General features: G+C 40.3%; 1 protein-coding gene across 2 annotated transcripts; it reads left to right on the top strand.

Moving 5' to 3' along the window:
- Positions 1–45,262: 45,262 nt before the first annotated feature.
- Positions 45,263–69,614, top strand: LOC142158725 (MARVEL domain-containing protein 3-like). 2 transcript variants are annotated; one of them, XM_075212960.1, is made up of 4 exons: positions 45,263–45,396; positions 49,460–49,680; positions 51,266–51,441; positions 66,787–69,614. In XM_075212960.1, the coding sequence occupies exons 2-4, from the start codon at positions 49,517–49,519 to the stop codon at positions 67,452–67,454; spliced, it is 1,008 nt and encodes a 335-aa protein (XP_075069061.1). In that variant the 5' UTR covers positions 45,263–45,396; positions 49,460–49,516; the 3' UTR covers positions 67,455–69,614. The 2 variants fall into 2 exon arrangements, with proteins under 2 accessions (XP_075069061.1, XP_075069060.1); XM_075212959.1 differs by having other exon boundaries at positions 49,426–49,680.
- Positions 69,615–72,089: the final 2,475 nt, after the last annotated feature.

Genomic DNA, 72,089 nt, shown 5'->3' with positions numbered 1-72,089 from the left:
ATACAGTTAAAACGCACAATGACAGAAAAAAGAAACAGTTTTCTCTTTTGTCCCTAGGTTCTAGTTAGCGTGCCCTAGATAATGCAAAACGGACATTCGGTTTCGCAACACAGAGTAAAATTCAGATTTTGAACACCATGCGTTCTTACCCGTTTATGACGCGTCTCCACCCTTTGTTGAGGAACCGAAATCCGTTGGTCTTGCATATCATCGGCAACGAAACCTCCAAAGCTCACGAGCCCCCAAATTGTTATGTGCGTTTTATCGCTAACCAATAACGATAGTCGAACCTCGATTTGTGTTTCCGAAGCACAAAGATTTATTCGCAATAAGTGGAAAAATATGCTCAAGCGAAGTAATAGTAAATACAGCCGTTACTTATCGCAGGCGCTCTGGATCCAGTGCAGTCATTCAATCCTGAAGTCTGGGGACAAGATGTCTGCACTCTGGATCACAAGCTGCTGCTTATATACACAATCAAATACAGTAATACAATGAAGATGGTATAGCTTGCATCTATTGGTCCGGGTCTCAGGAATGTCCAAGGGGTCGTCACTCATTGGCTGGTTCATCCTAAGGAATCCAAAGGAGGGGGTCATCTCTGCAGGGGGTATGCTCTGCTCTTCCCGCCCGGATTCCTTAGTCTTAAGTAGTTCATAATTCCCTATCATTCATAACTTGCGTATGCACTCTGCGATTCCCTCGCAGAGTGAACCAAACAGTAGGATATGTAATAAGGTTCATTATGATACCACTCATGATGTTATTCCTTTAACCCATTCCGTGTATTTCACTAATATGCATGTAACTCTGATATAACATATAAATATTACTATATTTCGACATAACTGACTATGTGTTGCAATTACCATTAATGTGTACTATTTTATAAGTATGCGTGTTTGTGCGAATGTATGGTAAAAGACCGATTACTGTTGCTGCCACGTGCAGTGGATGCGTACGCCCTTTCACGCCGTAGCGTGCCCTTGTACGTCATAGCGTACCGTACGCATCTTTTCAGACAAAGACAACCAGGTTTGCTAGACTTTAATTGAAATGACTTTATCCAATTTGCTGACTTCGACATGCCATTTGCTGGAATGTGGGGGGTGATGCCGGTTGCTGGAAAGTGGGGGGTGATGCTGGTTGTTGGAATGTGGGGGGTGATGCTGGTTGCTGGAATGTGGGGGGTGATGCTGGTTGCTGTAATGTGGGGGATGATGCTGGTTGCTGTAATGTGGGGGTGATGCTGGTTGCTGGAATGGGGGTGATGTCGGTTGCTGGAATGTGGAGGGTGATGTCGGTTGCTGTAATGTGGAGGGTGATGCCGGTTGCTGTAATGTATGAGTGTGTGTGGGGGGTTATTTATTGCTGTAATGTGGGTACTAATAATGTACTGTCGTCATATTTATTGATGTAATATGGGTGCTAACAATGTAATGTTGGGGGTCATTAGGAGAAATAAATAACCCCCCCACACACACACACACTCATACATCATGTTGTACTACATCTGCAACGCACATTGCGCCAGTATCAGTGTGCAACAATATAGTGCATGGAGCCCACAACAGGTGGGACTGTGTGCTTTAAATGCCAGGGCTAATTTTTAGTCCCAGTACGGCCCTGTTCACGGATCACACATGTGAGGAGGCAAGATAGAGATAATAACCTCTTTATTTTTCAAATGTGTACACACAGATTAAATGCAACAGTGCATTGTATTCCCCAACAGAGAAATGTATTCCCCACCAAATATAGCCAAGTGTCAGTAAGTGCACCAGTGTCAGTAAAAAACCCAACAAAGTCCCCATCAGGTTAAATTTCAGCTCAAAGTCCCAACAGACACAAATTCACAGCAACACAGTCCACACAATTGAGCATTCCAAAAGGGCCAGTGGGCCAGGGGTTCTGATCCGGTTGGTGGGTCTATAAGTCTAGCCGATCCCAACTCTGGGTATCAGTCTCCCTACCAATGTAGGCTCACCAACCCCCCACAATCTGTATTTCCCAGTGGAGTGATGACAAAACATTCCTAGAGGTTCAGCATCCGATCTGACTTAGCAGGTTCAAACAATCTTCTCTGGCACTGACAGAGTATGACTAAACAATATCAACCCAAGTCCTCTCTCTCCAAATTGCCCAGCAACAACAACCCCTCTCACCTCAGGGTTTCACTTTTACCTTTCTCCAAAATACCCTGATCCTTGCTCCCTCCCTGGACCAACCCCCTGGGTCATGATCCATTTTAGTTGGTGGTGGATGGTATATAGGTGGTAACAGGGGTGGAAATACAATATAACCTCAGCAATAGTCCACCTGCTTTTTCCTTGCCATCAAGTCTGGATTAGGACGTGCAGCGACAATGGTCAGTCATTAGTCAAAATCCAACCTCCTGATCTTAGATAGAGTCCAGACCCTCCTGTTCTTAACCCCTTCCACTACTTTGTGATGTCACAGGATCACCAGCTGTTACATAATTCCAATGGGTTGCCTACCTCTCCCTCTCTGGTCACCAAAACAATGCTGGATTCAGCCACTGGGCAGCATTTAATAACTGGTTGGTCCGATGTCACCCAATTGGCCCAATGACTGACAGACTGGGTTGTTTCGATATTCCCATTGTGGTGCCTGGTCTCGTCACAGAATGTATCCAAGTTTTGTTTGAGGGGTTGTGGTGAGGTCAGGAGCTTAATACACATTTTTTGAACGTGTCCACTAGCCCAAAACTTGATGATAGAGGTTTTTAAACCAGTTCACTATGCCACTAACAAAAGACTCTTCTTTCTACTAGAACTGGCACTTTACACCACTATCCCTCGCAACTCTAATCATATAACAAATAAGTAACGGGCCACATATCAATTGCAACCAGGTTGTTATTTACCTATGTTCTTCACTTTTCTCTATTTTGTTATTTTCTTCAATTGTTTTGTGCAGTTACAAAGCTGATTTATATGCAAAAGTTTTGTATTTCAATGACCAATTTCTTAATAAAAATGTATTGAGTTGCAACATCTTGCTTGTCTTGTTACTTGTCAGTGACACCAGTGAAAGGTGCAGTTCACATCACAGTTGTAAGAATAATGGGTGCCAAACCATATCTCAAAAAAGTATACTCCTTGATTAATCTCCTTCAGCACACATTTAGAAGTTGAAAATAAATAATCAACAGGAGGGACATATTGTCCATTGACAATATTCTAAAAGTGCCCTTGTGTTGCAGGGCAAATTGTTAGTAGATGGGACAATGCATGCACTGTAGACAGTGCTAAGCCCCTCCAACCCTACCCTAATAAATAGGCCTCCCCAACCAGCCTGAACATTGATTAATAGTACTTGTATTTAATAAATAGACCTATTTCCAACCCAATCACTCCATCAGTCACATTTAATAAATAGGACGATTCCTCTAATGAGCCTGGACATGAAACTGTTAGCACCCACATTTAATACAGAGACCCCATGTTGCATTATGGTGGGTTAGGATCTAGAAGATATACAACCCCTTTCTTTTTTTTCTTTTTCTCCCTGGCACATCCACCACTGGCACCTGACTAACCTCACATGGCAACTACATCTTAAACTCATTGGGGGGTATTCAATTGTTAGCGAGTTAGTAATTTCGGGCGAGTTAAGTCTTTTTTTCTTATTTTCGAGCGTGGAAACTTCTCCCGCAATTCTAATCTTTTATTTTTTTTTTACCGAAACGGTATTATCGCGCTCCAACCGTTTGTCAATGTTAAAGTATAGGCTGGATGCGAACCCTCAGCGGAAAACGCTATTCAATTGTTTTTTAACGCTGTGGGTGAAACAGGCAAATCTGCTGTTTCATCTAGCACCTCCTTGGTCTGCTCAAAGAAATTTTTTTTTTATTAAGTTAAGAAAAATATACATTAAACTGAAAAAATAGGTGTAAAAGTTCATAAAAATAACCTAAAAACTGAAAAGTACTATTTTTTTAAAAAAATTATTAAATAAAAAAATTTTTTTTTCAAAGTTCCCCCTTTAAAAAAATCCATTAGTGGTGCATGTATTTAATTTTTTTTTTTAGGGGGGGGGGGTTTGGGGGGGGGGTGTGGTTGTGCCTGACCTCAGTCAGCTCTCATCAAAATTGTGAAAAGTAGCATGTTATTTATTTATTTTTTAAAACCAAAAGCGTTTGCTCTCCACTCTATACTTATTAGTCTTAACCCTAGTGCTGGCAGGCTATTGCTGTGTGTGTTTAAATCTTTGAAAAATTTTGCGTAGGGTTCCCCCTATTTTCATTGAACCAGCACTAGGCAAACCAGCCGGGTGATAGGCACTATAACGGGAAGGGGAGGGGGGGGACACAGTTTGGGTCCCACGGCCATAATGACTAAACACCCACAGACTGTTCAGCGCTGGCCTGGATTCCCTAGGGAGTGTGGTCCGCTGAAAAATGTAAGCGGGCTACCTCCCTAGGGACACCCAGTCCAGTGCCGATAGCACTAGGGCTCTTCCTACTACCGCTGGCCTGTGGGTAGTAGGGTAATAAATGGGGATTTTGTATGAAATAAAACAAAAAATTTTTTTTTGACTTGTGGAACTACATGTCCCAGCCAGCCATTTTGGCCTAAATAGTGTGGGCATGCTGCTACTTGTCTAACTACAAGCACCAGCGTACCCATGGCACCCAGAGCATGTTTGTACTTGTAGAACCACAAGTGCCAACATGCTCTTACACCCACGGCTGGCAGTGATCTGTTGTTCCACAAAGCAAAATGTTAAATAAAAGCACAACACCCTCATTCCAACCACAAATCTTTATTAAAAATAATAAAACCCCAAGAAATGCAGTAAACACCCTCATGTACACCATAGATTTTTATTAAAAACGAAAAAACCAAAATACTCACCATGGACGAAATCCTCAGTTTCCTGATGCTTTACCTACACACACTCATTTACGCAAAGTCCCAACAAATATTTGTACCTTATAAATGTCCATGCTTTGCCAGTGTTCACGAAATGTTTGTAAATGGCAAAAAATTTACCTGCTTGTAAAATCTATCTGCTGTCCAGGGGGGAAGGGGGGGCAATGTTGCTTGCAGTGCTGGGGCCCTTCTTGATTGCAGTGTAGGGGCCCAATCTCCTTTGCAGTGCTGGGACCCTTCTTTATTGCATTAATTTTATTTTATGTTTTTATACTTAAATGACTGCCTTAACCACTCCTCATTTCAAACTCGCTAGGACCAATAATAGAGCGCGAGGGGGTGGATGCAGTGTTAACAATTGAATTGAGCGTTTTTTTTTTAAATGAGCGTGGGTTTTTTGGGGGTTTTATGAGCGCGGGATTTTCACCCGTCTCGCTAACAATTGAATACCCCCCATTGACCTCCTACACAATAATGTCGGGACTTCTGGTCCCCTATTTGGGGTTTTGGAGCTTAGTTAAGTGTCACCGCCGGATCTCTGGTTCCTCTGGACCTAGATCCAGGCCACTCACCGCTCTGCCAGCGTCCGTGCAGCGCCGCGGCCGTCCACCATCTTAGGAACACTTCTGCGCATGTGCAGACCGGAACAAACTCTAAAACCTTTCCTCATCTCTGTATTGGCTACCTGGCAGCCTTCCCCTATTTAAGGCACCTCTGACCTTCTCTCAATTTTCTGTTCTTGTACCTCACTTTGCTGTGATAGCCGTGGTCTACTCTCCTGTGGTTCCTGTTCTACTCAGCGTCTCAGCGTCTCCAGACCTCCTCACTTGCTGATCGGATAACCTCATCGCCACATCCGTGGTAAATACCCGCCACCCGTTGATCACTGCAGTGTCTCCTATTATATCACCTGCTGGCAGGATAATCATTGCCACGTCTGTGGTAAATACCTGCCTTCTGCCGATCATTGCCGCATCCAACTGCTGTGTTAGACTCCGTGCCTCAGGTGCAGTGACCACTATTGGCAGAATTCTGGATCGAGAATCTTTGTGACCATGACATTAAGCAGCTTGTTCAGGTGATACTATCATTATTCCCATGGCTGCCAAGAGGAATCTCAGGATCTATTGCGGTAGCTCCATGGGGGTGTTCTGAGGCTTTGTGTGCAGCTGTTACTTCTTCAGCAACCTAAGGTGTGCAATTGTACATGCCTTCCTTGGCTGTATACACATCCCCTCTTGGTGAACCTGATTATTCTCTCACACTATTCAGATTTTCCTCACTCATTATTATATAGATTATTTACATTTACATCCCATTCTTTACTTATACACCTAGCATTTAAATTACTAATTCAAATGTTCAAATTCACTTCTTATTCATACACAGTTTTAGTTATTGATATCTTATCACCATCTTTACTTACTTTATTACAAAATGCATCTGCACCACCCACTGTCTATCTTATTCCACTTATTACCATTATTTTGTTGTACTCCCATCTTCTATCTATTACAATGTCCACACACCACTACCTAAATTATCCTTGTCTACAACTACCCTTCATACCATTCTATTTAGACACCCCAATTTGTAATATTCTTTTTTCTCTTATCTAAATCACACTTCTACACAGTAAAATTCCTGTCCAACACACACACTGTCTCTTATTTCCTTTTTAATTCTGACGTCCTGCTATTGGGTTTTTTACCTTTCTCTCTCTCCTATCTTTAGTTTCCTGGAAATCAGCAGGTTCATTTTTAAGTCCTCCAATCCAGCCTGTAATTAAAAATCCATGCCCCCAGTGCTGCATTATCAATCACCTTGACTAGAGGGAGCAACCCACTAAACAGTTCTTAGCTTAACGGGTATTACAAATGTTCATTAAATATTTACAAATGACAGTTGATAAAGCCAGATTAACACATTTAAATAATTTAATTGAATACAGATGTGCTCTGGTATTGAATCTAAAGTACCAAAGTGCCAGTCGGGGATTGGTCAGATCCAATTACAGGGCCAATGACAAAAGTTCAAAGTAAAATATTTTATGTTGTACAAATTGTTTATGCAATCATTACACAATAATCTATAACATGGTCATAACTGGTTAATTAATTTGTGTGATATCAGAGAGAAATAAAGTCAAACATTGTATAAGGACCCATCAAGCCATAAGCCCTAGAGGACCCTCAGACGGTCAGTCTACTTGAACATGGAGCGAAAATACCAATAGCTGAACCCTGTAATATTTACAGTTTACAATATACATGTATACACATTATATATATATATATATATATATATATATATATATATATATATATATATATATAAAAATAATCCATTATTAGTGCAAAAAATAGAATGCATCCATGCCTGTGGACTGAATAGTATACTGCTGCTCATGCCACACATAGTTGGACAAGGTCACTCAAGGGTACATTATATTGTAATAATTCAAAGACAGGCACGAGGAGTGTCCTTGTTTACCCAATAAGCACTAGTTCTGGGAGCACATAAAAATAGCAGTGCACATGACATAAAAGTGTATGTGCACGTAAGCATATAGTTCTCTGTATTGAGGAATACAACAAAAGAACAGTCACTGTGAACTTACAACCAACTTCTGTGTGTGCTAAAAGGAACACATGTTCTCCCCCATACCACCAAAAAATATATTAGAACAGTTAAAGGTACTATTGGATATTCTGCATCAAAACATGTGCAGGGAATTAAAGTATATACTTGAAATAGCAAATGTGTTCTATATTTACCAAAATCTGTCCATCATCATATTTGTGGCGCTCCTTGTTTGAAAACAGACAATATTAGAATTAGGGATGAGCGCACTCGGATTTATGAAATCCGAGCCCACCCGAACGTTGCGGATCCGAGTCGGATCCGAGACAGATCCGGGTATTGGCGCCAAATTCAAAAGTGAAACTGAGGCTCTGACTCATAATCCCGTTGTCGGATCTCGCGATACTCGGATCCTATAAATTCCCCGCTAGTCGCCGCCATCTTCACTCGGGCATTGATCAGGGTAGAGGGAGGGTGTGTTAGGTGGTCCTCTGTGCTGTTTAGTTCTGTGCTGTTTAGTGCTGTGCTGTGCAGTGCTGTGCTGTGCTGTGCTGTGCTGTGCTGTGCTGTGTTCTGCAGTATCAGTCCAGTGGTGCTGTGTGCTGTGCTCTGTCCTTCTGAGGTCAGTGGTGCTGCTGGGTCCTGTGCTGTGTCCTGTTCAGTCCAGTGGTGCTGTGTCCTGTGCTCTGTGCTTCTAAGGGCATAGTTATTTCCCCATTATTCCCAAGTTTTTAAAAAATAAAAAAAAAGTAAAAAAAAATAAAAAATTAGAAATTAAAAAAAATATATATAATTATAACCAAATGTGCAAAACCAATCCAGCAGTATAAGTCCATTGGTACTGCAATATTACCAAGTTCACACATTCTGCAGTATCAGTCCAGTGGTGCTGTGTCCTGTGCTCTGTCCTGCTGAGTTCCGTAGTGCTGCTGGGTCCTGTGCCGTGTCCTGTTCAGTCCAGTGGTGCTGTGTCCTGTGCTCTGTGCTTCTAAGGGCATAGTTATTTCCCCATTATTCCCAAGTTTTTAAAAATTAAAAAAAAGTAAAAAAAAATAAAAAAGTAAAAAATAAATAAATAAATATAATAATTATAACCAAATTTGCAAAACCAATCCAGCAGTATAAGTCCATTGGTACTGCAATATTACCAAGTTCACACATTCTGCAGTATCAGTCCAGTGGTGCTGTGTCCTGTGCTCTGTCCTGCTGAGTTCCGTAGTGCTGCTGGGTCCTGTGCCGTGTCCTGTTCAGTCCAGTGGTGCTGTGTCCTGTGCTCTGTGCTTCTAAGGGCATAGTTATTTCCCCATTATTCCCAAGTTTTTAAAAAAAAAAAAAAAAAAAAGTAAAAAATAAATAAATAAATATAATAATTATAACCAAATTTGCAAAACCAATCCAGCAGTATAAGTCCATTGGTACTGCAATATTACCAAGTTCACACATTCTGCAGTATCAGTCCAGTGGTGCTGTGTCCTGTGCTCTGTCCTGCTGAGTTCCGTAGTGCTGCTGGGTCCTGTGCCGTGTCCTGTTCAGTCCAGTGGTGCTGTGTCCTGTGCTCTGTGCTTCTAAGGGCATAGTTATTTCCCCATTATTCCCAAGTTTTTTAAAAAAAAAAAAAAGTAAAAAAAAATAAAAAATTTAAAAAAAAAAAAAATATATAATAATTATAACCAAATTTGCAAAACCAATCCAGCAGTATAAGTCCATTGGTACTGCAATATTACCAAGTTCACACATTCTGCAGTATCAGTCCAGTGGTGCTGTGTCCTGTGCTCTGTCCTGCTGAGTTCCGTAGTGCTGCTGGGTCCTGTGCCGTGTCCTGTTCAGTCCAGTGGTGCTGTGTCCTGTGCTCTGTGCTTCTAAGGGCATAGTTATTTCCCCATTATTCCCAAGTTTTTAAAAAATAAAAAAAAAGTAAAAAAAAATAAAAAATTTAAAAAAAAAAAAAATATATAATAATTATAACCAAATTTGCAAAACCAATCCAGCAGTATAAGTCCATTGGTACTGCAATATTACCAAGTTCACACATTCTGCAGTATCTTGTGCTACATATAATGGAGACCAAAAATTTGGAGGATAAAGTAGGGAAAGATCAACACCCACTTCCTCCTAATGCTGAAGCTGCTGCCACTAGTCATGACATAGACGATGAAATGCCATCAACGTCGTCTTCCAAGCCCGATGCCCAATCTCGTAGTACCGGGCATGTAAAATCCAAAAAGCCCAAGTTAAGAAAAAGTAGCAAAAAGAGAAACTTTAAATCATCTGAGGAGAAACGTAAAGTTGCCAATATGCCATTTACGACACGGAGTGGCAAGGAACGGCTTAGGCCCTGGCCCGTGTTCATGACTAGTGGTTCAGCTTCACCCACGGATCTTAGCCCTCCTCCTCCTCCCCCCCCCTACAAAAAATTGAAGAGAGTTATGCTGTCAGCAACAAAACAGCAAACAACTCTGCCTTCTAAAGAGAAATTATCACAAATCCCCAAGGCGAGTCCAAGGGTGTTGGTGGTTGTCAAGCCTGACCTTCCCATCACTGTACGGGAAGAGGTGGCTCGGGAGGAGGCTATTGATGATGTAGCTGGCGCTGTGGAGGAACTTGATGATGAGGATGGTGATGTGGTTATTGTAAATGAGGCACCAGGGGGGGAAAAAGCTGATGTCCATGGGATGAAAAAGCCCATCGTCATGCCTGGTCAGAAGACCAAAAAATGCACCTCTTCGGTCTGGAGTTATTTTTATCCAAATCCAGACAACCAATGTATGGCCATATGTAGCTTATGTAAAGCTCAAATAAGCAGGGGTAAGGATCTTGCCCACCTAGGAACATCCTCCCTTATACGTCACCTGAATAACCTTCATAGTTCAGTGGTTAGTTCAGGAACTGGGGCTAGGACCCTCATCGGTACAGGGACACCTAAATCCCGTGGTCCAGTTGGATACACACCAGCAACACCCTCCTCGTCAACTTCCTCCACAATCTCCATCAGATTCAGTCCTGCAGCCCAAGTCAGCAGCCAGACTGAGTCCTCCTCAATACGGGATTCATCCGAGGAATCCTGCAGCGGTACGCCTACTACTGCCACTGCTGCTGTTGCTGCTGTTAGTCGGTCATCTTCCCAGAGGGGAAGTCGTAAGACCGCTAAGTCTTTCACAAAACAATTGACCGTCCAACAGTCGTTTGCCATGACCACAAAATACGATAGTAGTCACCCTATTGCAAAGCGTATAACTGCGGCTGTAACTGCAATGTTGGTGTTAGACGTGCGCCCGGTGTCCGCCATCAGTGGAGTGGGATTTAGAGGGTTGATGGAGGTATTGTGTCCCCGGTACCAAATCCCCTCGAGATTCCACTTCACTAGGCAGGCGATACCAAAAATGTACAGAGAAGTACGATCAAGTGTCCTCAGTGCTCTTAAAAATGCGGTTGTACCCACTGTCCACTTAACCACGGACATGTGGACAAGTGGTTCTGGGCAAACGAAGGACTATATGACTGTGACAGCCCACTGGGTAGATGCATCCCCTTCCGCAGCAACAGCAACAGCTGCATCAGTAGCAGCATCTACAAAATGGCTGCTCATGCAAAGGCAGGCAACATTGTGCATTACAGGCTTTAATAAGAGGCACAACGCTGACAACATATTAGAGAAAATGAGGGAAATTATCTCCCAGTGGCTTACCCCACTTAGACTCTCATGGGGATTTGTGGTGTCAGACAATGCCAGTAACATTGTGCGGGCATTAAATATGGGCAATTTCCAGCACGTCCCATGTTTTGCCCACACCATTAATTTGGTGGTGCAGCATTACCTCAAGAGTGACAGGGGTGTGCAGGAGATGCTTGCGGTGGCGCGCAAAATTGCTGGACACTTTTGGCATTCAGCCAGTGCCTACCGCAGACTAGAGGCACATCAAAAAAGCATGAACCTGCCCTGCCATCACCTCAAACAAGAGGTTGTGACGCGCTGGAACTCCACCCTCTATATGCTGCAGAGGATGGAGGAGCAGCAAAAGGCCATTCAGGCCTACACAGCCACCTACGACATAGGCAAAGGAGTAGGGATGCGCCTCAGTCAAGCGCAGTGGAGACTGATTTCCGTGTTGTGCAAGGTTCTGCAGCCATTTGAACTTGCCACACGAGAAGTCAGTTCCGACACTGCCAGCTTGAGTCAGGTCATTCCCCTGATCAGGCTGTTGCAGAAGCAGCTGGAGAAAGTGAGGGAGGAGCTGGTAAGCCATTGCGATTACACCAAGCATGTAGCTCTTGTGGATGTAGCCCTTCGTACGCTTTGCCAGGATCCGAGGGTGGTCACTCTTTTAAAGTCAGAGGAATACATTCTGGCCACCGTGCTCGATCCTCGGTTTAAAGCGTATGTTGTGTCTCTGTTTCCGGCGGACACAAGTCTACAGCGGTGCAAAGACCTGCTGGTCAGGAGATTGTCCTCTGAAGAGGACCGTGACATGCCAACAGCTCCACCCTCATTTTCTTCCACATCTATGGCTGCGAGGAAAAAGCTCAGTTTTCCCAAAAGAGGCACTGGCGGGGATGCTGATAACATCTGGTCCGGACTGAAGGACCTGCCAACCATTGCAGACATGTCTACTCTCGCTGCATTGGATGCTGTCACAATAGAAAAAATTGTGGATGATTACTTTGCTGACACCATCCAAGTAGACATGTCAGACAGTCCATATTGTTACTGGCAGGAAAAAAAGGCAGTTTGGAAGCCCCTGTACAAACTGGCTCTATTTTACCTGAGTTGTCCCCCCTCCAGTGTGTACTCGGAAAGAGTTTTTAGTGCAGCGGGGAACCTGGTCAGTGAGCGGCGAAGGAGGTTGCTTCCTCACAACGTTGAAAAAATGATTTTTATAAAAATGAATAATCAATTCCTCAATGAAGTACAGCACTGCCCTCCAGATACTACAGAGGGACCTGTGGTTGTGGAGTCCAGCGGGGACGAATTGATAATGTGTGATGAGGAGGAAGTACACACTGTAGGGGGAGAGGAATCAGAGGTTGAGGATGAGGACGACATCTTGCCTCAGTAGAGCCTGTTTAGTCTGTACAGGGAGAGATGAATAGCTTTTTTGGTGTGGGGGCCCAAACAAACCAATCATTTCAGCCAAAGTTGTTTGGTAGGCCCTGTCGCTGAAATGATTGGTTTGTTAAAGTGTGCATGTCCTATTTAAACAACATAAGGGTGGGTGTGAGGGCCCAAGGACAATTCCATCTTGGACCTTTTTTTTTTGCATTATATGACCAATCAACAGTCGTTTGCCATGTTCAAAAAGTAAAACCAAATTTAAAAAAATACAAGAAATTAAACCAAAAGTAAAATGCCGTGTCATAATTTAAAACAAGAGGTATTGACGTGCTCTAAAACTACTGTATTGTTGTTTATATTTTATAAACACTACACTTGAAAGTTTGAGTCTTTCAATAAAAAAGTAACTGTCCATTGCACGAATATTTGCAACAGGGACAATTTTAGGGTTAAGAAAGTCAACTATTAACACTTCGACGCTGTCTGTCTTTATAAACACTACACTTGGAAGTTGGAGGAGGTATTGTGGCCCCGGCACCAAATTTACTACCGGGGCCACTCCACTGTGCAGTCCATATTTAGGTGTATCAGATATTAAACAACGGTGACAGTTGATGCCCAATTTTTTAATTATATTGTGGCCTCGGTACCAAATTGTGTACCGGGGCCACCACACTACGCAGTCCAGATACTTGTTTGGTGAAATTCAGACCAGTTGAGGGTTTTATTATTATATTGTGTGGACCACTCTATCTATACCACACTACAACTCTATACCACTCTATTTCATACTTTAATTCTATTTCATACTTTAATTCTATTTCATACTTTAATTCTATTTCATACTTTAATTCTATTACTAATTACCATAAAGAGGAACAAAATAAACCAATTTTACCAAAAGTATAATATGACTTAGACTTACAAACACTACACTTGAAAGATCGTGCCTTTAAATGAAAAAGTCAGTCTTCATTGCACGACTATGTGCAACAGGGACAGTTTTTTGGGTTTACAAAGTCAAACAATAACACTTTGACCCTGTCTGTCTGGGATCTCAATGACGAATTGTCTGTACCATGTTTGGAGGAGGTATTGTGGCCCCGGTATCAAATTGGGTACCGGGGCCACCCCACTATGCAGTCCAGATACTTGTTTGGTGGAATTCTGACACGTGGAGGGTTTTTTAATTATATTGTGGCCTCGGTACCAAATTGTGTACCGGGGCCACCACACTATGCAGTCAAGATAGATAGATGCGTATTGCGTATCATAGATAAAGTACATTCAGTGGTGTGGGGCAAATTGAAAAATATTCAAAATGCACTGACATTATCAAAAACAAGAGGTTGTCACACGCTAAAACTCCAACATGTATATGATGGAGAGGATGGAGGAGCAGCCGTATGTGTAGTGTAATGCAGATCTGTTGAAGGTTTTTTATATATTTTATTGTGGTGCCCAGTGCCCACTCCTCTACGCAGTCCAGGTACATTTATTGGTGCGAATCATAAAAGTTCAGGGTTTTTAATATATATTGTGGTGACCCACTCCTCTACGCAGTCCAGGTACAATTATTGGTGCGAATCATAAAAGTTCAGGGTTTTTAATATATTGTGGTGACCCACTCCTCTACGCAGTCCAGGTACAATTATTGGTGCGAATCATAAAAGTTCAGGGTTTTTAATATATTGTGGTGACCCACTCCTCTACGCAGTCCAGGTACAATTATTGGTGCGAATCATTAAAGTTCAGGGTTTTTAATATATTGTGGTGACCCACTCCTCTACGCAGTCCAGGTACAATTATTGGTGCGAATCATAAAAGTTCAGGGTTTTTAATATATTGTGGTGACCCACTCCTCTACGCAGTCCAGGTACAATTATTGGTGCGAATCATAAAAGTTCAGGGTTTTTAATATATTGTGGTGACCCACTCCTCTACGCAGTCCAGGTACAATTATTGGTGCGAATCATAAAAGTTCAGGGTTTTAATATATTGTGGTGACCCACTCCTCTACGCAGTCCAGGTACAATTATTGGTGCGAATCATAAAAGTTCAGGGTTTTTAATATATTGTGGTGACCCACTCCTCTACGCAGTCCAGGTACAATTATTGGTGCGAATCATAAAAGTTCAGGGTTTTTAATATATTGTGGTGACCCACTCCTCTACGCAGTCCAGGTACAATTATTGGTGCGAATCATAAAAGTTCAGGGTTTTTAATATATTGTGGTGACCCACTCCTCTACGCAGTCCAGGTACAATTATTGGTGCGAATCATAAAAGTTCAGGGTTTTTAATATATATTGTGGTGACCCACTCCTCTGCGCAGTCCAGGTACATTTATTGGTGCGAATCATAAAAGTTCAGGGTTTTTAATATATTGTGGTGACCCACTCCTCTACGCAGTCCAGGTACATTTATTGGTGCTAATCATAAAAGTTCAGGGTTTTTAATATATATTGTGGTGACCCACTCCTCTACGCAGTCCAGAAAGATACCTTGTTGCAACGTTTTGGACTAATAACTATATTGTGAGGTGTTCAGAATACACTGTAAATTAGTGGAAATGCTTGTTATTGAATGTTATTGAGGTTAATAATAGCATAGGAGTGAAAATAAGCCCAAAAACTTGATTTTTAAACTTTTTATGTTTTTTTCAAAAAAAATCCGAATCCAAAACCTTAAATCCGAACCGAGACCTTTCGTCAAGTGTTTTGCGAGACAAATCCGAACCTCAAAAATAACGAAAATCCGGATCCAAAACACAAAACACGAGACCTCAAAAGTCGCCGGTGCACATCCCTAATTAGAATGTGAAGCTTCTCTGTCCTGCATCGTTCTATGATAGTGTAGAGAAAAAACTTGTGTCATTGTCTTCCCAGTTAGAGCATGTTTAAACAGTTATACACTGTCTAAAGGTGCTTATGCAATCATGGCCAAAAGTTTTGAGAATGAAACAAGTACTGGTTTTCACAAAGTTTGCTGCTTCAGTGTTTTTAGACCTTTTGTCAGATGTTGCTATGGTGTACTGAAATAAAATTAAAAGCATTTCATAAGTGTCAAAGGTTTTTATTGACAATTACATTAAGTTTATGCAAAGAGTCAATATTTGCAGTGCTGACCCCACTTTTTGAAGACCTCTGCAATTCGCCCTGGCATACTGTCAATCAACTTCTGGGCCACATACTGACTAATGGCCGCCCATTCTTGCCTAGTCAATGCTTGGAGTTTGTTAGAATTTGTGGGTTTTTGAGTATTGACCACAAGTTCGAAATTGGATTAAGGTCTGGGGAAATTCTAGGCCATGGACACAAAATTTTGATGTTCTGATCTCCAAGCCATTATGCTGGAAAAGGACTTGTTCGTCACCAAACTGTTCTTGGATGGTTGGGAGAAGTTGCTCTTGGAGGATGTTTTGGTACCATTCGTTATTCATTGCTGTGTTCTTAGGCAAAATTATGAGTGAGCGCACTCCCTTGGCTGTGAAGCAACCCCACACATGAATGGTCTCAGGATGCTTTACTGTTGGCATGACACAGAACTGATGGTAGTGCTCACCTTTCCTTCCCTGGACAGGGGTTTTTCCAGATGCCCCAAACAATCTGAAAGGGGATTCATCAGAGAAAATGACGTCCTCAGCAGTCCAATCCCTGTACCTTTTGCAGAATATCAGTCTGTCCCTGATGTTTTTCCTGGAGAAAAGTGGTTTCTTTGGTGGCCTTCGTGACACTAGGGCATCCTCTGAAAGTCTTCACCTCACTGTGCATGCAGATGCACTCCCACAAACCTGCTGCCATTCCTGAGCAAGCTCTGCACTGGTGGTGCCCCGATCCCACAGCTGAATCAACTTTAGGAGACGGTACTGGCGCTTGCTGGATGTTCCTGGGCACCCTGAAGCCTTCTTCACAACTATTGCACCTCTCTCCTTGGAGTTCTGGATGATCCGATAAATGGTTGATTTAGGTGCAATCTTACTAGCAACAATATACTTGCCTGTGAAGCCCTTCTTGTGCAAAGCAATGATGACTGCACGTGTTTCCTTGCAAATAACCATGGTTAACAGAGCAAAAGCAATGATTTCAAGCACCACCCTCCTTTTAAAGCATTCATGACAGAGTGATCTCCAGCCTTGTCCTCAGCAACACTTTCACCTGTGTTATCGAGAGAATAACATCATCATCATCATCATCACCATTTATTATATAGCGCCACTGATTCCGCAGCGCTGTACAGAGAACTCATTTACATCAGTCCCTGCCCCATTGGAGCTTACAGTCTAAATTCCCTAACATACACACACAGACAGACAGACAGACAGAGAGGGGGAGAGAGACTAGGGTCAATTTTGATAGCAGCCAATTGACCTACTAGTATGTTTTTGGAGTGTGGGAGGAAACCGGAGCACCCGGAGGAAACCCACGCAAACACGGGGAGAACATACAAACTCCACACAGATAAGGCCATGGTCGGGAATTGAACTCATGACCCCAGCGCTGTGAGGCAGAAGTGCTAACCACTACGCCACCATGCTGCCCATATGATCACTGACCTGATGTCAGCTGGTCCTTTTGTGGCAGGGATGAAATGCAGTGGACATGTTTTGGGTATAAAGTTCATTGTCATGGCAAAGAGGGACTTTGAAATGAATTGCAATTCATCTGATCGCTCTTCATGACATTCTGGAATATATGCAAATTGCCATCATAAAAACTGAGGCAGCAGACTGTGTAAAAAATAATATTTATGTAATTCTGAAAACTTTTGGCCATGACTTTAAACACTACGATTTTTCAAATATTTAGATCATTTTAGATCTAAATTTAAGCCCACAGATTCCACTTAACATCTAACAAGCATCTATGTAATGCATTTAATGCATAACTCTCCACTGTCCCAACGTATGCATTACAGAACTATTTGTCTTGACTGACACTGAACGGATGCCACAGGCATCTGCCACTGGTGTATGTCCCAATTGTAAAGCGCTACGGAATTTGCTGGCGCTATATGAATAAATGTTGATGACAATGATGATGATGAATGGAGGCGTGGAAGGGGGTTAGAGGTATCTTAGTGCTTTAGAAGCACTATGCATGACTTTGGCGAATGTGCCATGACTCCATGTGATGCTGTTATGCCCCCAGCATAATGGTACCACCTGGTGGCATGTGATGGAGTAGCAGTTGTCTAACTGGGCTAAAGGTGCCTGTCAGAGCAAGGCCATTCTGTCCTACAGAGGATCAGACAAAGCTTTCATGTTTTGTACCTGCATAGTCCAATTTGATAGAGATCTGGCATCTGGGCAATTGTGTGAACTGCCATATCTGTCTGTTGGATGTGACTTTGGATGTTTGTAATGAAACAGTAGGAAATATTCATTACTTCAGCTCCTCATTATAAATTACTGACCTTGCTCAAGTTCATCTGTGCTCCTGGTTCTATCGGTGGACACATGTAGCGACTGTAGGAGACTGAGCAGATGATGTTGTGGGAGTGACGTTGACACTAGCCATAGCTTTTGAGGCCCTTTTTGGAGACATCACATGAGGTAATGACTTGGTTTGTAACAAATATAGCACCTACCTGAGTGCATTAACTATAATTGCCATTTGTCTCTAAATTCCATGGATAATCTCAGAGGGCAATCACATTTGCCCAATTGTGCATACTTTTACTGGTTTCTGCAGTAACAAATTCACAAACTTTCAGTATGCATCTGCTGTTGGGTTTAGTGGGAAACCGTAAAATTAGGGAACAGGGAACACAAGCATTAGACACTCCCCACACCCTTCTTAGTTTTAACTCCTAAAATACAAACATACAGAGCAAGTCCATATCACTAAAAAAGAAAGAGAAAAATCTGAATTAACTGTATTTTTTCGCCAGGTCTGAGATGTACAACTCTATCAATTTTCATTCCAGGGATCAGTCATGGCCAAGCTACTAAGCGTGGGATTTAGTTATCAATTTCTTGAGCGAGCTAGGAGGCAGAATGCCCAGCACTCCCCCTCAGTCAGTAGCCGAGGGTGAGTGCTGACATTGGATTGCTATTTGGAGGCTTCTGGGGTACCTCTTTGGTAAGTTAGCTCTCAATTTAAAAACACATATGTATGGCCCAAATATATGAGACTCTCATTGTTTAGAGTTAGGACCACCCTATTAGCAAAAGCGCCGTGGAGTGGCGGGTGGCTTTAACATACATTTGCAAATATGTGCAACTAAGGGCTAGATTTACTAAGCTGCGGGTTTGAAAAAGTGGGGATGTTGCCAATAGCAACCAATCAGATTCTAGCTTTCATTTATTTAGTACTGTCTACAAAATGACAGCTATAATCTGATTAGTTGCTATAGGCAACATCCCCACTTTTTCAAACCCGCAGCTTAGTAAATCTAGCCCTAAGACTTTTGCATTTTTATCTACAGTAGAAATGGCAGATCTGTTGCTGGCTATAGCAGTGTGCTGGGGGATCTCTCTGTGTGTTTGTTCCTTTCAGGATAACCCCACCCTTTCAAGCACCTGCTATAGCCTATAAATTGATTTGAGCAACTTCCACTTCTTTATAAGATTTATTTTATAGCTGGAGTTGTCAATATATTCATCCACAAGTTTATAAAGGTTAGTGTGAAAGTTAAGATAATGTCATATGTTTTAAACTTGTATGAACTACAGCCATAGTTTCACAAGGGCACAAATCAATGGAGACAGTGGGTAGACTTGTCCAATCCCATTACTGATTGAAACTACTTCTGATAGGGTGAATTTGACCAATACTCTCCCTGATGAAAGAGGAGCACAGAACCTGTATACCTCTAAGGATATCTCTGAACAAAGTCAAAGCTATAAAATTTTGAATCATAGACTCGGGAATCATATTGACTCCATTTTCACTAACTAGGTAAGATATTGTAGCCACATTTTCCTGAATTAGGTCTAATGCCTTTCTCATATTATCCTTAGCTTGTTTGTCTTGGGATGAACCCTAGCTGATCCCAATTTACCAAGGTTGGAAATATCCATTTCAATCTGTTAGTCAAAGTCTTGACATCTTTTTCTGAATTGAAGTACCCGGAGCACGGCATTGAACATGGAGTGAAGATGGGTTAACAATGTTTCTGAAAACTTTTTATAATATATCGCTGAGCCCAGGGATTTGCTTGTTTCTGGTTTTTAATAACTGGGTCTATTACCTTGAGGGAAATTTGTTATTGAGATTTTAAGCCACTTGAGGAAGGTTTGTCTTGGAGAGGAAATCTTTAATCTGTTTTTCAATAGAGGGTGGGTGATATTGAACACATTGTAGTAGGTAATATAATTTATTATAATATATCTAGAATTCTTTATGTATAGGTTTGTGGTTATAGGTAAAACAACCTATACCGTTTTTTTTTACAATTTTTATTGAAAAATTAAATTCAAGTGAAATAACATGTAAACAACACTTGATGCTATGCACTGCTTACTGTACCAGTGTCTTTTAGAAAAGGTATATATATATATATATATATATATATATATATATATATATATATAACTCTTCTCAACACATTACAGAAAAAGTCAACATAACGGATTTACATTACTTCAGCAATCGGTAAACATACGGCCAGTCTGTTGTATAAAGTGAACAGCCAGCTATCCTGGAGTACAACAGCAGAAACAAAATATTAGAGTTAGGAGAGGTAGAGTGGGAGATGGGGTGGGGTAGTGTAAGTCAGGAAGGGAAGCAGTCAGTTAATCACAGGGTCCATTCCATACCTTGGTGAACATAGAGACTCATATTTATCTAAATTTTTAAATTCCAACCTGCTCCATGAGACACAAAAACCTCCACATCTGTCAGTTGCTGACAGCATGATGGATTCCATTATCATAAAGTGTGTGCTACTAGTGTGATGTCACTATTGATAATGGAGTTAAGGTTCTGTTGTGAGTTTATTAGACTCAGCAACTAGTTTGAGGCACCAACTAGCATATTATGTGCAGTTACATAAGTGTTTTTTTTTACCTAACTATGGTCACTTTAACAAAAAGGAGAGCAGCAGGGCAGGCATTTTCTCTTAGCTAAGCGCAATAAATAAAGAAAAGAAAATATGGAAGAGTACACAATCCATTAGGTGAAGGGGCTGGGTGGGCTGGAGGGCAGCGGGCATCTACCTCCGAGCCAGTCCCATAGTGGGCTACCTTGGGTCGGGTCACTGGGCCGCCTGCATTTATTTTCCTTTAAAATGTTCCTAATAGGCCGCGGAACCGAGTTTTGCCCCTTGTGTTAATATTTGCCAGCCAGCCCATGATCATGTGTAGTTTGTAAAATTTTGCAATCTAAGTCTTCAGGGGTAAACAGTCCATTGTTTGTAGTTTGCAATCATTGTCTCCAAGCTTTAGAAACTGTTACCTCCTTATCATAACTTACTCTCATAAAGAAAGACAAGGGAGTGGAGTTTGTCATCAGAAACACAATACTATAAAATTATTATTTTATTATTAACAACTAATATAAAAAAATACATTACTGATTTTTTCAGCATTGCCACTAGTAAACCACTCTCTCAAGGTTAGAAGAGAACCTGGTACCGATAATAAACGTAGGTGCTCAAAATAAAATAAAAAATAAGCTGCATAATATATTTTTTTGCGTAATTTGCCCTTCAAAAGGGGCTTAGAAGAAATTAAGTCCAAATAAGGCTGAATGATATAAAACCAGAGAGTTGGGTTATTTTGTACTAGTTCCCCATCCTTTGCAGGGGTTAACAATTCTGTACTCCTTTGGGGAGCTCCTCCCAGCACTACACATATGCCCCTTTGGTTCTTCATCTTCCTTTTGAATTACAGGCTGTGTAACTGTCTGATTTGCTTTGGTTACTACTATCTCTTTCTGGGGGGTTTTCTACTTGTTGTTTCTCTTCATCTGTGCCTCCCTTCCTATAACCTTTGACCGTGCTTTGGTCCCTTTCTTCTGTATCTTTAGTTCATTTACTTTTCAATTCCTTGCTGCTTTCTTCCTTCCCTTTCAAGCTCATCTTCACTTGTCTCATCAGCGGTCCATAGAAGTACCACCACGGCTACCTCCGGCAGTACACAGTGGTCCAGTGCTGCCATGGCCAAGGATCTCTGGCTTCCTTCCCGTCACCCCCATCGCTCCCATCAGTGGTTTCTTCTGTCCCTGCCACCATGACTTCCAAGCCATCCGCTCTTTGCCACCTTGGCCTGGTATGCAAATTCCAGCTGCTGGCTGCCTCCCTTCCACATCCCACCACCTACAATAGATGTATCTGCCCCAACCCACCAACCCCCTTGGTGTCACCCCCTCATGCTTTTCACTCCACCTCCCCCACAATTAAAAGCCTTTTTGCCCCAGCCACCCTTGCATCCTGTGGCTTCTACAGCTGCTCTGCCCTAATCCTTTCATCCCACCAACCCTTTCCCTCCACCAATTCAATCAGGCACCCCCTTCCTTCCTGCCTCATAATCACCTAGCCAATAGCTTTATCCTCCCCCTGTTTTTTCCACCGCCTTTCCTTCGCTCCTGTTCCCCTGGCTTCCTGACCACTCTTCTGGAATTCCCACCCATGCTGCTCCCATTTACTTGCCCCCAAGGCAATGCCCAATGTCAATTCTTTTACAGACAGAGTGAAGTGGGCAGTGAATCTTTCTTGTCAAGTAGTCTTGAGTTGCAAGTACACTGAGAAAATAAACTTACAGAATTGTGAGTACACGGATTTGGGATGAAAAGTTCCATATAAGTCTTTTGAAATTGAGACCAGTTCAATCACACTATCAAGCACCCTGGTTTCTAAGGGGTTGGATATGTTACACCAACTACCACAAACTCTATAACACTTACCCCGACAAGAATTGCCTGACCATCTGTTTCCCGACACAGCTGTAATCCCACATGTTTATTAAAGTGATTTTCAAGAATTCCGATCAGATATCATGCTGGCAGCTGTTAATGACTTCACTTTTAAAGGCAACAGTATTATTTCTGGTCTTAAAGGGATAATTAAAGGAGGTGTCTGCTCTAGAATGTGTTTTAGTATGGGTTTCAAATTATAGAGGCGGCGCCTCCTTAATTTCTCCCTTTCAGATCAGAAATAATACTGTCGCCTTTAAAAGTGATGTAATTTACAGGTGCCGGCATGTTATCTGATCGGAATTCATGCAAATCAGTTTAATAAACATTTGGGTTTACATCTATATAGCGAAACAGATGGTCGGGTAATCATTGTCGGGGTAAGTGTTATCGTGCTTCTGGTAGTCAGTGTAACGACTATCACCGGTTTCTAATCAGGTGCTTATGTTTGACAGTCACACTTGTGTCTTATATATGAATTAATTCTACTGAGAGTTTTATGATTATATCATGATTTTGGTTTTCTATAGTCAGTAGGCCATGAATGAACTTCTGATCTACTCTATCAAAGGCCTTTTCAGCATCTATTAATAACTAGAGATGTTCGGGCTCGGTTTTCATAAAACCGAGCCCACCTAAACATTGCAGCTCAGCTCGATACTTCACGCGCCCTCGGAACTGAAAAAGAGGCAAAACTTAATTTTTGGGTCATCGGATCTTGCGAGTTTTGGATTCTATAGTAACGCCCTCCATGGAGATCCGGCGCCATTTCACAGACAGAGACAGAAGGGGTAGCAGCATTCTTGGCAGTCTCCAGTGTAGTTGGCCAGCGTCATAGCTAAAACAGAAAGAGGAAGGGTGACAGTGTTCTTGGCAGTCTCCAGTGACATTGTACCGTGCCATAGCTCACACTGAAACAGGAGGGTAGGCAGTGTTTTTCTTATCAGTTTTCTCTCCAATGACATTGCTCTGTGCCATTGCTCATACAGAAACAAAAGGGGTGGTAGTTTTCTTATAAGTCTCCAGTGACATTCCTCTGTTCCATTGCTCATACAGAACCAGGAAGGGTGGCAGTGTCCTTGTCACTCTCCAGTCACATTGCTCTGTGCCATTACTAATACAGAAACAGGAGGGGTAGTAGTGTTCTTATAAGTCTCCAGTCATGTTGCTCTGTGCAATCAATATGGATTCACATCAGTCCACAGAAGACCAGGAGTACCAAACAGCTGCTGGCACCAGTCATGAAGATAATAATCCCTCTTCGTCATCTGCTAAAGGCTATGTTCAATTTGCATAGTGGTTTTAAGTCAGGGAAACAAAAATGTAAAAAAAAGCTTTTATATTGGTAAAGAAAAACCACTTGTATTCAAGGCAAAGTTAACTGCAGAAAAACATAAAATTGCCAACATGCCATTCTACACGTGCAGTGGCAAGGAAAGAATCAGGCCTTTGCCTTTCTGTATTTGTGCTAGTTCTGCAACTGCAAGGCAAAGCATGTTCTTGTAAGGTCAGTCATGACGATGCCAGACTTTGTAATTCAGAATCTAAAAGTGGTGCCCAAATACTTTTACATATAAAAGCCGAGCTGGAAAAAACAGTAAGGCATTAGAAGAAGCTGTATGTTCAGATTCAGAAATGACACAAATCTCTGAGGAGAGTCTATCCACAAGTGCTATGTGTAGGCCTGACCTTTCTGATACTGTACTCATAAAGAAGCCTCCTTTCAGCATTTCTGCAGATGTGTGGATGAGCAGCCAATGTGTAGCCGGTGATGTACAAATTGAGGATGCCACTTTGGAATTGCAACAGGATGAGGGGATATTTGTGTAGCTGACGACGTTGCTAATGAGGATATTGATGACAATGATGTTGTTTCTGTAAGTCCTGCACCGGTGGAAGCAGTTCTTGCCAGTGATAAGAAGAAGGCCATTGTCATGCCCAGGCATAAGACCAAAAAATCCACCTCTTATGTGTGAAATTATTTTTACCCAAATCCTGACAACAGATATTTAGCCATTTGTAGTGATTGTAAAGCCACAGTCAGTAGAGGTAAGGACATTCACCATCTAGGAACCTTATCCATGATACGCCATTTGAAGAGAATTCATGGGAAGCTTTTGGGAAAATCAGAAACTTATGCTAAAAAAATAACAAGCAGTCCAGCATCAGCTAGCACCCTTTTCTCATCTAGATCCTGCCACCTGCAATCTACACCCACAACACTATTCTAATCAAGATCCTCCCTAGCGGCTGGAGTTAGCCCTGAATCCAAGTTGCTAAGGCTAGATGACTCCTCCACCATCCAGCATTCCTCAGAAGAATTTTTTAGCGTTGATCTCCATGCTGCTGCTGTAGGGTGATCTTCATTCCAGAAGGAGACCAAGAAGAAGACTACTAGTAGTTTACAACAATTGACTGTTAAACAAAACTTTGCAAGAGGAAGCAAGTATGAAAGCTGTCACCCAGCCGCTAAGCGGATCACAGACGCCATGGCGACTATGTTAGTATTAGATCTGCGCCTAATATCCACAATTAATGCAGCTGGTTTTAGACAGTTAATTAAGGTCCCCATTACCAAATTCCATCATGACACCATTTTACTAGAAAAGCTATTCCTCACATCTACCAGAAGTTTCGTAAAAATTTAATTATTAGGCTACAAAATTCCATTCTACCCACTGTAGACTTAACCACAGATATGTGGACAAGCGGAACTGGGCAAACTAAAGATTATATGACTGTGACAGCCCACTGGGTTAGTCAATCGTCTTCAGCAGCAGGATCAGCAGCAGCATGTACCCAACAACGCCAGATTTTTCAGAGGAAGGCTACTCTGTGTATCACCTGCTTCACTTCAAGAGGCATACAGCTGACAATCTGTTACAAAAACTAACGGATGTCATTGCTACATGGTTTTTACCACTTGGACTCTTCTTAGGATATGTCATTTCTGATAATGCCACCAATATTGTGAGAGCATTACAGCTGGGTGAATTCCATCACATTCCCTGTTTTTCTCACAACAATCAGCTTGGTGGTGCAGAGCTTTTTGGAAAAATGACAGGTATGTGCAGGAGATGCTGTCTGTGGCTTATAAAATTTCGGGACATTTCCGGCATTCTGCAACAGCATGTAGGAAATTGCAGCAGCTACAAGAACAATTTAATTTACCCTGCCACCAACTGAATCAAGAGGTGGTAATAAGATGGAATACCACCCTTTATATGCCACTGAGGATGGAGGAACATCGAAAAGCCATCCTCGCTTACTCCACAAGCCATGACATTGGGAAAGGATGGGGAATGTATTTTAGTGCAGCGCAGTGGAGAATACTTTCCGTGTTGTGCAAGTTGCTGAAACCAGTTGAAGTAGTCACCTGTGAAGTGAGTTCAGACACTGATAGTTTGAGCCAAGTGATTCAGTTAATTAGACTTTTGGAAAAGCAGCTTGCAAAACTAAAAGAGGAGCTGTAACAAAGCAATTACGCTAAGTATGACACACTTGTAGCTCAAGTACTTTATTCGCCTTGCAAGGAACCAAGAGTTATTTAGACCTTGATATCGGATCACTACATTTTGGAGACTGTGCTTGATCCTAGGTTTAAGACCTATGTGTTCTCTTTGTTTCCAACTGACCCAGATCTCAAGAGATGCAAGGAGCTCTTGTTGAGCAAGATGACAGCTCAAATGGTACGTGACACAACAACTTCTCCTCTTTCAGTTTTTCAGGCAACTGCTGCTAGGAAAAAACTTAGCTTTCCCAGGACACCTCTGCCGTATCTCCACATAATCCTACTATCAAAATCCAAAGGATGGTGGAGAATTATATTAACGACAGCATACTGAGAGGAAAAAAAGGCAATTTGGAGACCCATGTGCAAACTCGCTTTTCAATACCTAAGCTGCACACCCTCCAGTGTGTACTCGGAAAAAGTTTTCAGCACAGCCAGAAACCTTGTTAGCGATCGTCGTAGGAGGCTACTTCCTAAAAATGTGTAAAAGACGATGTTCATTAAACTGAACTACAAATTCCACGAGGAAGGCCCTTACCACCAATTACATCAAAGTACAGAGAATTCTATAATGGTGGATTCCAGAGAAGATGAATTAATTTTGTGTGAGGATGATGTACACACTGATGAGGGTGAAAATGAGGCTGAGGATGATGACAACAACATATTGCCACTGTTAGAGGTTAATAATAATGTAGGAACAAAAAAGCAATTTTTGCACAATATACAGATCCAAAACCAAAACCAAAACACGCGGAGGCGGTTTTGTCAAAACCAAACCCAAAACCAAAGCATTAACTTAATACAAATCCAAAACCAAAACCAAAACATGGGAGTCAGTGAACATCTCTATTAATAACAGAATAGTTGAAGTGTCTGATTGAGAAATAAATATTTTTAAGTTAATGACTTTGGTTGTATAATCACCTGCCTCATGACCAGGCATAAACCTACATTGTCATTATGCACCTATTTCAGTATAATATATTTTTGACTTGTCTCCAGCCTCTTACAATTCTGGAAGAGTACATCTTTCCGGGCCTCTTTCTGTTTCTTCATAAAGAAGTCCAGTTGAATAAGTTTACCCAGGAAGACACACCTATGAGCCTCCCAAGTGGACATAGCGTATTGCTCAATAGTATTTTATTAGCTACTGGAAAGCTCTACACTGCCCTGTGGACAGTGTAGACACTCATAGCAATATCATAGTAGTGTGGTTTGGATCCTGTGAGTTGAGTGATGTTGACGGGACAGTTGGGTGTAATAAAAGGAAGGAAGAGAGATTGGAAAGGAGAAAACAATAAAATGCAATGTAATCTAGAAACAAATACAGAATCAGAAACAAGCTGTAAGCACCACTTCTGGGGGTAAAGGCATTAAGCATCCGGATATCGGAGACTTTGCAGGGAAAATTTAAAGCGGCAATGGCTTTCAAGGCAAAACTTGCAGTGTAGGACGAGAACTGAAGAAGGTCTATTGGCCCAGTTGTATTTGAAACAAAGGCCTGGTCTTTTCAGTGGGAAGTAGGCCGCACCTTGTAGAAGACTGTAGAAGTCCATCAAGAGCCATGGCTTTAGCTTGTTCCTGTGTACCTGAAGTGTTTTAGGGTACTTTTAGAGAATTCTGAAACTTTGAAAAGTTTAACATTTATTTTTAGCTTTAGAGACTATGCTATTCATATGGCCCTCGGTACCGCTTTCTGAGCTTCACAGAGGACAGCAGAGGAAATGTCAGGGAGGTTATTGAGGTCAAACTATTGATATCAAGCTTATTTGGACACTGTAAATGCCCTGATGCCCACTCCCAGCAGCTGCTCCTTAACACAATCTTGTCCTTAGCAACCATGGCAAAAATCTCTGCATACTTAAATAAAAAATCCTGCAAATATGCTCAGACCTGGTGCAATTGGTTCATTTATTTGTAAGTTATGTTAGAGTATTGATCTTTATAGCTAAATCTGAGAATTCTGCCAAAGCAGGGGCATGGTCTGACCAAATAATTGGGTGTGAAATTGTGGCTCAGTAGAATCATGTCAATCGTCTGTGTCAAGGATGGCTAATTGGAATGTCTACTCTTTTGTTAGGGGTTCCATAATGCACACATAAGAGTCATATAGACAGTGTATTCTGAGAAAATCTTGTATTGATAACATATTTTTGAGTAATTGGGAAGAAGTCTTCTTTCTCTGATTCTATATCCATCTCTGCATGGCGCCACGTCAAATCTGTTGGCTTTTTCACCTGTAAGGGTCTTCTTCTACAAGAACTGGGAGAGTGGATTTATTTGCTTTGTGCATGATATAGGATAATTGTTGATTTAGAATAACTGCTTTACTGTGACTTAGATAGCATGGTTCGGATCAACTCACTTTGATAGGCCTCTTTTAGGGAGCTTTGTCGGCAGGTTATACTGTTTTCCTGTTTTGATTTTGAAAGTTCAGAAAAGGTGAAAACAGGTGACAGTTCATAAAGGACTCTCAGGAATTTACATGGCCAGAGCCTGGGTGTAAGTTGCCTAATTAGGCACAATAGATTTCTTTTTTCCTCCTCTCCCTTCTTACTGTCTTTCTGTGTAATGCTCTTGAGGGGATAACTATAGTTAGCTAGGCCACAGATCTTGTCACACCATGAAGGTGGGCAATGTGATTGACAGGCTAAGATTTGACATCTAATCTAGTCTCTGGTTGGGAGATGACTCCAAAGTTCTCTCAGTGGAGCGAGGTACTGCAAAGTCAATTTTCTAAGATTGGAGAGCATCCTTTTCATTAGAAATAACTTTATATTTATTGTGTTTGCTTTAGTAAATGTTATATTGTTTTGCTGGGGTATCTTTTGATAGCATATTAGAATAAATGTTTTTTAATCTAGGGAATAGACTTGTGCTTATTGCGATTTCCAAAAATTACAAACCCAGAGCCGTAACTTAGAATTCTAGCTCCCGGGGCGAGAAAGACAAATGCCGCCCCCCTAGCCCTCAATTTTAACCAATTGAACCTAAAATATTCCTAAATTGCGCCCCCCTTCAGCGTTGCGCCCTGGGCGGTCGCCCCTGTCGCACAGCCCTAGTTACGGCCCTGTACAAACCCTCTCCTGTTGTGTTCCCTTGTAAGTCTGGAGCATCAATGAACAGAGAATCATTACCTCTTTGGAAACTGGATTCATGTTTCATCTCTTTCCCTGCACAGTGTCCAATAGAATACTACAAATAAGTTCTATGTATTAACTTTGTTTCATAACTGTGCTATACAGATGTCCCTTTTCATGCAACAAACTTATTTCACAAACAGAAGAGGAATGGAGATGGGCACTAACATGGTTCAGTTTAAATCATGGAATCCTGCCCAGCAAACCAAAAGTGCGTTGAAAAACAATGTATGTGCGTGCACTTTACATGGCAACTTTTTGTTGTGGCACAGACATCACTGATCTAGTGTAATTAAAATAAAACAGATATTTTCCTTGATACTGAGAAAAAGTATTAAAATTGTTCTGATCATTATCATGCATCTGATTATTTAAAATATATTTGCTAATATGTAAGTTTGTGGTACAATCATGTGTCTTTAATAGGTATCACAATGTAGATTATATCCTGATTTAAAATAATGCCTACTTTAACTTGTTGTTTCCAATATGACATTTACAGTGTTGCTTTTTGAATTACTCATAATGTAAATCACATCATTATTTGCAACATTTTTGCAAGTATTTTTGTGAGACTATTTTTAGTATCTTAAGATATTTTAACAATATTCACAATGAATTAACACAGAAAAAAGACAGCTTGGAAAGTCATTGCTCTTTACACATCCTTATTAAATTTCCCTGATTATTTTATACTCTCATTGGAATTCTTGGTTAACTTTAACCACTAGGTGGTGCTTGTATACTTACAATAGTTTGAAAAGCAGAATGAACACGTATTGGGCTTGATTCAATAAGGAAAGTAAAGCAAAAAAAAGAGTAACTTTGCACCTTGGCAAAACTATGTTGCATTGGAGGGTGATGTGAATTTAAAATGTGGACGGACAGATTTATAGATGGGGTAGGACATGTCCTAGATCAAAACTAAATTACAGTGTAAAAATAAAGCTATCAATTTGTGTGCTAAATGAAAAAGCAGCTAGTATTTCCTTATGTGCAAAATAATAAATTAGTTTGTACCCCTTGCATTGTAACATGGTTATGTCCAGGATAAAACTGACTCCTTTTTGCCATACTTTCCTTCATGAATCAGGCCCATTATGTACAGGTTTTTTTTACAATAAATGTTTACTAGCCTACATTATTCATACATATGAATTGATGTATAGAAACTTGATTTAGGACTTGTCAAACCCAAGACAAGAGACAGGAGCTCACAATAAGCACATTATTATTATTATTATTATTATTATTATTAGTAGTATTATTAGTATTATTATAAATAATAATAATAATAATCTTCCTTTATAAAGCCACAACATTTTATGCAGAAAGTACATTAAGGGGATCATTTTACAAACAAAATACAAACAATAATATCATATAAGAGAAAGCGAAAGTGTCTCTGCCTGTACACACTTACAATCGAACTGGTGTTTTATAGCCCGACACACCTGGGTGTGCATGACATGTGGGTATGAAAGGGTTAATTAAAACAAACACTACTTGGTATGACTAAAATGCCCCAAAATTGTATCTCACAGTCACTATTTAACAGAAAGTTCTGCCATCACTAAGGTTTAGTTCAAGAGCTGGCACTCTTAGGAAGTGTTCAGTTACTCTTTGATTTATCCTAAACTGTCATCACACTCTAATTAAATTGGAGATACTGTAAACCAAATCATTTCCTACATAGCTATAGTGTTAAAAAGATCCATTTTGATCAGAAGCCAATTTACTCACCAGTATGATTTCAGACTGCTTGGGAGGAAACCAGGGTAGCTGGAGGAAACCCATGCAAGTATGAAGAGAGCCATTGTATTAATCAAATCCATGACCCCAGCACAGTGAGGTAGCAATGCTAATAACTGTGCCACCTGCTGATATTCTGTAATCAAGTCAGCACTTTTTTTAAAAATATTTTTTTTAATAACATCAAGTGCAAAGAGAGACATTACAATAATTCACGGGAGGTTCTGTAGTAACATTATATAAGCACATTTCGGATGCATAACACTCCTCAACAATACATTTGCATTATGTAGTCAGCTATATGCGGGTCTTGCACTACAGTGATATTATAATTTTAACATTCGAACAGGTGGGGAAAGGGGGAATAGGATGTAGGGATGAGAAAGATACAGGTCAGGGTTGTAGAGGGGGTGTGGGGAAAATCAGAAAGGAGTGTGGGGAAAAGAAATTCATACAATAAAAATGCAGGAGTGGTCTAATCAGGAGCCCAGTCATAAATTCGGTATTGATTACAATCTGAGTAAAGGTTGATTGTGATAGGAAGCCCATGGGGACCAAGTACTGTAGAAAGACACGGAGGAGCCCCTCAAACTGCTGGTAATATGTTCCATCTGGTAGGTGTGCCATACCCAACCGCAGACCATTCGAAGCGTTGGAGGACTAGGATTCTTCCAGGAAGCAGCTATCTGACGGGTGGCTGCACTAATATGTCCGAAAAGTTCATGGACATGGAAGGTAGGTTTGGGACAGGCAAGGGCAAAAGCACATGTTTAGGTTCGGATGGTAAAGGGACCTCGAGGATTGTTGAGGCTAGGGGAAAGAGAGCTGCCCAGAACGGGCTTAGTTTGGGACAGTCCCACCATATGTGCATAAAGGTTCCAATGTGGCCACAGTTTCTCCAGAAAGTAGCACTCATCTACGAGTATATAGCGTGAAGCCTGGAGGGGACATAGGACCATCCATGGAGTAATTTATTGGCGTTTTCTTTAATTCATACATTTATGGAACATCGCGCTGTCCGTTAGTATATATCCGACCAGTCTTCGTGGTCTAAAGACTCTCCCAGATCTTCTTCCCACTGTGTCTGGAAACCATCCTTAACCTTCATAGTGAGTGGAAGAATAGCATTATATAGTACAGAGATGAGACCTTTTGATCAAGGTCCAGAGAGACAGAAGTTCTCGACAGCTCGGTTTTGACAGTTTGATGGAAAAGTCTGATCTGCAGATATTGGTGGAAGCCAGCACTTTTTAAACCATTTTTCTTTCCACCCAAACCTTACTTCAATGTGACATCAGGGCAAAGGTGGGCTGATATGCTAATCTGTTTTACAATGTTATGGTTTATTGCCCTTTTTTTAAAAAAAAAAAAACAAGTCAAACACTTCTAGTAATGAGTTCTATAAATATGTTTTTTTTTCTAGAAAATAGCAGTGATTTGATAAAGTCCACTAAAAAGGGTATTATTTTCAACACACATATGCATAGGAAACATGATTAGGTTAAATGTGCTCCGATTTAGAGTGGAACACAAATGTAAGCGTAACTTCGAATTGAAACGTCAATCACAGTGTATAAGTATTTATGCCATAATCAGAGCTGAAGAAGTGTCCAAGTCTGAATGAGTAGCAGATGCGTCTGCTTGACAACAGACACACTCTCAGACACTTATGTCCAACTTGCTAACATATACAAAAACATTTTATTTTATATATGAACACAATTGTAACATAATTTTTTTTAATCTTATCTATGGCTGAGGACTATTAAAGTCTCATTAAGAGTCTGAGAATCATATACAAACCTCTAACTACAAGAAGTTTGCTGGTTCGGGTGCTCGCAATCATCATCATCCACTACTTACACCTACCCCTGACCACCCGCAATTAAAAACCCTTTTTCAGCTGTGTCTGCAACTACATCCTAGACAAATCTGTACATGCCTATGTTAGAACTACCCTTCCCTCACTGACCACACATTTTTGAGCATAAGAATTCGTAAGTTCCAAAATGTCACAGCTCTGAAAAGCTGCAGTTGTGTATATTTACTTTCTGAGCATGCACAGTGCGTTAAAAAGATACACTATGCTGCCTTGGTATATGAATGTCCCTCGATTAGATTTACTCTTTCGGTATGGGACTCTGTAAACAGAGTCCAGGACAATGTAGACTTCACGATTGTACCTTGGAAATCCCAAAAAATAGACCAGTTTCACCACATAATGGGGGAATTTGTCCCTCCTACATTTGCCAATCTCACGGTAAGATATGGCCTACCAACATCTCTACACTTCCGTATCTACAAATTCGTTGCTTTATCCATTCCTAAACGCATACTAAAAGACCCAGGAAACTATCACTCTTTGAGCGTCACTGCATTTATTCGCTGGGACGCAGAGGGAATATATCAGTCCTTTATCGCTTTCACCCCATGCTGGATTTACACCTCTTGGTTCCCCATGAGGAGGCTTGGGTGGGAGACATTGGGTTGGCCCTGCATGGTTAGGGATGGCCAGCAATTCGAAAATGAGTGGCTTAGACATCCATTAATGCGAGTGTCAGGGAAACAGTTTACAAAGTGTATTCGAGATAGTACCTAGTCCCAAACAAACTCCACCGTATTGTCACAACCACGTCGGATAGGTGCTGAAGAGGCAAAGCGGACAGGGCACTCACTTACAAATTTAGTGGGATTATCCTATTGTCCAATCATTTTTGGATACTGCTATGAACCTTCTCCATCAACTCACAGCTGTTCATTTTCCCAAGGACCCCACAATCTTTAAGCTCAATAAGGCCACCACATCTATAAACAAACTGATGGACCAAGTGTTGCTACAGATAAGCCAGGCTTGTAAACGTTTGATTGCCCAAGCTTGGAAGAAGGCGCCCTCTTCTACCAAGCCAGAGTTGATCAATAGACTGTGACACATCTTGTCCATGGAGTATATCACAGCCCTCCTCAAAAATACCCTTCCCACATTTCATGAGACATGAACCCCATGGTATAGACTCCATGGCTCTCCCGTTCCAGGCCGCTTATAAACACTAACTCCCGACCATCTGTTTTCCTCCCCCTCCTTCCTTTTTGACCTTTCTGCCCCCCCATCCTCCTCTTTTTGCGTCTATCCTTTCCCTCGGTTTCGTTTCTCTTTTCCTATCCCTTAATCCTTTTCCATTTTATTAAAAATCTCGATATGTTATGTCTAACCCCCCTGATGAGTTACATGGCTGAATCTATTTTATGCTGTACTGTTTTATTAATTGGAAATGTTCTGCATTGTTGTTTATTGAACAAAGTGTGAAAATAAAAAGATAAAAAAAAAAATACGCTATGTAAATAGGCATACATCTCTCTCTGAAGCAGACCAATTATCTCCATAAGTCCCTTATGGGACTGGTATCTATCAATGACAAATGTAATGTGGCTGGTTCTACTGGTTACAAATTTATACAGAGGCATCTCAATCATGGATTATGGAAGGTAGTGCTTTATTGCTTTAAGATTCTTAGATTCATTAAGGCACACAGAACGAATGTAAACCTTTTTATTTTTTTTTAAATACACTTAATTCTGTCATATGCATGTCTGTATTCAACTAGAAGTGATTCTGAAGATACATTTCTTGTTGAATACGGTACTAGGAACGCTCTGCTTTGACAGACACAATACACTGCAAGATACGTCCAATACATATGTGGAATATAAAATCCCAACAGAACGCACAGAAAAAAAAAGTATTCAATGATTGTCACCTCAAGCTTGGCATTCTCGTACTGTACACTGACTACATGCATATTCCCAATCCCCTCCATTTCTGCCCCTGAAATCATAGACTGTCATAAGCAGGGCCGCCGAGAGGGGGGGGAAAGCGGGTGCTAATTACCCAGGCCCAGGCATGCCAGGAGGCCCGACCCAGGCCCTCACTGCCAATGTTTTTTTTTGTTTTTTTTTGGGGGGGGGGCGCTCATTGGTGGAGGGAACAGAGTAGTTTAACAAAAACATATACTCACTTGATCGTGGCGCCAGCGTCCCTCCTCTCTGCTCCATTCATACTGAATGTCGGGCGTGACGTCATCAAGTCACGCCCAACATTCAGTGAGGAGCGACGCAGAGAGGACCCAGCAAGAAGCAAGAAGAGTGAAGACAGAAGAAAAGAAAAGAGATGAAAGAAGCTAATATAAAGGTAAGTAAAGGAATGGAGGCAAGGGGAGGAAAATGGGGGGAGAAAGGCACAGTGTGACTGAAAAAGGGGTGGGGGGAGGCACAGTGTGATTGAAAAAGGGGGGGAAAGGGACAGTGTCCTTAAAAAAAGGGGGGCACAGTGTGATTGATAAAGGGGGGAGAAAGGCACAGTGTGACTGAAAAAGGGGGGGCACAGTGTGATTGAAAAAGGGGAAGGCACAGTGTGATTGAAACAGGGGTGACAGCATGGCACAGTGTGAAGGGGGCCAGGTGAAAGGGGGAAAAACAGCATGGAGGGTGCATCATAAGGGGGCACTGCGTGGTGATGATGAAGGGGCACAGTAATGTGTGTGTGATTGCACAGGGACCTTGTGGCAATGTAATGTGTGTGAGGTAGGTGGTGGCTAATTAATGGGTGCTATTTTGTTTATGGGGCGATTTAATAGTGGGGACTATTAATTTAAGATGGGGTGGTTTGGGGGCTATTGAATGTGGGGGTGAGTTTGGGGACAATGAGGTCTCTTTATTAAATGTGACTATGAGGGGAATCAATTCTCCCTGAAGTACCGCCGCGTTAAAGCTATTACCGTTATTACGGCATGTTTAACCCAGCTTTCTATTCGCAGCTCAGCGAGCGTCTTGAAAAACTACAGTAATAACGGTATTTACGCGCACTATTACCATATTAACGGTAATAGTGCGCAGGCCTCTTTACTTTTTCAAGTAATGCGGCCAATTGAATTCTCCCTGATGAGTTTTTTAATGGCAGTAATGGTTGCGGGAAATAGGTATATTTATGAAAATGTAAATACTATTAATTTATTGCTGGGGCTGTTTGCAGGAAGGGAAATAGGTTACCGTATATACTCGAGTATAAGCCGTCCCGAATATAAGCCGAGGCACCTAATTTTACCACACAAAACTTGGAAAACGTATTGACTCGAGTATAAGCCTAGGGGTGGGAAATGCAGGAGCATGTTGAGTTTTGTGTCTTGCCCCCCCTCCCCCACACACACACTTTTGGCAGTTCTAATGCTAGTCTCCCTCCATTTCTGCGCTGACTTATATATTCTTATATGGTAGCGTGGAGAGAGAGAGAGAGAGAGAGAGGGAGAGAGAGACTTGATTGCGGGGCACTATTAAGGAATAAATAAAACAGAAACCACAATACGCACACACTATTTCTAACAGCATGAACGTACATTGTTCACCGTTTGATTACCCGTCCCTATAGAATGTAAACTATGCATAGTTACCTTGGAAAGAAAGTGTATCATGTTCCTTGTATTATCAGTGACTTTCCCCATTTATCTAACGGCATTTGGAATGCATGTTTGCGTTCCAAATGCCTAACTTCCAGCCAGTGGAACGCACATGGGTTCCACTGCGGAAGTTAAGAGCTGAGGGACCGGAGAACAGGGACTCACTCAAGTATAAGTCGAGGGGGGCTTTTTCAGCATAAAAAATGTGCTGAAAAAGTCGGCTTATACTCGAGTATATACGGTAATTTATTAAATGGGAATACTATATTTTAATGTTGCGGCGGGAGGAAGGCCTAATTATTACTCATGGGTGCTATTGATTTAACGCCGGGGCTGGTTGTAATTTCCTAAATGTACCCCTTTTTTTCCAAATAGGGCCCCCAACATTCCAGGATCCAGGCAAGCCACAACTAAAGAAAGCAGCAGCCACAGGTGGTGAAAGTGACAAGAACAGGTAGGAGAGAGTAGGAAAGTGTGTGAAATGTTGTGATTCTAGTGGGACTATCCCAATTTTGTTGACTGTTCTGCCCAATGTAAGGGACAGGCCAAGATTGTTAACTCTCTATATACACACTGCATTGTTTATATACTACACTATGGTGCTAGATGTCCTGAAAGTCAGGAGGGCACAACGATGCAGGTTTTTTCCTGTAGGAGGGTGGCCGAGTCTTTTTCACCTGCTGACCACGCCCCAATGATGCATAGCCATGCCCCCAACCATATGAACACACCCATGGCTGCGCAATTTTTTTTACCATGCTCAACTTTAAGGGGGGCTCCATCAAGTTGTTGTACCGGGGCCATGAATTCCTCTTGGCAGCCCTGGTCCTAAGGGTCCTTTGCCCTTGAAGATGAATTGGATGTTCTTGCGTTCACTGATGTATAGTCCGGTTCTGGGCATGCGCAGAATGATTTATGCGATATACAGCATGTATAGGCATTTATGTTCCTTAATGAATCAGGGCCTTCATTTATTATATTTCCTACATGGATATATAATGCACTTGGAATGACTTCAAATGGTCCTTTCTAGTCAAAGGAATTTTTTAATCTTTTAGCATCTGAGGTCTGTGACACCATGCATCTCTACAGGAACACTCGTACTGGGTGAAACAAAGCAGGACTCTGTAACATATATCAAAGTAGATTATGGCTGGGTACACACTATACAAAATTTCACTGATGCGATATCCTTAACAATATTACCAGCGATTAACAATAAAAAAGTCACAATCAGCTTGCCCGATTTATGTGTTCACACTAAACACATTTTATATGTTTTACCTTCATACCTGTGCTCTTCATCTGTCATAAGCATTGGGTGAAAAGATTGTGACTCTGCACACTCCTATGGACACTGCTGGTCGTGAGTGCATACACACTGCAGAATTGGAACAACATCATTCCTTTGTTGAATGTCATTTTTAGTATAGTTTTATTGAATAAAACAACAACAAAAACAACAGTAATACTCACTAAATTCCTTGTTCTTCTACAAGCACCACCATGCCCAAACGGTCAGCCTGAGCTTGCTGGGACTTGTAGTGCACTAACACTAAATGGTGTCTTTATTACATAAGTATATTTTATTACCCCACACCTACCACCCTAGTGCTTTCAGCTGTGTACCCCTAGGGGACATCTCCCTAGGAATTTCAGCCCTGTGCTGACCAGCCTGAGGCTGACTGTCATTATGGCAGGGGGACCACATCTTGCGGAATTCCTCTGCTATAGTGTCGCCAATCCCGGATGGCATAGCCTAGTGCTGGTTCTAGTAAAATCGGGTGGACCCCATGCTTCTCCCCCCCTGATTTTGCTAGTACCACCCTAGGCTGGCAGCACTAGGGTTAATCGGTTAAAAAAAAGTTAATGCAGAGGACCCATGCTGGACCATGGAGTAATGGAAGAAAGTGTCCTGGTCTGATGAATCATGTTTTCTTTTAAATCATGTGCATGATTGGGTATGTGTGCATCATTTACCTAGGGAAGAGATGGCACCAGGATGTACTATGAGAAGAAGGCAAGCCGGCGGAGGCAGTGTGATGCTCTGGGCAATAATCTACTGGGAAACTTTGGGTCCTGGAATCCATGTGGATGTTACTTTGACACGTACCACCTACCTATATATTGTTGCAGTCCAAGTACACCCCTTCATGACAATGGGATTCCCTGATAGCAGTGGCCTCTTTCAGCAGGATAATGTGCCCTGCCACACTGCAAAGATTGTTCAGGAATGGTTTGAGGAACATGACAAAGAGTTCATGGTGTTAACTTGGCCTCCAATTTCCCCAGATCTCAATTCGATGTTGTGGAAAAACAAGTCCAAGCTTTTGGAGGCCCCACCTTGCATCTTACAGGATTTAAAAGATCTGCTGCTAATGTCTTGGTGCCTGATACAACAGGACACCTTCAGAAGTCTTGTGGAGTCCATGCCTCCACGGGTCAGAGCTATTTTGAGGGCACGAGGGGGACTACAGAATATTAGGCAGGTGGTTTTAATGTTGTGGCTGATTACTGTACACACACACACACACACACACACACACACACACACACACACACACACACACACACACATATATATACACACACACACACACAGACATACATGAAGAAGCTACATATACACATCTATAAAATAGGCCAACAATTCAGAGTAAAACAAACTTGATAATATCTTGCACCATCTATGCTAAACTGTTATATTATGTGTAGGATTGTCTTAATGAGGATACATAGAAAGTCATGTAGAGTCACACTCCTGCATCTCTTATACTGGTATAGTTATCTACAATTTACCTTGGCAGCTGCCTGATTGTATAACATGCTTATCTCCTTACATTATGTATTTGTACCATTTCTGGTTGTTACATTCTGTCTGTCAGACCAATTTGTCACGAACACGCTCCCAGCTGCCGTAACTTTGGGGGTATTTGCTGTATGAGGGCACACGATTCCAGCCTGCAGTCTCTCTCTACCTATCACACAGGTTATAGACCTATTGAATCACCCCCAAACAGCGCTCACACCTCACACACTTCAGGTTTGCCACCACCTATTGAATACAGGCAATAGGACCCCAATATACTGTCCAACACTGGCACACAAGGCTTCTAGCTACTCACAGACTAGCAAGACCCACACCAGCAAACAAAGGCTTGACTCTTCACACCTCCAGACTGTTACACAAATGTAAATGCAAGCACACACAGCTTGTTAATCAATTGTATCAACAAATCACACACTGCCATTCAAAGGGTTAACTTGGTCGAGCTATTTCTTCTTAACAGGCTAATGGATTTGTTAGAGTATCAAGGACGCAAGATATTAAATTATAGATTTAATATACAAAAGTACAGGGCATACAGACAATAATTAATAAACAATTAATAGATTGAGATTACATACACAACTGTAAGATGTCAATTACTTTGGCTCTCACTGCTCTATCTTTGTACACTGTGTGATCTATATTATAAAAAAAGTGGCATGGTCCATGGTAATGTTCTGCAAAACACTACATGCTCATTCACGTGTGTGAATTGTCCAGCCAAGGGAGTTGTCACGAAAGCCAGATAATAGGAATGGTCTTGACCTCTGCTCGAGTGACAGCTTACCCCCAGAGAGGTGCAGAGGAAAACAGAGGAGAGGTATTCACCAGGGATTCCCGCAAGGGAATATGGTCTTAGCTGCTCTCAATCGCAGTTCACAGTCCTCTAGGGGGTGCAGAGCAGATAACGCATGGAACCACTAAACAACTGTGAGGCAAAAGGGTAGTAGTAGTGAAGAGATGAACTGCAGAGAGCTGGAGCACTGAGATCCACACAGGTGTATAACCCTGGAACTGGACCGATGATGAGCGATGCTCTACAGTGAAGCCACAAGTCTTGACTGTGAGATAAGCTGAACCAACAAGGCGGTGAAGTGATGAATGCAGAGAGCAATAGCACTGAGATCCACACAGGTGTTATGACTCTGCAACTGGACTGATGATGATGGATGCTCTGCAGGGGTAATGCTGAGAAGCAATGAACTGCACAGGAAATGCTGAGAAGCAATGAGCTGCACAGGTAATCGCTGAGAAGCGGTGAGCTGTACAGGTAATGCTGAGAAGCAATGAACTGCACAGGAAATGCTGAGAAGCGATGAGCTGCACAGGTAATCGCTGAGAAGCGGTGAGCTGTACAGGTAATGCCGAGAAGCAGTGAACTTCACAGGTAATGCCGAGAAGCAGTGAACTTCACAGAAAATGCTGAGAAGCAATGAGTTGCACAGGTAATCGCTGAGAAGCAGTGAGCTGTACAGGTAATGCTGAGAAGCAATGAACTTCACAGAAAATGCTGAGAAGCGATGAGCTGCACAGGTAATCGCTGAGAAGCGGTGAGCTGTACAGGTAATGCTGAGAAGCAGTGAGCTGTACAGGTAATGCTGAGAAGCAATGAACTGCACAGGAAATGCTGAGAAGCGATGAGTTGCACAGGTAATCGCTGAGAAGCAATGAGCTGCAGTGGTAACGTTGAGAAGCAGTGAGCTGCACAGGTGTTTGCTGAGAAACGGTGAGCTGCACCATCCACGATGTCAGGAATAACGGGAGTAGTTCCTGTCATCGTGGATGGTGCAGCTCGGGAGTAAGAGGAGATACTTCCTATCAGGTAGAGAGACCTGATGATCTGACACCCATTAAACGGAGGAGGGCCCTTCTAAAGGGAACTGGCTGCAGTTGATCCAATCACCGCTGAGCAGAGGTTTGAAGGTTCCCGGGTTAGCGCATGCGCAGACCACTAGGCAAGATGGCATCCGATGAGAGGGAAATGCCATGCTGAACAGCAGATAGTGGTAACCAAGGGATACCAATGAACACAATGAACCACACGGAACTAAACTGGTGCGATGTGTGATAGGAGTTAAGGGAGCAATATAATGCAAAAATTATACATATGACAGTTTATAAAGTCCACAGTATGGAGTACAGTGGATTTTCATGGGGTATTCATTAAGAACCAATGGAGACGGAAACATGACAGTATGACAGTGATGGGCAACAGGTGGCCTTGTTATAGCTTGTAACACTTGTTTATAATGCCTGTTGATATGTTATTACAGATAGGTGTATCTTTCTTTGAATTAAATGTATTATTATTTTTACTAAGATTAAGGGTAATGTGTGGCCCGTTTTGACGGTGCAAGGGTGCACACACAGGTTTCCTATCACTGCTGTATTAGGTGGAATGAAACATTAGACAGTGGTGTACGTAAAGTGGATGTACTGGGCACAGGCCAGTATGATTTCACTATAGTGGACATGAGGCTTATAAGCTGGATATGCATATTGTGGGTATTGCACTGTGGTGGGAATGAGACTGTTTTGCTGGATAACAGGGTATATATAGTTGAGACAATTCTGATTGTATTTTTCTACACATCTAACAGAGACGCCGACCTTGATCTCTAATATTAGACCTTGCCATGACCATGAATGTCAAAAAATCTATACAAGGCTAAGAATTCAGAGTAAAGCAAACTTGATAATGTCTTGTACCATCTATGCTAAACTGTTATAATATGTGTAGGATTGTCTTAATGAGGATACATAGAAAGTCATGTAGAGTCACACTCCTGCATCTCTTATACTGGTATAGTTATCTACAATTTACCTTGGCAGCTGCCTGATTGTATAACATGCTTATCTCCTTACATTATGTATTTGTACCATTTCTGGTTGTTACATTCTGTCTGTCAGACCAATTTGTCACGAACACGCTCCCAGCTGCCGTAACTTTGGGGGTATTTGCTGTATGAGGGCACACGATTCCAGCCTGCAGTCTCTCTCTACCTATCACACAGGTTATAGACCTATTGAATCACCCCCAAACAGCGCTCACACCCAGGGCCGCCGAGAGGGGGGGGGGAGCGGGTACAGTTTACCCGGGCCCGGCCATGCCAGGGGGCCCGGGCCGGGCCCCCGCTGCTAATTAATTTTTTTTTTTTAATTTTTCTGTCTTGCGCTTTTTTTTTTAACTTTTATTTTTTTTTTTTTTTTTCGCGGGGGGGGGGGGGGGGTCTTGGGTTTCTTGGGAGCTGGGTGGGAGGAAGAATAAATAAAAAAATAAATAAATAAATAAATACTCACGTGATCGCGCGGCGCCGTGTCCCTCCTCTCCTCCATTCACACTGACTGCCGGGCGTGACGTCATCAAGTCACGCCTGTCAGTCAGTGAGGAGCGCCGCAGCCAGCAGGAAGAAAGAAGACAGAAGAGGAGACAGAAGAGCAGAAAAGAAAAGAAAGAAGTTGACAAAAGGTAAGTAAAGAAACGGAGAGGCAAGGGGAGGAAAACAGAGAGGGACAGTACTATAAAGAAAGGGGACAGAGAAACAGAGGAGGAAAAAAAGGAGAGAGCCACAGAGTAATAAAAAAAAATTGGGGAAAGAGGAACAGAGGAGGGGAAAAAAGTGGGAGAGAGGAACAGAGGAGGGAAAAAAAGGAGAGAGCCACAGAGGAATAAAAAAAAATTGGGGAAAGAGGAACAGAGGAGGGGAAAAAAGTGGGAGAGAGGAACAGAGGAGGGAAAAAAAGGAGAGAGCCACAGGGGAATAAAAAAAAATTGGGGAAAGAGGAACAGAGGAGGGGAAAAAAGTGGGAGAGAGGAACAGAGGAGGGAAAAAAAGGAGAGAGCCACAGGGGAATAAAAAAAAAGTGGGAGAGAGGAACAGAGGAGGAAAAAAAGGAGAGAGTCACAGAGGAATAAAAAAAAATTGGGGAAAGAGGAACAGAGGAGGGGAAAAAAAGTGGGAGAGAGGAACAGAGGAGGGAAAAAAAGGAGAGAGCCACAGGGGAATAAAAAAAAAAAGTGGGAGAGAGGAACAGAGGAGGAAAAAAAGGAGAGAGCCACAGAGGAATAAAAAAAAATTGGGGAAAGAGGAACAGAGGAGGGGAAAAAAGTGGGAGAGAGGAACAGAGGAGGGAAAAAAAGGAGAGAGCCACAGGGGAATAAAAAAAAAAGTGGGAGAGAGGAACAGAGGAGGAAAAAAAGTGGGAGAGAGGCACAAAGTAAAAAAGAAGGGGGAAAAGCAGCATGGAGGTCGCAGTGTGAGCATAAGGGGGTACAGTGTAGTTGTGATGAAGGGGCACAGTATTGTGTGTGTAATGGCACAGGGGGCTTGTTGCAATGTAGTGTGTGTGAGGTAGGTGGCAGCTAATTAATGGGCGCTATTTTGTTTGTAGGGTGATGGTGAGGCAATTTAATAGTAGGGACTATTAATTTAAGATGGGGTGGTTTGGGGGCTATTGAATCTTGGGGTGAGTTTAGGGAGAATGAGGTCTATTTATTAAATGTGACTATGAATTATTTAATGGCAGTGATGGTTGCGGGAAATAGGTATTGCTGGGGCTGTTTGCAGGAAGGGATATAGGTTTATTTATGAAATGTGAATAGTATTATTTTAATGTTGGGGCTGGAGGAAGGCCTAATTATTAATCGTGGGTGCTATTGATTTAACGCTGGGGCTGGCTGTAATTTTCTAAATGTAGCCATTTTTTTTTCAAAATAGGTCCTTCAACATTTCTGGATCCGGACAAGCCACAACTAAAGAAAGCAGCAGCCACAGGTGGAGAAAGTGAGAAGAACAGGTAGGAGAGAGCAGCACAGTGTGTGAAATGTTGTGATTCTAGTAGGGACAATACCAATTTTTGGTGAATGTTGTGTCCAATGTAAGGTGTAGGCCAAGACTGAACTGTTTGTGTACACACTGCATTGTTTGTATACTACCCTGTGGTGGTAGATGTCCTGAAAGTCAGGAGTGCTTGAACATATGTGACGCTCCGGCGAATTGAGAGCCTAGTGGTTTTTATGTTAGCCACGCCCCAATGGCACGTTTGCCACGCCCCCAAATGCATGACCACACCTCCAAAAAAATTTGTACTGCCGTTTGGCTAGCCACGCCCCTGAATATATGACCATACACCTAATTTTTTTTGCGCCGCCGTAAGGCGGCGCAAAAAAATTTTGGGGCTTACTTCACTATGAGGGGGGCCCCATGAATTTGTTGTACCCGGGCCCTGAATTCTTCTTGACAGCCCTGCTCACACCTCACACACTTCATGAGAATATATAGAAGGTCATGTAGAGTCACACTCCTGCATCTCTTATACTGGCAATGCCAGGCAAATTTTAACTTGCCTAGCTTTGACAGTATAAGAGATGCATGAGTGTGACATATTTGCTGACTTTGTTTCACTATACAGATCTTTGTCTTTCCCGGCATTATTAAATGACAGGAGTGCTCCTAAAATGTGCTTGAATTTGTTTCACTTGCCTGAATTGGTAAGAATTTCTGCCCTGTCAAAACTCTGAATGAATGGAACTGCACCAGATGAAAGGACCACAGATATATATGCAGTAGATGGACACTTCATTAAAATTTACATTGCCCTGGTGCACCACAACATGACAATCAAATTGGCATGATATATAAATATAGCCCAATGGTGGGCACTCACGGATCTTTTTTCTGCTGTCTAAGCAATAAGAAGACCCGTGAGTGCCCACCATTGGGATATACACGTAACTTGACAAATTACCATTAGATAAACATACATAGAACTTAAAATATACCTACAGAATTTTACCACCTCTTTCCCTCTGCTGCACTATTATAAACACACAATTCTACAAAACCACTATGGATCCAAACTAACCATTATTTGACCTGTTTGCTGAAAATTGGAAGTTTGAATCTCAGAACACCACCTAAATAACATATTTCATCCATCTTTGATATTCATGAAGTTTAGCATTGTGAATTCTGTATTAGTGTCAATGTGTCGTTTACAGCATGAAACTGAACTAACTGCAATAGAAACAGGCAATATGTATATATTTTATGTGTTTTGATTGACATGGCTGATCTGATATCTCTAGATTTATGACTGATTAGATAGCCCTGGTATACCTTTTCCAGAAACTAGGTGCGTTATAGGTGGTGCCTGTGTATCAATTGCAATGGTAAACGAGTCAGATCCAGTCTCCACCTTAGCTGCACTTACCAGACCAGTCACACCTGTTTGCCTGAAACTCCTTCTCCTTGTGTTTTCATAGACACCAAGCTGATAATCACACATTTCATTCGTGGCCTGGACAGGACCCTATACTCATTAAGGTAAGCTATGAAATGGAATTACATTTCGCATCAGCTTTGTAAAAGTCTATGAGAAATAGTTAACCACTTGTCAGTGCATATTATTAGACTAAACATCTACTTTTTAACTTAATCATTGCCTAATCTGACGCTTACAAACGGGCAAGACGTGAGATTGTTTCACTTCCAACTATTGATTTTTCTACTATATTGCACTGTTAGAATATAGCACCAGAAAAACTTTCAAAACATACACCTACTGCAGCTTTCAGGGTTATACTGACTGTAAATTGATAGCATTTCTGGTATTTGACTGTTTTTGTTGCATGCATTTCAGATACACTGTAAATATAAATAGTTTTTTTACCGGCTATATATTTATAAAATACATTGTTACTATCAATAAGAAGTGTTTGTTGTAATGCATATCTTATTAAATAAATATTTTATACTTTTATATTCTAGTTAAGATGACTGAATGTAGCGATAATTGGCATATTAAGGCTGTGTCCACACACATTTTACTTGGTTGTTGTTTAGCCAAGTAGGCATGAGGTTTTGTTTGTTTTTAAGAAAAGCTAAAGAAATTGCAGAAAAAAAAGGGAACACATGATAAGATTTACCCTTGTAAAAAAATTGGCTCATTAACCTGTGACTGTTTGTTTTTCTTTTGTTGCTCCTGGATATGGCTAAAGTAATTAAAATGCAAGTAAACATGTTTTAAAGGGAAAACAAACTTGTTACTTTCAATTGAAAGGTTCAGCTTCATACTATTTGTATTTACAATCCGTGAAGAGATTCATATACTTAATACTTGATTTGAACACAGAATTTTCAAGTTTTGGCTGTAGTCTACAAAGAGGGTTATGTGAAAGAAATACATGGATTATTTATACATAGAGATAATCCAAATTAGCCCTGGCCAAATTTGTTAGTGTATATTTCAGGAGGTGGGTCAATTTCAATTTCCATACACAACTGGCATTTCCTCATTATAAAACTTTACATCTATGATATTAACAGCTCTGTTAGACCCAATAAAATGTGCATTCTCTGAATACTGAATTTGCACTCACTGTTCACTGTTAATAAAATGTATTCATGCAAATTCCAGGTGCTGCCTATGAAGCAGACTCAATGTTAGAGTCGGGAGTCACAAAGATTAACGTTGTAAATGCAAAACAATCATAGCTTGTTTGGTAATGGGAAATGTTAGAATTATTTTTACTGCAAGGTTTTTTTTTTGATAAATATATAAGTTATACTGATTTTATATGAACCACTTATTTTAAAAGTGTCATAGACATTAGTAGTAGGTAATTTGCTGTCTTTGGAGATAATTTACCAATACCACTGGATGCACACCGCAAAACACCTTGATAACATGTTAATGGTCTTTCCAGAACACGCCTAACCTCTGCTCTCATGGTACGCCTAGGTGTTCCGAGATGTGAAAAAATATCTGTACAAAGTGTAAACATCACATAAGTCTAACCTCTACCACTCTAGTACCTTACCTATTCCATAAATAAAAAGGATAGTCCACCTAAAATACTGCTCAGTTCAGCCTAATTGGAGGTTCTATTAAACACCTATCTGATGCTTTTTATTGCATTATTGGAGGTGTTCCTGAAAATGTGCTTCTCCACCAAACATGGTGCAAAATAGGTACCATTAAAACTACAGGATGAGAACCAAAGATTAGTAGCTCTGAGCTGGTGCAGAATGAAAGTCTTTTTGTAGAGTAGTAATCAGTGGCGGATCCAGGGGGCTTGCTGCCGACAGCTGCACACTGTGCAGGTCCGTTCAGCAGTGACAGTATGCTGCCCGGCTGCTCTGATTGTGTTTTAAACACAATCAGAGCAGCAGGACAGTACACTTTCACTGCTGAACGGACCTGCACATACTGTACAGCTGCCGGCAGCCTTAGAACACAGAAAGGGGGCGGGGCCTAAATCGCCCCCCCTAAAATCGCCCCAGGTAGGGCAAATGTCTGGGTCCGCCCCTGATAGTAATGGCCAAGCCCTCCTACTTAAAACACCCCTAAAATCAGGTTATTTACTTCTTCCATGTGTGCGGTGCTTCTTCCTTTTTTCTGCTATACAAAAGTAATTTTAATAGGTCTTTATCAGCTGTGAAAGGATGGTGTATTATTTCATCTATGCTGACATTTCAGACTTGTGCTTAAGAGATGTTGTTGTTGTTGTTATTGTTGTTATTATCATTTTATAAATAATTTCCACTCAATTACTTTTTGTCATGTGCCACCGTGCCCTAAGGTTTAGAACCATAGGAAGGGGTCTTTTGCCTGAGATCTCTGCAGTATGGGAAACCATAATCCTTTGCACCCTCAGTTCCTCTCTAACAGTTAATTCTCCTACCTTCAATGACTTTGTAAATTTAAAATTCAGTGCTTCTGACACATTAAAGTTTATAATGTGTCAAGAACATTCACCAAGTTCTCTTGACATATGACAAGGCGCTAAATGTTGTTACCATTGCTGGCAGAGGAATTAGATGACCTAAACACATCAGGGGCAGGACTATCTCCTGAACGGCACAGATCACAGTCATCGGCCACTGCTGTTCTGTTACTGGATAAAGAATAGCGTTTCGATTTTGCTCCATGACTGGTTATGCTGGGGTGTGTGTGTGTGTGTGTGTGTGTATCAAACTTAGGAGGACATTTCTGTTATCTAAGAGATCTTAACACTGTACCTCACTCATAGACAGACTCAAGGTGATGCAACATAGAGATTTGCTCTCTTAAGCAGCCATATACAGATCATTTTCAGCAAGGAAACAGTATCCATATGTTTAACAGATTTGGTTAAATGGGCTTATATCATCAACATTTATTTATATAGCGCCAGCAGATTCCGTAGTGCTTTACGATTGGAACAAACAGTAATAAAACAATACTGGGTAATACATACATACAGAGAGGTAAGAGGGCCCTGCTCACAAGTTTACAATCTATGGGATTATCTCTCCACATAATGCAAATACTTTGTATTTCCTTTGTTTGCACTTACCCAAAATTCCAGTGCTGATTGTGTAGTGTGTCGTACACCACTCAACCCCAAAGCAGGGGTTGAGTGTTTGCATGAAAATAACTGGTTTCTAGTTCCACAGTAACTCTAAGAGGTATATTTACTAAACGGCAGGTGTGAAAAAGTGGAAATGTTGCCTATAGCAACCAACCAGATTCTACCTGGCATTTTGTAGAATGTACTAAATAAATAACTAGAATCTGGTTGCTATAGGCAACATCTTCACTTTTTCAAACCCGCCGTTTAGTAAATATACCCATAGACTCTGTAGTGTGCTATATTTCATTGCACAGTGCATAATTGTAATAACTAACTACAATGTACTATGAGATGTTTTACAAAGGCCATAGAGCTGCATGGGCTGGAGGGTCAGCTAACTCATAATTAATTTCCATGCTGGCAGCTGAGTAATATGCAATGGTTGTACACTGCTCTATTAGTGCTGACATTGCCTGCCTGATAAGTATAAATAAATAACAAATAATATTCATCATTTCCAGAATGGGGTATTTATTGTAATATGTTGGGATGGAGGGGATTTTTAATTTGTCTGGTGAATCCTCTAGATTTAACAGACAATCCTTTCCTTTTCATATCTTTCAGGTAATATTTTATGTTATTGAGGTAAAGGTCAATTAACTTGCTAAAACACGGCTTTTTATATCATTAATATTCAGTATTAAGTTAGCTTGCTCCTTCCAGCAATTATTAGTCTATATTTTACAAATGACTTTTGTAACTATTAGGAACACCACATTTTTTGCGCAATCAGTGTCATGGTCTGAACTACAAAACTGAGCAAACTATAAGAAAAAATATTGTGTAACACAGGAATGTGTATGCCATTAAATGTTATGTTTACTCTGTTTATTTAACTGTAACTAAGTTGAAGGAATAGTGAAAACAAATAAGTGTTACAAGAACCACATGATGTGAATTGTCTCCATACATACGGTATTAATATATCCTATTTTTGATAATTACTGTTGGGCTGCAGACGTATCTCATGAGACATGTCATTCTCAACTCAGCACCGAAAGAATTGTGACTGCTGTTTCTGCGATCCTCCGGTGTTCCCATGAAGCGCAATGCCACGTTCTCATCGGAGTGTGATCAATGACAGGATCTCAACTTCTCAGAGATCATACAATGAAAAACGAAGAGAACGGCCCAGCTACAATGAGCCATCAAACGGAGTTCAAGATGGCTGCCAACCTGACAGAGAACGGAGAGATAAAAGGTCACATGACAGGTATTTTGTCCATGAAGTCTATACTGATGTTGCTCAGAGTATGTAATATGTATGTATAAAAAAAATATATAAAAATACATGTTCAGGAGATTAATCGGAATAAACTATAATTAGGGCGCCCCTGTGCCAAGCAATGTCACCAAATTTGTGATATTGTCTTTGTATTAACAAATGTCACTGAATAATGATGGCTAGAGCAAATACCCTCAAACCTTTACCTCAGGCTTAGCCAACAGGTTATTTTTCATATTTTGTGGCTTTCCTCTCAGGAGTACTGGAAGTGCTAGTGATTATATAATGTGTTTCCTGAAATCAACCAAAACATGCACTGTTAGTAAGGTCTGAGAACAATTTAATTAAACCACTGTCTTAATGAATAGAGCCAAGTGTATTTTAGGAAGTAAGCATGCAGGCTATATAAGAGGTTACCTGGTGCTGGTAAATTTTGGTGAAATGAGACATGCCTGCAATCCTAAAATAAAATACATGTATTTATCTCAACAGTTGCTACAATTAAATAAATAAGTAAATAATGTTAGATGACTTTATATAAGGAGGGAAAACCAATCAAGGGCATGAGAATATAGCAAGCAATGTTATAAAAGCTAGAAATTAATTTAAAGCTTAATAAAAGGAATATTCAGATATGAGCTGGATGAACATTTCACCATGCTGTATATATTATGATTCATATACTACATTATAGACAATGCAGTATCAATCCGATTCAATATTAAATCAGGGAAAGTAACAAGCAGATTCATTAATCTGATTGATCAAACAAGATGTGCTTTGCATTCTACTATTTGTAGAACCATAATAATACATCATGGGCCTGATTCATCTTCGAACACAATGTGAATACAACTGGCGTTAAAAAGTAGAAGAATCTACAAAAACGGGCGTAACTTGCACGCACATACGCCCGTATTCAAATACAAGTGGATCTCAAGAAACGTTCCCATTTGAATCTGGGTTTATGTTACTTGCCGCATTATAACAATAATTTACAATAATTTATACTATAATCATTAATAAAAATCTATGTTAAAAAAATTGTTTTGTTCCATGAAATGCATAAATCAGGATGTTCTTAATGTGTACTGTACATAAAAGGCATTTTTATAGTTTCTCTTACTTGGAAAGACCTGTTCTGGCATGCATCCGAGCAGCCATCATTATCAGTCGGCACTTACGCCTGCCCTGTAGCTGGTGCAAGTGATACGGCCGAAAGGCACATGCCTAAAAGATGCCCAGAGCTTGAATTGGACGAATGTGCGTGCACACGACCTCTGCACGTCCTTGCTATACATTACATACATGCATCAGCCCCTTCCCATCCCGTTCTGCCTTCGAAGTTGTCAGAAGTGTCACGTGCATTTTGGGCATGAAACAGATGCAATTGCGTTCACTGGCATAAAGTCCATTTTTGAGCCTGTGCAGAGCACTTGCACGCATGATACGGCACAAAAAGGGGCCACACGTCCGAAGATGAATCGGGCTGTATATCTCTGCCTTTCTCCACTGAGGTACTGATAACCATTTATACCTGTACTACACATTTCATGATGTTTCTGCCCTGCAGGTTGTCTTCACAAGAATCAGTGCGGGGTCAGTATTCCCGACCTCCCACCATTGCTTCAGGTCGTCAGTCAAGACACAGTAAAGCATCTATATCACACCATCATCCTCCCAAATTTAACCCTTACCTGGAGAAACGGACCTTCTCAGAAAAGTGTTCCAATCTATGTTCAATAAGAGGTATTTTTTTGTACTTACATAATTATTAGAAAGAATCAATGTATTAGGCTTCATATATTTTATTACTTTTTAAACAACTCAAAATTGAGTAATATGCTGGATACAAACTTTAGTGCTCATGGTGAGTGACACAGTGGGTATAGGCTTGATTCTAACCAGAGTGTTTATCTGTTGGGAATTTTGTCCATTGAGTGCCAATGTTTTTTTCTGGGTGCTCCAGTTCACTCATACAGTCAAAAACATGCTGGTAGGTTCATAGGCTGCTGAGAAAATGAGCCCTAGTGGTAAATTTATGAAGCTGCGAGTTTCCGGTGGGTTTGAAAAGTGGAAATGTTGCCTATAGCAACCAATTAGATTCTAGTTATCATTTATTTAGTTTAATTTATATATTGTTATACACATTTTAAACCCACCAGAAACTTGCAGCTTGATACATTTACCCTCTATTGTGTGTTTGTGTGTGTGTGTGTGTCTCTGTCTGTCTGTCTGTCTCTCTGGTAGAGAATTCAGATTAAGCTCCAAGTGAATGATTACATAACCTCTGTAAAACTTTGCATAATATGGCGGCACTAAATAATAGATTATACTAAAAATAAATGTCCCTGTCCATACATGAAGATTTCAAAAGTCACCTAACAGGTCAGTCAATAATAATCTGAAATGTTTAGCTTTTATATAGAAGGTGGACTTTGGCACGCATACAGTTTATATATATATAATATATATATATATATATATATATATATATATATATATATATATATATATATATATATATGATCATTGGCTAAAAAATTGTGCCTTTCCCTCACTCTGTTGTAAATGGCCTAGACGGTATTTAACCCTTATTGTGAGCTAAAAGCTTCTTATTGGTCTGTGCTGTTTCTTAAAATTGATTGAAAACAAATATTGTTTGCTCAGTAGAGAACCATTGTTCTATGCTACTCAGACTGTTCAGTCATAGCTTGAGGCTCCAGGGTAGTACGCTTGAAAAACATGTGGTAACCCCAATACATTACAAATGTATAAATCCTTCTATTTTTGTTTCCTCGAAATGAAAAACAAAAGCACAGAAAATGACAATTTAGATTTGTATTGGTGTTGTAGACATACCACGGAAAATCCACTCTAACAGACTGAATCCAAACCATTGTGCAAACAATTGAAAACACATTAAGTTTATTAATTAATTCTGGGACCACACATTTTTCTAGTTATTAGCCACTTTTTAAAAACAATGAAACTAGATTTAAAGTCATTGCTATTCTCTAATTCAATTTTGACATTTATATAGTCCGAGTAATATATTTGTTTCAAAGTCATATGCAAGTGTTGATAAAAGTAGATTTAAGTCCCCTCCTAGGGACAGCAATGCAAATAAGCCACTTCCACAGCCCCAAGTACACCATATCTTTTTTTTTTTTTTCTCCCCATCAATATTACATCTAAAGATGCTTACATTTTTAATCAACTTTTGAATTTTCATCAAATTCTGCACCATCTCCCATTATTTCAAAACCATTCTGTAAATCATAAACATTGCATGTAATGATTATTTGTGCATTATTTAATGCTCAATAAATTGAATTACACAATGCAAATAAAAAATACATTACTAAAAAATCTAATTAAAACATATCTTATAAAAGCACCAATGTCAAGGATGTCGTCCTTATATGTTAAATCAGAATCCGCAAAATGTTGTTATAGGTTAAACAAAAAGTTATTTCAGCACTATCTACATAAGTCTAAAGGATCAATGTTGCCGGGTGATATTACTCATTATATCTTGTAAGCTAACTTTGTACTCAAGTGGTCACAGTCTTTTGTATCCGTACTTTACCCACAGATGGCCTGATCCTGAGTTAGGAGCAAAGCAAATTTGCTCCTGGAAAATCCATATTGCAATGCAAATCAATTTATTTTTTTTGCACACAATGAAAATATTTCCTGTTTTTTTTTCATGTAGCACACACATATTTGATAGTTTTATTTTTACTGAAATTTAGTTGATCTAGGACATGCCCTAACCCAACTATAAATCTGTCTCCACATTTTAAATTTACCTCCCCCTCCAATGCAACATGTTTTTGCCAAGGTGCAAATTTGCTCCTTTTTTTGCTTGCTCCTAACTCAGTATCAGGCCCTATTATTGCATGACACCAGCCACATACCTCATGACCAGGGCACTTTTTACAATGTTACAATTTGGTAGACTAATAAATAAAACAGTTATTTCAAATGTACCTGTAACTCCTGGTGTAGATGGTAGTGTACCGACGCAAAGAAGTTACACAAGTCATAGGTTTTGGTACAACTGGACTCAGCCAGTTTTATTAAGCAGAAAAATAATAAAGAAAACTTTAAAAACATTGTGCCTGTCCGGCACTAACTAAACGCTGAGCATTCCTGGCTATTAAACTAAACAAAAACGTAAGAAGTTCCAGCACAAATAGTTTACTCACAACAGATATCCGGCTTCTATAGAGACCCTACAGTCCCTTTCCCCAGGCAGAGCAGAGACTGAGACCAATCTGACATCCTTTTAAAACATCCTACAGGTGCAACCATTATTCAGTCTGCTGTCAGACTGGAAAATCAGAAGACCCGGTCTGGGCCTTATAAATGGAGCCCATCTATCTCTCTCCATTTATACCCCAGGGACCCTTACAAGCTCTTTCCTAAAGCTGTAAACACTCTATTTTGGGAATCTCCCTGGGGTTTTTTAAAACAAGTATGTCAGAAACCTGGGACAAATATACCTATCCAAAAATACTATTCTAGTGTTTTTGTCAGAACAGTCATAGTATATTGAATATAATTTATAGGATATAAAAAACTTAAGTTTGGTTCCATATATTCGTAGTATGGTGTTATGTATTTTGTTACTATCAAAAAGAAAACATTGCAAAAATATGAGAACATTTTTCTTTATTTTCCACATAACAATCTTAAAATAAGTATTGCTATTGTTTAACTTAACTCCAATATGTACTTTTCTATTTATCGTGAGTACAGGGAAACCAAGGGACTGATTCATTAAGAAATGTAAATGCGGGTACATGCCCTAGTTTGCGTAAAATTGTTTTTGCGCATGCTCAGAAACAGAGTATACACTAGTGAATGTGAGTGCATGCAATTTAACTTCAATGCAAAGGACACTTCCGACAGCCTACAATTTCAAAGACGGAATGGGGGAGGGACATTTAGTCAATGTACAGTAAGGGCGTGCCAAAGTCGAGCACACGCACATCTATCAGATTCCAGCACTGGGGTATGAGAGATTTTTAGCCATATCACTTGCACCAGCTACAGGGCAGATGAAAGAGCCAAGTGATGGTGATGACGGTCTCATATGCTTACTAGAACATGTAACAATTCACATAGTATGTTTTATGCGCACAGATAATACATACCGAATGTCTAAAAAGCTTCAAAAGATCTACAGGTAGTCCAGACCTATTGTAGTTTAAACTATTTTATATACAATAGATCCAGCACTATCATAAATTTAAGTAAATGGTATAGAGTTTCAGATGTCTAATGCTCCAGCTAGTCTGATAATTCACACACACACCTTTTCAGTATGTATAGAAATTATAGCTGCAGGTATGTGGTCAAATTCATGTATACCTACACATGGAATTGCCTGTGTTTTTAATGTACTAGTATGCATTTAAGAGGCTGAGTAAAGTATAGATATGTGGGTACAAGAGAAAGAATAGGAGTATGATATGAACTATGATTGCATATGCTATAGTATATCAATGTTTATACAAATAGGACTGCATAACCATAATTTAAAACTAGATGAATTCATACACCATGAGCATAGAAAAAAATGGTTAAAAAGCACCTTAAAACACAAAAAGTCCACTTCAAACAATTGTTAAACCAGAGAATGGGCATGGCAAAACTAGAGTCCAAAACACTTGTGAAACAGAATAACCTCAAAGTTTAAATATTTGTGGTCCGAAATGCCACCAAAATGTATTGGTTTGAGCAGATTGATGGTTCTTATGAGTTGGCCGGTATTCCTACATGAGGATAAAAGTCTGTGGAGGATGAGAAGTCCTGTTTCCTGTTCGTAAAGTGGTTCTATAGTTGCTGATGTCTGAACAGTTTCTTCAGACCTTTTTGAACTGGCCAATTGGATGTTTGAAAGCCATTGGGGATAGTAGTTGCTTGTGGCAATAATATAACTATTGACATCTACCTGCTTATAGTGTGTTTTGGTTTCTAATTTGTTGTCCTGTATATAGATAAGTCCAGAAACTCAATCTCTGTTTTGCTGTATTTTGTAATAAAATTTAGGTGGTATGGATTGTTGTTTAATTGAGTTAGGAATTTAGGGAGAAATGTTTCATCCCCTTGCCAAATGAGGAAGATGTCATCAATATATCTTTGCCATAGGGCCAGGTTCGCTCCGATGCCGTGGTTAGACCAGATGGTTTCATCTTCCCACCTACTCATAAAGAGGTTGGCATAACTCAAAGCCCCCATGGCAGTCCCTGTAAGCTGCAAGAAGAATTGTTCCTGACACAAAAATAGTTGTGTTTCAATATGAATTTGATACTATCTAAAATAAATTTGATTTGTTCGGGGTTGATGTCTTTATCTCTTGTGAGATGGTACTCAATACTGGCTAGTCCCTGTGACTGGTCAATTACCATCTATAGCAATGTGACATCGCTGGTAACTAGCCAGTATTTATCTTTCCAGATGACATTCTGTAAGGTCTGTAATATATGTGTTCTGTCTTGGAGGTATGGTGGCTGTTTCTTTACATGTTTCTGAATAAAAAAAATCTATGTATTGTGACAGGTTGGAGGTAAGTGAGTTAATGCCCGAGATAATCGGATGACCTGATGGGTTTTGTATGTGTTTATGAATTTTAGGCAATGAAAAAAAAAAAAGAAAGTCACCAGATTTTTGACATAGAGGAAATCGAGTTCTTTTTTTTGGTTAAAATGCCCTTTTCAAGTCCACTTCTGAGAAATTTATTTAGAAACTAGAACATGTGTTGGCAATTAATTGTAAAAATGCATTTTATGTACAGGGGACATTAATAACATTCTGATATATGTACTTTATGTAAAAAAAATAAAAAATGTGACGGAGATCTTCGCCTTTAGCAGCCGCCTTTCCCTTAGAGCTTGATGCCCTCACCGGTACTCAGATGCCCCTAGGACTTGGCTCCAGATGTAGTGTGGGTTGGTAATGCAGGACCACAGCGGCAGGCCAGGAGACTGGTAGAAAGCAGCGGGAAATCAAAACGATAGCCAAGGTCAAGGGTCACACGCCAGAGGACGGGGTCATGGGCAAAGTTGCGGGGTCCCAAGTACAGGCCAAAAGGGTCAGGGTCACGAGAAAACAGGCAAAGTCTAAAATCCAAGCAAGAGGTCATGCACGGGAGATCCACAGGACAGGAACAAAGAGGCAGCAGCAGGTCAGCAAGACTGGACAGCAAAGCTATAACCGGCAGTGAGGCTTCAGACCTCACTGCCCTAAATACTACAGTCAGCCAATCAGAGCCTAGCTCTAAATTACACACAGTCCCTGCCTACTACACTAATGAATAAATAAATTAGCCCACAGGTGGCTGAGAGCTGCGCGCCTGGCTTCCCTAACTTGCCAGGACCCGGCGCCGGGGAGATCTAGCATTCGATCGTTGCCTTGGCAACGGTCAGGTCCTAGGCGGAAATAATGTCCCGGTCGTCAAGGTGACGGTCGGGACGCTAGAGGGCACAGGAAGCGAGCCGTGGCGGCTGTGAGTACCGCCAAGGCTCGTGACAAAAATATATATTTTTTTCCATTTAATTTTATTAATGATTATATTATTAACAGGTGTTAATGTTTTTAATAATATTTTTTTTTAACTGTGCGTTCTGATGGGACTTTAAATATACATATGCATTGTGCGTGTGTTGTGTCTGGCATGTGCAGTATAGGTAGAGTGTACTTAGACCCGTATTTAACTAGAAACATGCAATTTCCGTCCAATTTAAAACAAAAATGCAAATTGGGTTCACTTTGCGTTCTTTGATGAATCAAATATGCTTTTATTCAGGATATGACAACATTTAGGAGAAAAGACAAAATGAGCAAATTTACTCATGGACAAACAATGTTGCATGCATTTTTTTTATTTTTCTTGTAGGGAAAATACTGTCTGCTTTTGCATGTAGCACACAAATATTGGAAGGCTTTGTTTTATACACTGAAATTTAGAGTTGAGCTAGGACACACCACCTTCCCCAATCTAAATTTGTCTGCTTATTTTACATTGACTATTCTTGCAGTGTGACATGGTTTTGCTAAGGTGCAAATTTTGCTACTTTTTGCTTTGCTCTTAACTCTATGATTTTTCTCACATCATGACATGTCTCAATGTAGGAACCTCGCAGTTAACACCAGAAATACACCTAACATTCCTCCACCTGAAATAGGTTCCATCCCTTGTTCTTAATCTATGAATAGTTTTAACATTTGGAACTGCTGCTTATTTGCTCAATTCAATAGGAAGATCATATAAAAAATATTAAAATATATATTTTCCACTGCTGCTGTATTTTCCATATTTTTCATCATGATATATGAGAAGAGACAGATGCCCCAGAACACATTCAGCTGCTTCTCTCATGTACAGGTATACCACATGTATTTGCTTTACCCTCTTGCTGGACATGTGACAAGGCTCAGAAATAATTGGTTATAGAGGGTAATAATTACCGAACTGATTTCCTGTGTCCATAGAAAAGTGCCAGGGCATTAGGAACACTCAAAAATTACTCAATTTGTAAAACTAAAGCCCACAAGGTATTTAATTATGGGTATTTTGAAAATTCTGAATATGTAGGATTTGTCTGAAGTTTACCTTAAGTTAGCAAAACAAGTAGTTTTTCATTTTTTGATTGGTTAAATTTAGTGCTTTATTTTTCTCACACAATACTGGAAATAGGAGAAAACACTGCCACATGTGGGTGCATTGAACAAGTTACAAGTTCCACAAATCATAGAGCACATTTAGCTTTCCGAGTGAAATTTCTACTTGGCTATTTTCCTGACTCCATGCGGAGGTACCAGAATATTATAGAAATGCTACAAGATGACTCCATCTCTATAATTAAGTCCAATAAGGTATTTAACTAGAATGAGTGAAAGATACATTTTGACTTCTAGGGCTTTTTGCTAGGTATTTTTTTGAGTGCATTGTGGCTTGATCACGTATAAATAACGTATTGAATACATTTATTTCAATTAATGCCGTAGTTCACCGATCTATATTATTGCAAATATACTGATTTTTGTATTGGAAATGCTTTGATTTGGCAGTGAGGAAATTTGCTCTGTGACCTCACTGAAGGTAGGAGATCACATGTCAATTAAGCCTTTTTTATCTGTGAGTGACCAACATGCCTGAATGCACAGGAGGGGGTCTTTAGCCTGTCATCCTGTGTCTTGGAGAGATAGGACACCTATCTGAATAATGTAACTGCAAGCAATTTATGAAATCGCAGATTGATGTGAATTTTGTTTAGATTAAATTGCGTAACATCCAAGTTTAAAGGACATAATACATCTTGATTCTAGAACATTGAATGCAGTATCTCAGACTTGGTGGTGCCAGGTAGGAAAATGGGCGGATTTACCAACTGCCAACATGTGTGTCAGAAACAATATATTAAGCTGTATTTTTTATTTTATTGGTAATATACCATCTGATATTCCATACCTCTGGAATCACTAGTACCTTTCTAACTAGTGTGTAAATGTCCTTGTAACGACCCTTGAGCACAGAGGCGGAAATCTAGCAAGCTGAGGGCCCTAGTGTAGGGAGGCGGGAACAGGGGCAGGAGGGCCGCTCAGTCTGACCACTGTTTTGGAAGAAAAAAAAAAGCTGTACGGTACTCTAGGATGTGTTCATTTTATTACAGTGAGCTGGCTTCTTGTCCTTTACCTTGTCTTGTACAAGCACACTACTTCTGGGACCACCATTTAGTTTTTGTAGGGGAATAGTATTAAGGACGTTTCTTAGATGCAGTATGATTACTGCTTTTTAAGTGAAAACCTATGAGCTCTGTGTCACTCATACATTTATTGAAGTACATTGTAACAGTGGGGTTTAGCCACTCCTAACAGTCCAGCTTTCTCGCACTTTGACCAATAAGAACAAAGGCTCTCTGGTTAGTTATTGACATGAGCAGTACGTGTTGTCAATTGGGTTTTTTACTTTTTCCCAATGGATAGCCATGCTGGAAGAAAAAAAAAAGAGGACAACCACTCCAGATTTTAAGTGAGCAATAAATTGGTGAATGGGACGGTGTGGGGAAGATTTTTTTATTAAAAGTACTTTGTTTTACAGTGACAGCAATGGATATTCTAGCACTTTACTTCTCTGTGCGCCACCATAGCCAAACAGATTATTACATGTTAGGGCCTGCTTGATTTCATAATTTAAACTTTATTTAGACACTGCCCAATGAGTGTGCCGGAAAAACCCTTGAGGCCTAGGACTGTGTTCTTCCGGAGGAGCACTTTATTTTGTGGGCCCAACGTTACTAGGCAATTCAGCCTAAGCTACGGCTGGTTGACATTATGGCCGTGGGACTCCATGCTGCGGGTGTTCCTGTTATCGTGTCACCAGCCAATGTTGTTTATCTCCCTGAATTTCTGCTACAAGCTTAGGCTATGAGCGACTGTGCTGGTAGCACTTTAGGGTATGGGAGAGCACACTTTTTTTCATTTTTAATTATTATTTTATATATTTTACTTTTCAACATTAATACTTCAGGCATCATCATCAGCTTGAGATGCTTTAAACATATCTTCTTGCAGCAGATGCATTTAACATAGTATGATTACTCACACGTACATTATGTGCAGCTCTGCACACACACACACACACACACACACACACACACACACACACACACACAAATGCATCTTTTTGGTGCATTCTATATCTGCCTTTATAATGTAGATTTGGACGCATTTTACAGGAGGCCCATAATATTCACAGATACATAAATGTGAAACACAGCCCAAAATTGTACAGTACATATAAATGTTGTTTTAGTCTACAATACACAATTGCAATCGGAAGGCACTTACGGTACTTCTTGAAGAATTGTAAGGTTTATTCCATAAAGATAAAGTTTGATATTTCAGACTCCCCACATCCCTTCCTCATGAAAGATTAGCTACAAATTTACCCACGTATCTGAGACGTGTAGTGCTTCCATATTTTAGACTACTAAGACTTTTCATAATTTTGATGTAGAATTATGATTTAAAACTTCAAATATTCCCTTGCTTAATAAAAAATATATACTTTAGTCATCAGACATATCTGTGGGGTCTATTTACTAAGGTGCGATCAGCCCTAAAAACAGTTTTCTCTGTGAAATGACCATTGCATAATTTATGAAGGGTTCAACACACAAAAAAATCATAGATTTTACTGCCATAACCCATTTAACTTTGCTTAACACAGACACTATATATCAATATGGGAACTGCAAAGTTATCCAATTTATTAAGCTGTGTAAAGCTTAGTTTTTCGCAGCAATGGGATGTAATTTTCAGTGGGATCCAGCTGAAGCCTCTCTGGGTTCTCAGGATCTGTAACGGGTGTTGTAGGGAAAAGGACAACGCTACCGGAAAATCCCTTCCCTGCACTCCAGGTACTTAAGTGATCTTGAGGGCTAACTATAGGCAAAAGCCCGAACTAACTGTTGTCACAGGCCTAAAGTCTGAATTAACTTTGTGCCACAGGCCTAATGCCAATATAACTTCTACAGGCCTGGCGCCTTAATTTCATGCCCACAGGCCTAAAACCTGAACCAAATAGTAGCACAGGCTAAGCTTGACTTTACATGCGACACAGGCTTAAAGTATGAATTTAATTGTCCCCACATGCTAAGTCTGAATTAAATAATACACCCAAAAGGAAAAGATAATACCTCCTAAATGCCCAGGACTTTAGGCCCACTGCTGGTGCCCGAGCCTAGTGACCCTTTTTTGCCACAAGCCTTGTGCCCGACCTATCTAGCAGGAATCATATTTACCTGCTGCTCGCAGCATAACTGACCTCCTTCCCGGGGTCTCTGTCTCTTTCAGATTCTACAGCCGGCATAGACTCTTCTCCTGTTCAACACTCTTTCCTTCTACATTCTTCTGACGTCATCTTTTCTTGACCAGCAGGCTTCTTTTCGTCGGTCTTATCTCCTTAACTCTCATCGTCCAATTGCCTCTGTGCAGCACAGGATGAACCCTGATTGGTTCGCTGCAGCTTCAAAAATTCAAATGGCTGGCAGTGAGCCGTGATTCTTTTCTTCACCCTCTTCACAGGTTCCAAAGACACCTTCTTAAAGATTTCTCAACTGTGGAAGTGCTATGCGCATAGCACTGCATCCATTCACCAGAATTATTTACTGCCGGTAAATAGTAAAAAGAGTTCGTGGAGGAGGGAGGACTTCGCTGGGGCTCCCAGGTCGGCCCCAACATGGTACATTACAGCGGTGCTTCATTATCCATTGATAGGAATTGCAACAATGCATTTTGTACGGTGACAATCTTAATAAATAGACTCCGATGTTTTTTTAATGGTTTAAACAAGGAATTCTTTAATTATGAAAATGTTTGTGTTTCAAAATACTTTAAAAAAACAACAAAAACAAAATGTCATCTGTGTGAAATTGAAAGTAAGAAAAGCCTGAACAAACCTGTTAAGCAACTCTTAACCTATATTTCATGCTGTACCTTTTTTTTTTTAATGCAGTTTGCTGCAAAAGTTAACTGTTGCTGTGACAGTCACACATATGAAAAGATTGTAACTATTGTATTTGCAGATATTATGGGGATTATTTTAATGAAGAAGTCTAGCTAAAATATTTATTTTATGGTCAAGCCCACTTCTTCAAACTGGTAGAATCCCAGAGGCCCAGTGCAGGGGTGGATTGGAAACTTAAAATGGTCCTGTATTTTATTTATTTTTAAAGTGGCCTAATGTAGCCGGGCCAAAACTGTAGCTGGGATCAACACAAAGTAGGCAGCTTTACCATGCCATGCCCCTAGACACTGTGGGGAACGTTATATTAATACTGATAATTCAGACAATCGGTATAGCGACCAAATAAAGCTGATTCCAATAATCACAATATAGAGGTAATGCAGACTTACTATAAATAAGACAGACCACATGTGCGACTCACCTGCTCCACGGCTCCTATACATTCCGAGAGCAGCAAATGCCGGCATTTGGAATTGACGTTGTGCTACTGGCATTGCTGCTTTAAAGCCGGAAATGTCACTTTCTGCATTGTAAGTGATGACAATTCCAAGTGCCGGCATTTTCGGAATTATCAGCATCGGTATAATGACTACCACCCATAGACACAACAATGATAAGCGAGGCCAATGACTGCGATGGTGATAACAGAACAGGTATTGCAGTGGTACAAGTTCCATCACAGTACTTTCTAAATATGCTTCCCCATGCAAAGGCAAGCTTTCCACTGGCAGGGTTACCGCCAACGATTTTGCTACCAGTGGAAAGATTTACTTTGCATGGAGAACCCTTTGAAGTGAGGAAATCCCTATGGATTTATAAAAGGGCATTTTGTTCTAAATAAATAGCCCCCCATTAGCACGTGCACTAATGGGGTTTTGAGCATGATGAATTAGACCAATAATGTAGCAAAAGTTTTTCAGACACTTAGCACAAATTATTAAAATCAGAATCGGTCATTTAGCTGCCATCCTTAGGTTCAATTATAGCGTTGGACATAGTTGTGCTTCTGTTTGTCCACGTCACTTCTAACCGACAGCCACCAGCAGTGGTTCTTCCCGCCACATAGACTAGTGGAAGAGGAGGAAGTAAAGGCGTAATGAGGCCAGTGGGTTGAAGGGGCAGATAAGATTAGTGGATACTGGGAGACATACAAACAAAGGGGAAGAAAGAAAGGGAGCAGCACACATAATATGGGGACAGATACAGAAACAATTTAGGGTGTGGACAGAGAATCGCATGGGGAGACATTGGTATACATACAAAATTGTAGACAACCACCTCTTGTCCAGGGGCAAGGTGGGGGTGGTGGTCAGAGGCACACACACAAAGGGAGGCAGAGGTAGGGGGTGACTGCTGCAGACATAAACAAAGGGTAAAACTAACATAGAGAGGAAAATGGAGGAGAGTGTAGATCAAGGCAGGCGTTCAGGCTTACCTGAAACAGGCCGCTTCATTTCCTCAGAGAAAGCGAGTGGATGGAGGACTTACATTTTCCCACATATCTCTATAATATTATAATAAAACTTTACAAAATAGTTTTCTTACATCTTCCATATTACCCTTTATCTTTCCCTGATCTGTTTCCCTTCTCTGTTCCTGTATGCCCCTATCTCCATTACTACATCATCATCATCATAATCATCATCATCATCAACATTTATTTATATAGCGCCAGCAAATTCCGTAGCGCTTTACAATTGGGAACAAACATTGATAAAACAATACTGGGTAATACATACAGACAGAGAGGTAAGAGAACCCTGCTTGCAAGCTTTCAATCTATAGGACAATGGGAGTTAGAAACACAAGGGCATGTGCTACATCATATTGCACAATGGACCAGCTAGAACGCAAAGGTAAACGTATTCGGTGGGCTGTGTGTGTTGCAATGTTTGGTCACAGGGTTGTTGTCTTGTATTAGCTGTGTAGAGGATGGTAATAGGATAATCTAGGGAAATTAAGATGGTGGTTGAGGAATATCATAACCTTGTCTGAAGAGGTGGGTTTCCAGTGAACGCTTGAAGGTTTGCAGTCTAGAGGAAAGTCTTATTGTGCATGGGAGGGAATTCCACAAAGTGGGTGCAGCCCCGAAAAAATCCTGTAACCGAGAATGGGCGGATGGGATAAGACTGGAGGAGAAATGTAGATCTTGTGCAGAACGGAGGTGTCGAGTGGGGAGATATTTCGAGACCAGTGAGGAAATGTATGTCGGTGCAATTTTGTTGATGGCCTTGTATGTTAGTAGAAGAATTTTATATTGGATTCGTTGAAATACAGGCAGCCAATGTAGAGACTGACAGAGTGGCTCAGCAGAGGAAAAACAGTTAGTAAGGAAAATCAATCTAGCTGCTGCATGCAGAATAGATTGTAGGGGTTCAAGTCTGACTTTGGGAAGACCAGTAAGGAGGGAATTGCAATAGTCGATGCGGGAGATGATGAGTGCATGAATTAATGTTTTTGCAGTGTCTTGTGTCAGATATGTGCGTATTCTGGAAATGTTCTTTAGGTGTATGTAACATGATTTATATATAGAGTTGATGTGGGGAATAAATGACAGTTGTGAATCAAGGATTACACCTAGGCAACGAGCTTGCGGGGTGGGATTTATGATCATGTTATCAACAGAAATTGAAATTGATGTCAGGCAATAAGCTTCTGTTTTTGGGTGGGAATATTATTAATTCAGTTTTTGAAAGATTGAGTTTGAGTTGGCGAGAATACATCCAAGATGAAATGGCAGAAAGACAGTCAGTAACGCGAGACAACACAGATGGTGAAAGATTAGGAGAGGATAGATAAATTTGTGTATCATCCGCGTAGAGATGATACTGAAATCCAAAGGAGCTTATTAGTTTTCCAAGAGAAGTGGTGTAGATAGAGAACAGCAGAGGACCTAGCACTGAGCCTTGTGGTACTCCAACTGATAAAGTAAGCGGAGCAGAGGTGGATCCAGAGAAATTAACACTGAAAGAGCGATTAGATATGTAGGATGAGAAACAGGATAGGACAGTGCCTTCAAGACCTAGGGATTGTAGCGTTTGTATGAGGAGAGAGTGGTCAACAGTGTCAAATGCAGCAGAGAGATCCAGGAGAATTAGAAGAGAGTAATGGTTATTATTTTTTGCTGTGATCAAATCATTGACAACCTTGGTTAGCGCAGTCTCTGTGGAGTGTTGAGAGCGAAAGCCTGACTGAAGAGGATCCAACAGGTTGTTTGCTATAAGAAGGTGTGTGAGGCGATTGTAAGCAATTCTCTCGAGAAGCTTGGAGGGGCATGGGAGCTGGGAGATGGGGCGGTAATTTACGAGAGAGTTAGGGTTAGAATTTAGTTTTTTTAAAATGGGAGTAATCTACCTCCCTCTCTCGCTCATCCCTTATGCCTTCATGCTCTCTATCTATCCCCGTTCCTGCTTCTAATATATAATATATATATATTATTGTATGTAGATAATTCTATACACACACATTTATACACAATACTAATAGCTGATTTACTGCCAGGTGATACGTTGGTAGTGTTACGTTACAACATTGGACGTGGAGAAAATTTGCATGTGTGCTTTCATAGTTTTCTGCAACATAAAAAGATATTTCTGTATATGCAAATGAAAAAAACAGTGCAAGACATTTGTTTGCTTAAAATAACATGCGGTGGAGTAATGTATCCACAAATTATGTAATATTTGGATAAATATAGATAGTCCTCATCTGTTTCATTATTGCTATGTTCGCAAAACATCACACTATTCTTGAGACACAAAGGGCTTGATGCTGAGTTGGTCGTATACCCATTTGCGTAGTGTAAAATCCACAAATTTGAACTGAACATGCCCACAAAAGAATTGCAGACTTACACACATCTACACTTGCGACTTGAGAGGTGGAATGGGTGGAGGGAAGTAGGCAGAGTACAATAAGAACATGTGTGCAAACAGATGTAGACCCACACAGAGACTTAACATTGCCCATAATCTCAAGAATAAAAAAAAATAAAAAGGCTGAAAAAAAACCTTGGAGCGTACATATCACTCAATCCAAAATGCCTCCACAGACCGCTCACTTGCGCCAGAATAGCCCCACATGCCATACAGACCTCTACTTGTCCCAAATTGCACCCACAAGCCCTCAGATCCCACCTGTAACTCAAAACAGTTTAAATATTTTTAGATTTTTTTTCCTTTGGTTATTTTCATTTGTACGCGACAAGTGATATAGTTATATCTGCTGCATTATAGAGTGTTATTTTTACTTAAAGAAAGCCTAATAGCAAAGGTGATTTTTTTTGTCTGTTTGTTTTTTTTGCGCTTATGACCTGTCTGTTTATGCGTATGTAGGTATGTATGCCTGATGAAAACCTAATGCATATGCTGCAGGTGCATAGTGGTCGCATGTTATAATGTGTGTGGGGCGTAAGCACAATATTTTTTCTTGCAAATTTCTTGTAAATTGTGTCCAACTCCACATCAGCCCCAAAATAATTAATGTTGCTTTTATCAGGTTTATCACTTATTAAAAAAAACCTAACTTATTTCTGTCTTTTCTATTAAAAGGAATCCTAAAGTTTGTGGAAATAGCAGCAAGTATATTGGTGTTGATCTGCGTTGTTGCATCGTATGCAGTTGTCAGTGGCTACACTTCTGCTGCTGGTTTTAGCTCGTTCAGCATCAATTCAGCCTACAGTCCATTTGAAGGCACCGAGCTGCAACAAGTGAGAGATGCGGACATGCAGTATAGTCAACTGAGAGCACCAGGAGTGTATGGGGGAGTAGCTGTCAGTGTGCTGTTGTGTGCCCTAACAATTGTCTTCCTGATACTGGGGGCTAAATCCATACACAAAGTATCAATCAGAGTCCTCTTTGCAGAGCTGATATTTGATGCTGTGGCTTCTGTGGGTTACCTTGTTGCAGTTAGCCTGTACCTGTACTTTATCAAGCAGGTAAACGATACGGACATCTGCAAGACTAGGCAGCGGCTGTATGCAGGCCGTGGCTACACTTGGATGAACTGTGAGACACAGGGAGGGGATGCTGCTGTGGCTATATTTGGCCTCATTGCTGCATGTGTTTATTTACCAAGTGCCATATTGTGTTTTCTCTATATAAGAACTGTACGTGACTTCAGGAAAAACTACCTGCCGTATGATAACCAACGAAGATTGAACAAATCCCAAGGGTTGGACTGTGAAGACACTCTCTTTCATCCTAGTACACTAGTATAGAAATTAACGAGAGCTATTGTGAATAGACATGGGAGAACATTTACTATGCGGTGGTTCTGTAAAAACGCCGATTCCCGGCACTTTAAGGTCATTTTCTTCAAACACAATTGGCCTTTGTCTTTAATAAAAGTGCCATTTTCAAAAAATTTCTTAAAAGCGCTGGGAAGCGGTGGTTCTACGAAACCGACGAATAGTAAATATACCCCATTACTTCCATATACAGTAACACCTTCAAGATTCTCCACTTGCTACCCAACTATTAATTAAAAAAAAAAATCACTACACCATTCTATTTTCAATCTATTTTACAGTATGATATTCTGATGACTGGTAATGCATTAGTGCATATTTTATCCACAGCACAAAACCACTCTACATTGTGTCAAACAGATATTATGTACGTGCAACTTAATTTGTTATTGTTACCACAGCATATTGTGCAGTACAAGTTAAAATGATCATTTATGTTGTTGAAATGCAGATTATTTCAATGTTTGTTTTCCCAAGTGTCTCTCATAATGTACAAACCTATTCATTTGCTTAACCTTTTTATTGTCAGTCAGTGCTCAGTTTTAGCCTGTCTTATCAATAATTCTTTAACTAGATACTGTAACACAATGTAAATAATGAAACTCTATCTGCATTAAGAGTTTTATGAAGTTTAACACGATTGAAGTAAATGAGTCTTCAAGGTTTTTTAAAATACATTCAAAGTGTAATAATTAATTAAATGAGAACTTTCATCAAATTGTATCTGGTATTATGTGTAAAATTAAGCATGTGCCTTGTTAGAAATATATTGAATTAATTAAGAATACTGTTATTAGTTTATCTTGATGTTCCTCCTTAGTAAATATATTGGGTCATGCTTTTCTACTTAGTATCCCTCATCATAAGAAAATAACATCAGGGACACATTTTGAGACATAATATTTAAATATGTTGCCTAACGTCAACTAAAGCAACTTTGAAATTTCGTTAAAAACAATGCATGATTTGCATCATTATGATAAACCACCATGCTGGTTTATCATAATGCACCTTGTATTTAGGATGATGTTGCTTATTGGTAATACATTGCAATGGGTTAAACCAACTCATTGACTGCTAAAGTCACAGTGACATCTGCAGGGAATAAGATGGTACTTCCCAAGTTGTGCCATATCATGGTAAAACAAGATAATCAAACTGTTTATATTAATATGCAAGGTAAGATTACATTTTAATTTTGCACAACATTTTTTTCTAATGCAATAAATCACTAAACACAACTATTAAAAATATTAATTATTATACCTTCAGAAGTTGTCCTATAAATAAATTATAGTATAGTAAGGCCTCTTACCTCCTTGCATCAAAATATATGCATTTACTAGCATTTTTAGTATTGCATATCAGATTTTGTGTATATGTTTTTTTATCATTATTTTACAGTTTGTATTTTTGTGTATATAATGTTAATTTTTGTTTTTGAAAAGGTCCAATTTGTTGACAAAATAAACATGCATGTGCAGTATGACATTGAAATTATTTTCCAATTTTAAAAATGTGTGAACACTTAGAAAAATTAGTTTTATTACTTTATTAAATATTGTAAATAAAAAATAATGCAAGTGAGGGCAAAATACAGTAAGAGGAAATAAATAACTACAGTATATATTGTACAGAATTCATATGTGGAATTGGCTTTATCCATGGAGGAAACCTAATAAATCACCCACATTTATTAAAAAATATATCCAAGGAAGCTGAGTATTGCTCAGCAACCCCAGCGATACTGGCCCAGACATAACATTGGTACAATCACAGCAGCATTATGATAACCAGGCTCCGCCATACATAAGCCCACCGGTGAAGATTGCCCAATACCTATTGCCAGTATTCCCTTTTCATAAATGTTCTTTGTCCTTTCATAAACAGAGCTCTGAGTGTTTTACCACCCCAAAACCTAAAATTCCAAAATGACCCACACTTTGTGACTCTCTTCTTCCCTTGTAGGCTGTAAGCTCTTTTGAACGGGGCCTTCTTTACTCTGTGTATTGATTTTATACTTGTATGCAATGGCTGTGGGCCTCTTACTAATTACAAATTGTGCAGTACTTCATAAAATGTTCATGCTTTTATAAATACTGGATAATAATAAAGGTAATCTTCTATTGAGTTGTTCATTTGAGATTCTATTTATTTTGCCGACCCATTTTTCTCCTTTACCATGGGCACCTTTGATGTGTATTATGGATAGATTGGAAAGGAAATGTAATCTCCCCTTCCAAATGGATCCTAAATTGAAAGAAACAACATCAGGTAAAGAAATTAATTTTTTATTTTTTAAATTAGAACAACTTTGCCTATCTGAAACTAGACATTGGTGGGATTCAATCACTTTACAAAAATATATAGAAAGTGGTATCCTACCCAGAGGACTACGTGTGTTTAAATCCTCTTCATTTCAAGATGATAACGGTTTCATTGAAGAATGGAACAGTGTTTTAGACAACTGCTCCTTCAACCTCATAAAGTTACTGGTTAAGTATAGAAATACTAAGGTTGAATCTACCCAATTAGAGATAGAACAAATACAAGAATCACTTCAAGCATTTGAGTCTTGTGAAGGTTACCAAGAAAGTGATAACAAAATTAATAAAAGAATTATTGATTTTGAAAATTCCTTAAAAATACGGAAAGATACGAAATTAAAACGGGACAAGGAAGACTATGATGGGGATAGAGTAAGGACCTATTATAGATATTCTAGAAACTCTTCAACTGGGAGGAAGAAAGACGGGGGGATTAATAATAAAATAAGTGGTTCCCGAAACATTTAGATAGGTCTTTGTCCCCTAGAAGAAATAGGCCATCTCCAATCTCTAGCAGGGATCGATCCCGGGGATTTGTATCAAAGAACAAAATATATAAACCACCAGTTTCTCCAGAACAATCATTAAATAGGAAATTTAGAGATTATGAGGTCAATAGAGGAAGAGAGAGTCCCAAGAAAACTGACTACTCGTATTCAAATAGAAATGAAAACCTCAAGGACTGCACACAAGGAGGGTCTGAGAAAAGGGATTACCACTCTAGAGGTTCTCGATTTAGGATATTAGACTCATGTGAAGAACCGGACTTACGATCCTATAATAAAACATCTCCATCAGAGACATCCAAAGTCTCTTTTTTTAGGAAGAGCCCCCTCCCCAAATTATCACCATCGAGGAAGTCGAGGACAAAACCTTTCCAAAAGAGTAAGAGGAAGCGAAATAGAGGATCTAGGGGAGGGACCCTCAAATCAGGCCAAAAATATAAGACTAAATTAACTGGTAATGGAATTTTTAATCTATATTCCAAAGTCCTAACACAATCCGAATTGAGACTACTTCAAAAAGGTTTGAAATTCGCACAAATAAACCGAATCTGTTTAATCTCTTTCTTGATCTTAATAGATTTGTACGATCACTTAGTAGGAAACGTTACTTTGCAAGTAAGACAACCAAGAACATGGCCGATGGTGCGGTACCAATTATACTAGATAGAGAAGATCTACTAGCTCTTTCCTGTTTAGAATCACTAGAAGAAGAGAATGGTGCCACAAAACTTATGTCACCAGTGAACATCTATGATATTAATACTTCATCTATGATGGAGAAATTCAAGAAACAATCAAATTTCTACCCCCTTCAATTTAAAGGACCATTAATAGAGAGTTTTTATAAACAGACTATGAAGGATTTTAGAACACTCTGCGAAAAATCTACCTATGCATATAAAAGAGACCATCTGTCCCCACTAGAGAGGCAAGCCCTCAAAGATCTTATTGTTGATCAGGGGATTATTATCAAGCCAGCGGACAAAGGGAAGGGGGGGGGGCTGGTCATACAGGATAGACTAGATTACCATAGGGAAGCCATGAGACAATTGGAAGATCGTAACTTTTATGTAAAACTAAAAGGTGACCCTACGGTGACATACCAACAAGCCCTAAAAGACTTACTAGACGATGCTCTTGAGGAGGGTACGATCTCAAAGAATGTTTTGGGTTATATTTACAATCTCTATCCGGTCATTCCCACCTACTGCCACTTACCCAAGATCCACAAGACACTTATTGATCCGCCCAGTAGACCCATAATCTCGGGCATTGGGTCCCTGACTAGTAACATCTCCTCCTTTGTAGACTATCATCTCCAACCTATTGTCTCTACTCTTAAGTCCAATATTAAAGACACTACGAGTTTTCTGAAATTGATCCACGGCATAGTGTGGAAGCCCACTTATTACTTCCTTACTTGCGATGTGGTATCTCTGTACTCAAATATTTCACATGACCTGGGGCTGAATGCTATAAAAGTGTTTCTGGATAAACAAGAACATCTAGATATTCGAATGAATAATTTCTTACAGTCTGCTATTAAATTCATCTTACATCACAATTATTTTGTGTTTGATTCAATATACTATCTTCAGACACTTGGGACGGCCATGGGGACCAGGTTCGCCCCTAGCTATGCGAATCTCTACATGGGCCTCTTTGAGGAGGCCTATGTGTGGGATTCGGCTTTTGGGGCGAACCTGGTCCTCTATGGGCGCTATATAGATGATATGTTCTTCATCTGGGACGGTGACCAGCAGTCCATTTCC

The sequence above is a fragment of the Mixophyes fleayi genome, chromosome 5 (assembly GCF_038048845.1).
Source record: "Mixophyes fleayi isolate aMixFle1 chromosome 5, aMixFle1.hap1, whole genome shotgun sequence".
In the NCBI taxonomy this organism is placed as follows: domain Eukaryota; kingdom Metazoa; phylum Chordata; class Amphibia; order Anura; family Limnodynastidae; genus Mixophyes; species Mixophyes fleayi.
The sequence above is the reverse complement of the archived record's forward strand: the minus strand, read 5'-3'. Positions and strand labels throughout refer to the sequence as shown.

Excerpts from the sequence above, each read along its gene's own strand:
- LOC142158725 (XM_075212960.1), top strand. The coding sequence starts at position 49,517 with ATGCCACGTTCTCATCGGAGTGTGATCAATGACAGGATCTCAACTTCT. Across the intron at positions 49,681-51,265 it reads GATAAAAGGTCACATGACAG|GTTGTCTTCACAAGAATCAG; the intron begins GTATTTTGTCCA and ends TCTGCCCTGCAG. Across the intron at positions 51,442-66,786 it reads CAATCTATGTTCAATAAGAG|GAATCCTAAAGTTTGTGGAA; the intron begins GTATTTTTTTGT and ends TTCTATTAAAAG.